Source organism: Juglans microcarpa x Juglans regia, chromosome 5D, assembly GCF_004785595.1.
Source record: "Juglans microcarpa x Juglans regia isolate MS1-56 chromosome 5D, Jm3101_v1.0, whole genome shotgun sequence".
Lineage (NCBI taxonomy): Eukaryota > Viridiplantae > Streptophyta > Magnoliopsida > Fagales > Juglandaceae > Juglans > Juglans microcarpa x Juglans regia.
The window spans coordinates 8,291,956-8,352,903 of NC_054602.1; the positions used below are offsets into that span (position 1 = coordinate 8,291,956).

The window sequence follows — 60,948 nt, forward strand, 5'->3', positions numbered from 1 at the left end:
AAAATTTTTAAATTTCATGTTTGCTCATTTTTGCACAGTTCAGAACCAGAATGTCAAAAATAGCTCATGTCTACACTAGATAAGAAAATATTTTTCTCTTCTAATATGTATTTAATGAGTAATGCAGATAAAATAACCAAGGTTGTTTTCAAGCTTTCTTTTCATAACACAACATGTATATCTTTCATCAAATCAACCTCAATCCATTCATTTTATGCAAAGTCTAGTATAACAACTCCGCTTATCTGGACTTTTTTTAACTTCTCTGATTTTTCTCACAACAGTGACATAGAGTATCGAGCATCACCTATAAAATAGTCACGTAACTTCCATAAATTTTTAATTGAACGCATACTTCGTAATTAAAACCCAAGATATTAAAAATCTATATTCTCCAATTGTCTAAAATCCACGAAATCCCTAAATATCGTCACTCCATTTAAAATTGATTCCCATGTGATTTCTCCAAACAATTACTGATTAAATCCTAATATCATATTAATCCCATAATTTGACTTTCTAATATTTTTCATTCAAACTCGTGTCCTTTGACCCCCGAAAAATAGCCATATTAAATTCATGATATTCACCCGTGGCCTGTAAATATGCAAAGTTCATAGAAACTAAAACGTGCAGTGGTGGTGCAACCAATGGATGAACGTGCAACTCCTACCTCTATGTGTGTCCAGTACATGATCTTCTAATATTGTGCTAGTCCAAAAATCAAAATAGAAAGAGGGCTACATGAGAGGAAGGTGAGGTTTTGTGAGAGAGGAGAAAATAAGATAGATTGATAAAGAGATAACATGGAGACAGAGAGAGAGAGAGCCTGAGAGATGGGGAGAATGAGTTTACACACCATGCAACGTGGGGGTAGAGGGTGCTGTGGATAGTGGTGTTGGACGTCAATTGACGACGTCCGATGGTGGATCCAAGCATGGAAGACATAGTACGTGAACTACAGTGCAACTTGGACTTGGCAGTTGAGGGTGCCATTGTGGGGGTGGAGGACAGTGGTTTCTGTGGCCATCCTGGTGGCTTCCAGCGAGAGGTAGCGCTTTGCAAGGTGGCGTAAAGGTGGGCAGTGGGTGCTCCCGTTGGGGACGAAGTACTCTATTTGTGGTAAGGGTAAACAGAGGTTTCCATGCATGGGTTGGGGCCGTGTGCGGTGGTTTCCATTTGGTGTTGGGTGAAGTTGTTGGGCACAACTGAGCTTCGATGCTAGGAGGTTCTCGGTGCAGGGTTGTGGCGACGTGAAGGGCTGGGCGACTTGGGAGAAACTGTTGTGCATTGAGGAAGAGAAATTGTGCCTGTTTCGAGTGTAGAAAACAGGGGCGTTTCCATTAGCAGTTTCCATGGTGGTTCACGGTGGTCATGGCTTGGTTTAGCATGGAGGAGCATGTGGTGTATTAGAAGCAGTGTCACTGTAACACCCCTTCCCGTAGGCTAGGAGTATCACGTACTTTTCATAAAAATAAAATCCGGCAAGAGATCTCAAAGTTCATAAATAAAAATCAGCAATTTATTTTGTGAAAAATGTCTAATAAAAGTCTTCCAAAAATATTAAATGAAATAAACAGAACGAAACTCATGTCATAAAAACATGTTTTATTTTAGAAAGTCTGAAAAAAAATAAATTAATGCTCCTTCTACTCCCGGCCTGCCTGCTCGTATTCATCATCATCACCTGAATGGTTTAAAACATGAAATAAACAAAAAATGAGTCGAAGACTCAGCAAGAAATCTATCACAACGTAAACATACTAAATATAAGGTTTTCATAAAAACTTTCATGCTGAAAGTTTAAAAAAAAAATCCTGACTATTCATGCTGATGATTGTGTTATGCATGACTGTTTAACTGAATTAACAGACTGATTTGACTGATTTATCTGATTTAACTAATTTATCTGACTGGCCAACACACTTAACCCTGTGTGCGATGTTGTGCACCGACTCCACATCCCGCGGCCGCTAGGGAGCCACTGATAGTATTCTGGCATACTATGGTGGACCACGACTGAGTTCGTGGCTTGCACATCCACCCTAAACTGAACTGCATTGGTACCATGCATCTGAATGACCATCTTAATAACTGATCTTATCTTATCTTTCACTTGAATTTAAGATGGCTTACGTGTCTTATACACATGAGATGCATGACATACTATATACGTAATCATAATTTCTGAATTTAAACATGATGCGAAAATGACAAAATAGTATGCTATGCTAGATGACATGTTTGCATATGACATGAGTGGTGCATAAAATAATTGGCTGGAAAGAACTGGCTCGAATACTAATTATCTATAAACGAAACTGTGATAATCCTAAGTTTGTGATCAAATTACTTACCTCGCTGCGTGTCTTCTTGAATAATACTTCGTAACTTGATACCTATATGAAATAATAACTATCACTAAATTGGTTTGGAAACACGTACTAATATCTTACTTAATTAAATCTACAATCTAAAAGATAGTGTTAACAATTCAATAAATCCTAGTATCTAAATTACTAAAAGTACTAATTTATAATTTAGATGAATACTCGAACTATTTTTAAAATAATTCATAAAACTTAAATTCTTAAACTAAGTTTTATTTCTTAACATAATTATTAAATCTTATAAGAAACCTAATAAATTCTATTAAATATTCTTAACATCACAATTTTATTAAATTCTTAACATAATAATTTTATTAAATTCTACTACATAGACAAATGAATATTAACAAAATACTCGCAAAACATCCTTATAAAATAACATTTGACTACTATATTTATTTAAGAAAACTGACTTTTAAAAAAATGTAAAGCCCAATAAAATTAATAAACTACTAATAAAATAAAATCAAATACAAATTAAAATACAAGTTCATTTAAAATAATTAGAATAATTTCTGTAACAACATACAACCTGGCCCATAACATAATACTGTACTACATGAGCCCAACAAAAATGAGCTCAACACACGTGAAAGGCCTAGGGCCCAAGGCCCATCAAAAGAACCCACGGGTTCAACAAGACCCGAAACGCACGGCTTAACACAAGGAAAATAGAGAGAGAGAGAGAGAGAGAGAGAGGTTCTGCAAAAAGTGAACTCACCGAGAGGGGGCTGAGTACGACGGCGGCTTCGGGTGGCTGGCAGAGACTGGCGATGTGACAGGGGGGTCCCTATGGTGGTGCGACACCGAGTGTGTGTGTGAGAGAGAGAGAGAGAGAGAGTTTAGAGAGAGAAACTGAGCCGAGAACTACCGAAACCAAAACAAAGGCTGCGGCGGTCGAGATCTTACCGGAAGGGAGTGAGTGCGTTGGGGCTGAGCTAGTCGGCAGTTTCTAGTTCCACGGGTGGTGCTCCGACGTCCTATGGTGGTCGACGGCGGTTGGGAAGAACCTAAGGCTTAAACGACAGTGTTTTGGTACTCTGGGTATTTCAGAAGCAGATGATTTGGAGTGGCTCGCGAGTTACTCCTCTCGTACGAGGTAAGTGATATTTATAAGTGTAGAAAATAGATAAAAGGAAATCTTATAGGAGTAGAGACGTGCATGTGACTAAGAGTGTAGACGTGCGGAGTGGAAATCGTTACTCACTAACAGAGTCGGTTTCCACTAGAATTTAAATTTACTAAGCTAGGGATGAGGCTGAAAATAAGGTTAGTATTTCAAATCGACATAAAGTGGGTTCAAACCTACGGGTTGGAGGTTTAAGGTGTTTAACTAAGAGGCTAAAACCTAAGATAAGGTTCGGTGGAGATAGAAAAAAAAATAAACTTTAAATTTCAAACCAAACCTAGTGAACGTAAATCTGATGTAATATAGAAAATCATTATTAAAACAAACTCTAGCAAATTTTAAATAACATCATAAAGTAATTATATAAAAATATAAAGTAAATATAAATTCTAATAAAACTATAATCATAATAATAATAAGAGAAAAAAAAAACTTTTACTAGGAATTTACTCATAAACCCTAAATCCAAGACTAGTATGTTACAGTCACTATGGTGACTTTCGGTGGACTGGAGGAACTAGGTGGCTTCCAATTGGTTCTAGTGCTACACTCAATGATATCGACAAGTGGTTGCTATGAGGAGAAGCTGGACTATCTAGTCACCGACGTGCAGGGTGAGGTTGGGTCCTCTGCTAGGCTATATCGATTCATAAGAGAGGGAGGGGCAATTGTGGTTTCATGTCGAGTTTGTGATGGTCTCACTGTGCAGCGGCATGGGTCTTCATGTTGGTTCAAAGAAAGGTGGTTCTTTGAGATGGAGCCTGACGGTAATAGTCTTAGGTTAAGGGTGGTCACTGGTGGTGGCCGTGAAGTGACCTGCAGTATATGAATGTACACACACACACACACACACATATATATATATATATATATATATATATATATATATATATATATTGCTCTGCCAAAAACCCTAGCTAAATGAGGAAGGTAGGAATTTTGTGTGCTACTATGAATCCTAGTGGAAGGAGACGTGCGTAGTGGGGAGTTTATAACTAAACTGGACCTTAGGTCTCACAGATTAGAGCAAACGGGTATGGGCTTTGGGATAATCAGGTAGGTTCATTTCAAAAATTTTGACCCAAGTCTTGGGTAGTAAATGGACTTATATAACAACCTGATTTTAGTGAATGGGCTTATGTAACAACCTGATTCTAAAATTAGGCCATAAAATAAGTTTTATGTATTTTTATATTACTATAACATTCTATTATTGTTATTATTAAACTATTGTCATTTTTATCACATTTTTATGTCATTAATACACTGTTAATTTTAATTTAGATTATTATTATTATTATTATTGTTATTATTATTATTAATTTTATTCTAATAGAACGAGTATAGGAAAAATACTTTTAACTTCCACGTTCTCCATTTCTTCTCAAACATTACTCATTATGTAACCACCGAAATAAAAAGGAGCATTTCCTTTTAGAACTCTTCTTCTTCCTTAGAAATCCTCCCAAAATCGCAACAGTTATACTCACGACTACACTCTTTTCATCATCATGCAGCAACGTCCTCCATCGGCAAACAAAACAACAAGCCTTTCCCATGTCTCAACCCTTGCTTTGTCGTAAACCATAATGGAGTCATTGTCAAACACAAGCAAACAAACTGAAACCATAGAGACCACCAGCATTGGTTTCCCCTCCACCGTGCGAGAAACTCTCTCACCTCCATCTTTTTGGTTGCAACCCGACCGTAATGAGGACTCCACAACAAAATGGCACCACCCTACATGTCGGATCCATCACCAAGTTGTAGCCTTAAGACCCCTGCTTTTTGCCCATCAAAACAAAGCACTACCATACATTCTCTCCTCCACACTGAAACAGCTATGGACAGCCCAATATTTTACCACTCGTCTCCTCCACGCCGCAGCCATGTGACGGCACCTCCCTCAGCCCTCAGCCTTAGAACAGCATCACGACCACAAGAATCAGCCATCGTGAGCCATCAAACACCGAAAGACGAAAGAGAGCCATGTGCATGAACTCGAGGCATCCATCCCATCTCACCAGAAACCACCCAAGCAATCACATAAAATGATGTTCGAGCACTCTTCGTCAACCTCCCGCCGCAGCGATGAGCCCACACCAATCTCCCTCTGCTTTATCTTTTTTGTCTCTCTCTCTTTCTAACTGCATCTGAAAGTATCTTTTATGCTAGGAGCTTCGCCAACATGCACGGAAGCCGTTGCCATCGACCTCAGCTAAGCCACCATTCCGCCGCTCTCTGCCTTTCTTTCGGTGAGCCTAGACCCTTTGTCGTACTGCTTTTTTCTTTCTCTAGTGGCTTTGTTATTTCATATGAAAGTATTTCGTTGTAGGTTTTTAGTTTCTTCCTCTAGATTTGATATGTTACAAATATGCCTTTTAATTAATGTTTTGAATACCGTACCGGATGTCGTACCAGTCAAGGCACTGGAACGAAATATTTCGATACCGGTATCGTTTCGTATACCATTTCGAGATAGTCGATATGTGAATAAATTATATATATAAATATATATAAAAATTATATTCCAAAATAATAGTCTATATATGAATAAATTATATATAAATACATATATATAAATTATAAATAGCCTAATCTGAATTGGAGATAAAAAAATAAGCTTGTAATTTGAAAAAATGAAAATAAATAAATAAAGGCCGAAATTTTGACTGGTACAGACTGAAATACAGGCCGGTACAGGCCAAATATAGGTTGGTACGACCGGTATTTAGGCCGGTACAAAACACCTATGATATCTGTACTGGCCACTGGGCTGGTACGGAAAATTTCGGCCGTACCGACTGGTACGGTATGAAATTAAAAACACTGCTTTTAATCCTATAGCTGTGTAGCTCTTTCATGAAGCATCTTAGATGCTCAGTACAAGCAGGCGGGCCAGACTTAAATGGAGCAATTGGTTTTAATTATAGGCTTTAATTATTTATTTAGTTGGATTTATTAATCATAAAATCTCTTGCATGACTTTATTTATGTAAACACGTTACATCCCTACCTATAAATAAATAATCTCTTTGGTTTGTTTGTATTTATGTAAGCAGCGAATTGATATAAATTAAATTTTTTATACATAAAAATAAATTGAGATAATAGAGTAAATTTTGTAAAATTTGTCTAAAATGAGTTTAGATGTATTTAAATATTTATTAATATGAGTTTAAATAAATTTATGAGAAGTTTAAAAAAGTTTATCTCGCATATAAAGAGATATTGAGTTGTTGTGAGTCTCATGTATAAATAAATTTTAAATTAAGATAAGATTAATAATTTAAAAATTAAATATTTAAAATTATAATGATAAAATACGATGAGAGAGGAATATTTGTTTATCCAAACTGAGGTCGAATATACTGATCGGTACACTTAGAATACGTACAGATTCGAACAACTAATCATTATTGATAAATATATATATACAGGTTAGAACTATGCCGTCCAAATCTGCCCGGCGTAGTGCAAATTGCACTTTTTGTTGGCTGTTAGAAACATTTTGTTGGCTTTTTTTATTTTTTTTGGCTCAACATTTTGTTGGCTATTTGTATGTTCTATGTTGTTCCCTTGAGACTATTTCTACTTATTATACGCGTGCCACCAAACTCATTCATGTCCTAAATCATCTGATTGAACTAACGTGTGGACTTTGAACATAATTAGTTCACTCGATCGTTTGAGTTTTTCTAATATTACGGCTGGATTTATTGTATAATAAAAATAATTTTATAATATAAAAACGTATCAAATATGCTTATAATACTTTTTTTGTAAATTTTTTTTTATAATTAATATATATATTATATCCGAGGCAATTACCTGCTTTGCTATTGGGGAAATTAATTAGTCTAATTTGCTAATGGATGCCTTGATTATAAATCCATCCGCTTAACTTACCCAAAAAAAAATGTTATTATATATATTATTATATATATGATAAAAAAGATGACTAGCAATGGCGGCATTATTGTTTTAAAAAACATTTGCAATGCAGGGTTACCCAGACCAGGCCACCATACTCACCTGCTGAGAAAATTAATGTGCCAGATCTGGAAGACTGGAAGCTGATGGCCAGGAGGGACGTACTGTAACGCCCACTGGCAACATTAATGTGCCAGTCCAGACTTCTTAGAGAAGGGGACTCGAGTTGGCAAAACCACAATAAATGCAGTGCGGCAAGACTATAATTCTGCTAGTGGTCCATAGAAGTATAGACGTAGGGTTTCGAATTATTATTTTTTAAAGGGGAAAAAAAGTGATCACTGCCAAAACTGGATGACTGTAGTAAAGTTTTCGAAGAAAAAAAAAATGAAAATTAATTAGTAAATGCTTTCAGGCTGCCTCTGCAGCTCATCTCATGACCCTCTATTCTCTAACATGTAAAAACGGTATTTGATAATTACACTTTTTCCAATATTATAGACTTAATTACCCATCTTCGTTTATTTATCAGAAAGAAAATATAGATCAAAGGGATTCGAGAACGTCCATTCCAAGATTTTCTTCTCTCTCATAAACCATCCTTAATTTTATGTCAGGATTCAGCTCCTTAATTTGACTGTTTATCCCTCTAAATCTTAATTTTTTAGTAGCTGAATGTCTTTTTAAGCATACGGATAACAGAGTACAGACTGCATGCAGAATATTGCAGACCATTCATGAACCTCTTGACTCTTGACTCTTGACTCTGTATAGGCAATGGTCCATGGCCGTGGTTCTGGACTTTGCACCACTGTCGGCAACACGTGGATACAAATCTCAGTCTCATGCTCTGCTGATCAGGAAAAAGTTTTCAGAACACCAATTGGAGAAGTATGTACAATGTAAAACGACTTGATCTTCGCCTCTGTCAGCTTAAAGTCAAGGTTTCGTAAATTTCTAGCTCATCTTCCCAACCAGCCGTGTCGCCCGCACTGGCTACTTGATTGAACCCAGGATGATCGGTATGTTACTGCAGCAAAATATTCGGTTTTATTTTTGTGCTGGGGAAAATGCAGGATGAAAACCAAAGAAATAGATAGCGGAGATAATTAAGCAATATTGACTAGCATGCAGCATGATCTATAGATCGATAGCATCAAATAATATTAATGTCACAGGAAGCGAACCAATTATTCATGGCCTGTGGTGCACGAGACTTTGCTCCTCCAATAGATCAATCAAACTGCCAACCCCGTGAGAGGACGTAGAGCAATGCATGCATGCACGATCCCCGTGATTGAAATCATGCAACGTCAACAATTTGAGAAAGTCCCGTACGTTGCGGGCCGGGTTCGACATAATGCATGGCGTTGGATTAGATCTTTCATGTAATTTAGATCAGAAAGGATTCGTTAAAAGGTCGACAAGGGATATAATCACTAACAAGATGACTTGGGCAGATCATGATCATATCGGATCACTTTGTCTAATGACATTAGAATGGCTTTTATATTGTGTTTAGCAATCAACAGCTAATCAGTACTGGCTCACGCCCCGAATCGAATCAGCTAGCAATATTCATAAATATCTCTGTGATGGCAACCCTATAAACTCTCAAGAAATATAAATTAATGACAGGCTAGGGCGCAATTTCATGTACAAAATGTAATTTAATTGATATTTTTCACTTTTTTGTGTACATATATAGTTCAGCTCGTATATCAGAATGCATTTAAAGGTTCAGTACTGTGCAAACAAATAGACAAATTCTCACCATTACTTGTGCCTTTCCACAAATTGTATGTACGTAACAAATCTTAAATATTACAAATTAATGCTTCCTTTAGGTCCTGCAGACATGATTTTTAATATTTGTATCTGCAAAGATATTATAAATTATATTCATGATTTATATATGTTCGAGATCGGACCTTGGGAGGATGCACGGATATGAAACTTGCCATGATGGAATTAAGTTCGGAAATATTTAGTTAAATGAACGATGAGTAGTATTATAATTTTTGTCTCAATACAAGACGTACATTATTTATAAATATCGTGACTCCGCCATTAATATTCTACACCTCAGTTGGTATGAGAATATTTCTCACTTTTTTTGCTTCTTTCTATATATATATATATATATATTTTACCCACCTAGCTCTTAATTGGCCTGGTACGCTATAATGGAATCTCAACCACGACGAACCCCACCTCGAGCCACCTATCCGCCCACCTCCATTCTTAGTTATTCACGGCCTCATAAATATGGACTAATAAATATGAGAAATATTTTAACCATTATATAAAAATAATTTTATAAATTACTATGATTTTATGTCATGATTTATTAAATTATAAAATTATTTTTATTATATAATAAATCTAACAAATTAGATACTAAGTTTATAAAATTATTTTTATATAATTCCTTTATAATTATTGCAGTTGTCTAAACATTTTTTTCTTTTCCGAATTCCAAAACCCTGTGAAGTCAACAGTTCGCGAAAAAACCAAAAGACCTAAAATAATCGGGTGCAGCGACGCAATCTCAGCAACAAATGAACAGTCCCATAAATCACTGGTGCATATTTGATTTCAAGGTAATCAATGCATCTGATTTAAAATTTAATACGACGAGCTGGTTTCATACACCAAATTCATTCACGCACAACCACCCAGCCCACTTCTCCTTGATCTATATAATACTATCCATCCCTTTACCACCTTATTCTATATATGTACCAGATCATTAAGTTCCTCCTTTTGATCTCTCCGCTAAGAATGGAGTTCTTGGATCTCTTCGTCATCTTCTTAGGTCTAATCTTTCTCTGTTTCTGGTGGAGATACTGGTCCGTCACCGGCGGTGGGTCCAAAAACCTACCGCCGGGCCCTCCGGGCTGGCCGATTCTGGGAAACCTCGGCCAAGTCGTCCTCCAGCGCCGTCCATTCATCTTTGTCGTGCGTGATTTACGTGAGAAATATGGCCCAATCTTCACCATGCAAATGGGCCAACGCACGCTCGTGATTGTCACCAGCTCCGAGCTCATCCACGAAGCCCTAGTACAGAGAGGCCCGGAATTTGCCAGCAGGCCGGCTGACTCGCCGATCCGGCTATTTTTCAGCGTCGGTAAATGCGCCATCAACTCTGCCGAGTATGGGCCTCTCTGGAGGACATTACGCAGAAATTTCGTGACCGAGCTAATAAACCCGATGAGAATAAAGCAGTGCAGTTGGATAAGGAAATGGGCGCTCGAAAACCACGAGAAAAGGCTCCAGAGAGAGGCTTCGGAGCAAGGCTTCGTCGAGGTGATGAGCAACTGCAGGCTCACTATATGCAGCGTCCTAATATGTCTTTGCTTCGGCGCGAAAATCTCTGAAGATGAGATTAAGAAGATCGAAAGCATACTAAAGGAAGTAATGTTGGTGACCCTACCAAAGCTTCCCGACTTCTTGCCCGTGTTCACTCCGTTGTTCCGCAAGCACCTGAAATACGCTAAAGAGCTGAGAAAGAAACAGCTGGAGTGTTTGGTTCCACTGATAAGGAGGAGAAGGGCTTTCGTGAAGAGCGGTGGAAAACCTAGTGCTGATGGTGGCCCGGAGATGGCTAGCCCCATTGGAGCTGCCTATATAGACTCGCTTTTTGATTTGGAAGTGCCGGGACGAGGCAAGTTAGGAGAAGAAGAGCTTGTGACGTTGTGCTCTGAAGTAATCAATGCCGGGACGGACACGAGCGCTACGACTGCGGAGTGGGCGCTGCTTCGCTTGGTTCTGAACCAAGAGATTCAAGAGAAGCTATACAAGGAAATAGTTGAACATGTTGGGAGAGACGGTGTGGTGAACGAGAGTGACGTAGAGAAGATGAGTTATCTCGGGGCAGTGGTCAAAGAAACGTTCAGGCGTCACCCACCGAGCCATTTCGTGCTATCGCACGCGGCGACAAAGGAGACCAAGCTCGGCGGGTACACGATACCGGAGGACGCGAGCGTGGAATTCTACACGGCATGGCTGACTGAGGATCCGAGTATGTGGAAAGATCCGGACGAGTTTCGACCGGAGAGGTTCTTAGACGGTGACGGGGTTGACGTGGACGTGACCGGAACGAGGAGCGTGAGGATGGTGCCATTCGGTGCCGGGAGGAGGATTTGTCCGGCGATGACGCTGGGCACGCTGCATGTGAATCTGTTGCTGGCTAGGATGGTGCATGCTTTCAAGTGGCTACCTGTTCCCGGAGCCCCACCCGACCCGACAGAAACTTTTGCTTTTACTGTTGTGATGAAGGACCCTCTCAAGGCTATGATCATGCCTAGGGTGAAAGCTTAATTAAGCGTCCTAGCTAGTATCTGCTATTATTTGATATAGGATACTTCTGTTTGGGGGCCGGTCAGGGTTTAGTGCTAGCTAGCGCCTAACTCTCTAATTAGCTTCTTGTGTGTATGAATAAGCTTTTCAGAATTAAGCTAGTCGTTGGCTGCATGCATTTACTTAGCCAAAAATTAAGAAAGGAACTAGACTAGCTAATTAATTAATTGAGCTTTTATAATTATATCTATATATATAATGAGATCAGGAAGGAAAAAGAACATAATTAATATTGAGGGTTTGTCCCTAAAATTACCATTATACTGTAGATCGATCGAAGTTTATTATTAGCTCATTTCAAGCTGATCGATCGTAATTAATTATGCATGGTTGCTTACGTGGAGACTCTATTATATATATATATATATATGCATGTACGTACGTAGTAGCTAATTAATATTCTTGTTGGTCTAAAATTAAAAATGTTAGGTGAGGAGTCAGGACCGGATTCGATCGTCGGTGTAATTGTCGGTAAATTGGGAATCGTACGTACAACGTCGACATTCTGAGATGAGAGTAATGTTATATTTAATACTCATCTTCTTTTCATCTAACTGTATGAAATGTAAATTATTTATTATAATGAGATGAAAGTGATAAAATAGTATACTGTATAAAATTTTCTTAGTATAATTAATAATTTAATTAATGTGTTCATTTCATCATGGGTTCTCTTGCTCGTTCGTTCGTTCGTTCGTTCGTTGAAGAATACATGAAAAAAGTCTCAGAAAATCGCGATTCATGATTTTCACCATCGAGTCAAAAGAAACACGGGGAAACACACTGTGTAATATTATATATAGTTGAAGACTTGAAGAATATTTTATTAGAAATGAAAGGTGCATGGCCGTGTATGTATATATATAGATCGATGTACTGCACCTCACCAATTAAATATTGCAATTTATATGCTACTAAAAGTTTCCAACTACAAAAATAAAGTTGTCTCATGAAACTCGCAAAGTAAAATTTGTAGTGGATATATTTAAATAGCCACGGATATATATAGGCCAACATGTCTTCCTTTTTTTATTCTTTTTTTTTTATATATAAAAAAAAAAGACATGTTGAGTACACAAATTGGCAATCCCCTCCGATCAACCAAGCGACTATGTTTCCGTTTGAACAGTAGAAATGTTTCATTTCATTATTATAATTTTTTTAAATTTTTAAATAAAATATGATAAATAATTTAATTTTTTTAATTTTTAAAATAATAATAATATTAAAAATAATATTCTAACAATATTTTATTTAATTTTCATATCAATTTATCTCATCTCAACTTACTATCAAAATCGCACATAAATTTAAAACCATAAAATTAAGGAACTGGTGGCTTCGATGCAATATTGGATGGATGCACGCTGCCTTCTTCCATGTCATGAATGGCCGTAAAAGTAATCATATATGAGAAAATATATTTACAATCATGAATTATATAATCGTCGTGTAATTTCTTTAAAAAAAATTAATAAAATATGAGACCCGCATGAAAAAAAAAAAATTAATAATGGATCTCATTATTTTTCAAAACAATTACGTAATATTTACACACTTCACGGTTATAAGTAAAATTACACATAATATATTTATGTGTGTGTATATATATATATATATATATATATATATATATTGAATTACTTTAAAGTTGTCTACTCGCGTATAACTAGTACGTACTGATCATATTGCATGATCATCAATATTAATCTCAGGGATAAGCCTTTTGGATATATTTGCACGCATGTTAATTAATGCCTTGTTTCAAACAGGATTGAGAAGACAATTAAGCATCATGATATGTAGCTAGGGTATAGATATATCATGTATCATATGTAGGTAATACGCGTCATGATTCATTCATGTATTTTAACACCAAATGATCATTCGATCGCATGCACGATCGAGAAGCTAAAGGTTTGGAACTTGGGACGAAGGCCGAGCTTTATATATATATATATATATATATATATATATATATATATATATATATATATACTTCTTGATCATCAGCACTTTTTTGGTAAGTTAACATAACTCTTTGATCGCGACATGAAATCACTATCAAACTAATAACGTCGTACGTAATTATGAAATGATCATAATTGCTAACTAAGGTGGTAGGTCTTGTCTCATGCATACATATTCATGGGTTATTAATAATTAGGTATAAATATATTTGGGGATCGATCGATGCGCGCGAGGTAGGTTCAAAGGCTATTAACTCCACCAATCATCACAAAATGCTTTTATTAAACCCTTACATGGTTAGTACATGCAGATGAGTGATGACCCACCTCGATTCCAATTAAATAGGCCGATGATCACCTGGGCATGCAATTAATTAATTATCTGAATGAATATTGGGTATTACTTATGGCGCCATGTGCATGCGTATTAATCTGTCACCAACATTATTAATTCTATTAATTAAATATTAATCTCAGTACTTATATTTATCATCTTATAATTCAAAGTTATAACATTAGCATTAAATATTATATTTTAAAAATGATAAATAATTATGTGCAATTTAAAGTCTCGACATCTTCGAGGTAGATTCATTAATAAAATATATAGCTAGTTATGATCATGACATGTAAATCCTACGATAAATATATATCCAATTATAATTACTTCATTTTATTGCATCCGTAATAAAAAAAAAATAATAATAATAATAATAATTCCAAGTACGATGCGATGAGAATTCAGACTGATCGATCGGCTAAATCATGATATATAGTTATAAAGAGTTATAAAGTGATTATATAAAAATAAATTTAAATTATTAACATAATTAAATATAAATTTTTAGATCTATTTTATAATAAAAATAATTATATAATCTAATATATCATATCAAATTATATTAATTTATAGATTTAATATTGTTGTGTATAATGTCTATCAAATTATATTAATTTATAGATTTAATATATATTGTTGTGTCTAATGTCTCTATAACTAAAATATTTCTAATAATTACACGTGGATAGGAATCCTCTGATAAGTGAGAATTAAGTTCTCAATTAAACAAGCCAAAAGAAAAATCCAGACCAGCACTGTACATAAAGCACGTATAATAAATTAAAGGCTCCCTTAATTAATTCCCTCATGAATAGACCCCAGCTGTCCTTGGTTCTCTATAAATTTTGCAAATTCATAGAGTAAAGTACTGGATCGATCGGCCATTCATCTGTCTATTTAATACCAGCAAGGGAAATTAAATAATATTGCTCACTGCATGCTACAGCTGTTTTAACTTCGTTGTAAAATTTTCTCATCTTTCATTCAACTTTTCATAATAATTTACAGCCTGATCTCTAACAAATTAATTAAAGACAATAATTAATTCCCAGCCGTTCGAGAAAAATTAAACCTGAAAAATGGAATGCCCAGCCTATATATGCATGCATGGTGCATGCTTTTTTTCTCTCTTTCATTTATCAGTGCACTCGGTCGATCTCCAGCAGCTGTAGGCCTTTGTCCGTTGTATAAGTACCGCGGCAACTTGAGCCGAAACATATATCAATCAACAATCCCGATTATTTCTGACATGAAGGTTTATAACTTTAAGTCTCTTGAAAAGCTAATAAATATTAACAAAATCTTAACGTAGATCCCGATCTCTTTGATCTTTAAAAAGGAAACAAATGTAATATTGCAATATTGTTGACCATCAAAATTTGAAGAGAAGTGCTACAGTCACAAAAAAATTCACAAAAATAAACCTACAAACTAATATAATTCTATATGATACGTTAGATCTACTTTACAATAAAAATAATTTTATAATCTAACGTAATACACCGGACCATATTGGTTTTTGAGAAATCCTTTTATAACTAAAGTATTTCTCAAATTTGAAATAGAGATACCCTTTTGGCTACATTGCTTGCAAAGCTATAAAAATTTAAAAAAAAAAAAAAACACATGTTTAACATATAATTATCAATACGCCATAGGGGAAAAAGCATATGTACTTAAGAAAAATATATTCGGATTATGGTCTTCCTATCACACACGGCCACAGCCCCTTATGTGGCGAACCCGATTTAAGAGACGTCACGGGTCATCAGGGACAAAGAAGGATCTACATGCCGCTTCTTCGACTGCTTGGTTCTTCCCCCGTTGTAGTATGGTTTTGAATCTCTCCCCCATCCGAATCTCCTTTGAATCTATCTCCCCAGTTCATTGCTCCCCCTATCTGAATCTCCTTCACTTGCTCTATGACTCCATTGAATGGAGAAGATCCGTTTGAAAAATCCTCCTTGCCATCTCTGGTAAGGTCATCAGAGGAGGAAAAGGCCATCACAGGGAAAAAGTTCTACTTGCATCCGTCCCCGATGATGATGCCAAGAGAATCCTATAGCCACAGCTTTTGACTTTGTTTCTAATGACTTCACCAAGGGTTTCAAAGTCTTCTTCCTGATCAAAAGAGGTATTGTATGAAGGGTGTTACAAATTGAAAGGAGGGATTCATGGCGGGTATTGGATGGTTCTCAATGACAAGTAGTCATTTTGCTTTTTAGTTGTACAATTTCATCTCTCTTTCTCATAGAATGGAGTAAGTCTTCGTTTTACTACTCTAGTTTTCATTTCATTTTACTTTTTGCTTTCATGCATGCATGCTTATATTATCCCTATTAGCTAGGTACCATCAAGAATCCGTAGATAGATTTCGTTTAGGTCAATTACCTTTTTTTTGTGGGGGGGGGTGGGGGGTTTGTTTATAATTTTTGCTCTAATATTATTCCATGCATGGATGAGTTTCCATCAAACATTTTCACAAGAAAATCACATAAATTATAGCCTTTTATCTGTTCCCCGTCCGGCTTTGCTTGATCAACAAGAGGGCGGCCTGTGTGTGTACAATATATGAACTGTAATTACAAATTTCACTTAACCCAATATATATATATATATATATATATATATATATATATACCATTAATATTTTAGCATTTGTGAATATATAAACTGTTTCGAGAATGCTTATGTGGTTGTTTGTCTGGAGATTGATAATGGGACTTGTTATGGGATCATAAGGGATGATGATGGCTTGGAACTAGGAAGAGGCCGGTCGATGTATATCTTTGCACAAAGTTTGTTTTAGAGTTTAAAAAAAAAAAAAAAAAAAAAAAAAATCAGGCTGGCAACTACGAAATTGGTGTGCGGTGTAATGTTTCGGTATAACAGAGCTCATAAACTTAACTTGCATGTCAATCTGACATGGCAGGACCAGGCATGGATTAAATTTGTCAGAGATCTAGTGGACGCAGTTAAAACCCCAAAAAAACGTAGGTTTGAATATTAATGTAGAGGGATAAGGCAAATGGCACGTTGGGTAGGTGAAGTAATTTATGTTAGAAGTTAATGTCACAAGTCTACAATAGGTTATGCAATTAATGGCTTGTCATACAGTACATATTTTACCCAACAACGGCTTGTAAAAAAAAAAAACACCTTAAATTATACGAGTGACGAATGGAAAAAAATATATTTTCCATCCTACAACTAATTAACAAAACATTTTACTTTTGCACAAAATACCACTAAAACTAACATACATTACATTTTTAAATTAGCACAAAGTTGTAATTAATATGTAGTACTCTCCATGAAATTATTTGAGTGTCAAAATTAAATATTACACATCACATGATCATGTTCTTACTTATAAGTACCTTTTTTTTTTTTATCAACTTCAATGGTTAAAATTAGATAATAAGGCTATTTTTTTCATTTTTAGTAATTAAATATGGGATGTACGTAATATATTAAATTTAATAATGATCAAAGTGTAAAAAAAAATAGCTGGTAGAAAGTGTACGTGCATGTTTTCAGTGATCAAAAGTTCTTAACAATCGGATGGTGGCATGTGTACAGTCCTTTTCTCCGAGATAAAGAAAAAAAAAAGTTTGTGATTTGAGATCAAGTGTTGATGGTCATTTCTCACACGTATCCTCTATAATTAATAGGTATGCATGTAATATGGACAGTATATACATGCATGATGCTTAATTTAATTTTATTTCTTATCCATAAATATCACTAGCGCCAGTCTAGAAGCAATATTCCCATCACTTTCGAGCAATTTGCTTCACACAAAGGGGCATCACTTTCGACGATGTAAAAATCGCTGCAATCAAATGTTTTATACGGCGATTTTATTTTTAATAGATATAAAATCGTCGTAAAAAGTCTTATTTCTTGTAGTGTGATTGTTTGTGATGGGAAAAAAAAATTACGTAGTCCTGATTCCTGATGGAGAGGCGATCAATTTTTCTAAAAGTTAAATACAAAATTCTTGTTACAAGAGGCCAATTGAGAATTATATGATGATTCTATCCCGAACAAAAGCAGCACTCCTAACCATACATGCATTAGAATGTCCTAGCACGAGGAATGAACAACATTATACTAAAATTAAGGACATTTACTAGATGTTGTCACCGCCTTGCATCACATCATAATGTCTTGAATGACCTCTCCTTATATATGGTTCATTTACAAAAGAATAATGTTAAATATAGGCACAGAGTGTGTAAGTTTTTCACACTCTTTTTGAAGAAAAGTATAGTTCACCATTAAAAAAATAACTTTTAATGTGAGTCCTAGACTTTCTTACATTTTTCAAAGAGAGTGTGCGAAGTTTGTATGTTTTAAGACTGTAAATACCATTTCTTTTTACAAAATCTATAAAAGTCTCATATTTATCCACAATCTTGCTAGCTAGTTAGCCTTCCGCAATATTATGAGAAGTGTAAGGAATAAAATATAACCGGCCAATAGTGTTTCCTAGGCCTAATCCAAACGAGGGAGGGGAGACTCATCAGGAAGGAAAAAAGAGAGAGTGTCAGGAGAGAAAGAGGGTGATATGACATAAAGTAAAAGGGACGAGATAAAAGGCATGGATACATATGACTTCAGAGACTTTTTGGGCTAGACTTCTCTTGGAAGGCTTCTTCAATCTCACGACAGGAGTTCCAGCAATAAGATCTCTACAATAAGATAGTCTTCTGATATCTATTGTATAATGAGGATGAGAGACAATGAGTGACTGTAAAGCAAGCACATTATAGTGGACTCTCCCCTCCCCAAACCCCCATGGATGTAAGCTCAATGTCAAACTACGTAAATCTGTGTGTTTATTTCTTTTTATTTTATCCGCATTTATTTACTGCTCATTAACATAGATGTACGCACGGATATCGTAAAGTCGCACCAGACCACTATTGGAGGGCTCCACACAACATCGATCGAGGCCCGAACAATCTCAGCGGAGTTGTGAATGGATTTTTTTCCCTTTCTAGACTGTTCCGCTATTTGTAGACGTTAACAATAAGTATTTCTATTTCAAACACTTCTTGTGATCCCACAATCCCTATAATTGACTAATCTTCTTGTAACTCCCTTGTTCATTAAAGCGATTCCATCATCTATCCCATTTTTTAATCATGAAATTCTCATCTTGCTTTAGAAAAGAGAGGGTAAGTATTGGTGTTCATATTAACTTCCCCTACAAAGACTATAGTCGTCTCCATGCAACGGGGAAAGATCGATCTCTTAGGTGAGAGAGAGGGAGAGAGAGCAAGCCCTTGAATTAAATGGGGCTCTGAACTTAGGAGTTCATTTTCCCTGTCGGTTTGTTACCCTTCAAGGCCCAAAGCTTAGGTAGGCACATATATCAATCACATGTTGCAGACAGCCGACAGGCCTAGCTCAACGAATCAAACTCGTGTTGTATCTTTCAGCCCATTCTTGCTTTCTTATTAGGACCTTTTGTGTTTGTACATTTCACTACGTACGTTTCAATTTTGTGATTTATTTTTAACTGATTTGAGGAAGAATAATTTTACACATCAGCATGTAGTCGCAGCACATCACACAAATTTTTTTTTTTTTTTTTACCACAGCACATAAGGTGTGCTGTGGATATGGATTGATACGAATAATTTTCTTTCGAGGAATAATCTGCATGTCTATAGTCAGAAGGGTGGGAATTCGGACTATGACTAGGCAATGTAAACGATTTAGTCCTATTATTAGAATATTTTGGATACCAACGTACTCCATCAACTTTTTTGATGCAGAGAGGGCATTTAAGATGCAACTAAATGCATATCCTACCTCTTTTGTGTTTTTGATCGTCCATCTTTGCCTCGGTAGTCTTTTTCAAAGCACATTTTAAAATATAGATTAAAATATCTAAATTCGCATTCAAATTTATAATGCAGTCTGAATATCTATCTGATTAATCCATATTGGGACGGATATAAAATCTGGATACCCATCCCGGATTTTTCAAACTCTAGAGTCTAGACAGGATCAAACAACATATATCAGTACCAATGCATAACCTTATTCTGTTTCACTCTTTCATACGAACTGTATGGGACTTCATGAAGTACTGACTACTAGGGAGCATGAAATGTATGGAGAAAAGCGTGTTTAACAGATAGAGCTAAAGTTATTTATTGAAAATAATATCTCATAGTTTAAAATGTTTTTATTTTTATGTTTTAAATTTCTCTAATTTAATTTCATTCTTTTTGTAAAATTTAATCAATCAGTCTTTTTGACATTTGGATTGAAATTCAGAAAGAAAAGCTTTTGAAAAATTCTTATTTATTTACTTTTTTTCTGAGAGAAAAAAAAAAACAACGAGTAAAACAAGTACGACGCCGTCCCTACAGCCCAAAACGACGGAAGGACCTCCAAGTTTGTTTCCGTTATAGGTTTCTTCTCTCTGTAAACTTCAACACTGGCGTCTCTCTCCCGCCATTAACCTCATCCACTTCCTCTCTAATCCCTAACCCTAATACTGATTCATTACTTGTAATCTTGGATCCCATTTTTTGTTTCAAGAACAGAATTGATCACCTTGATGTTATGCTAGTATATCCGAAATGCCACTTCATCTCCGTTCACGACCGTCCGATCAGATCGCCTTGGAACCCTAATTTCCGATCCAGTTCACGATGTCTTGGGGATTGGGCTGGAAGCGATCCTCTGAGATCTTCCACCTCAGGCTGAATTACGGTAATGAAGAGCCCGGGGAGACGTCTGGCCGTACGTCGTCGGCATCTTCGTCGAGCTCGTCTTCGTCGTCTCTGGCGTCGATCGTATCTCAGGACCAGGAGTTAGGCTTTCGGATCGAATTGGATTGGTCTGCCGGGGACGACGAGGATCAAGTGGTTTTGAGGCTCCAGTCGCAGCTCATGGTGGCGCTGCCGATGCCGCAGGACATGGTGGAGGTGGAGCTGAGGCCCCAGGAGGCGGAGACGGAGGCGGTGGAAAATGTATGCTTGGAGATGAGGGTGGTGAAGCGGAGAGAGCCTCTGCGAGTCGTGACGATGACCAAGTCCGCCGGGTCGGGCCAGCAGAGCGATGGGACCGGGGTATTGACGCGCTTGCTAAGGTCGAATCTCGCCCCGCAGACTCCGGGGGTGGCCGACAGTGTCTCCTGCGGCGAGCATTGGAAGAGCGTCACTGTGCTCAGTCTGTGCGGCTGTAGCTTGTCGGTGAGCCTTTATTTTTTTCCTCTGGAATTGTCTAGAATACTGCTTTTTCATAAGTGGGAGGATGGGTCTTCGTTCTTCTTTTTATGTCTCTGATCATTGATTGTACTTCATATGATTCAATATCTTTTCATTTTTTGGGGCGTAAGAAAAAATCTGGCTTCCTATCAACTGGGCTACATGAGCTTTGATAAAGCTAACCCAACACACTTTATGAAATGTATTTTTTTTTTCTAGGTAGTTTTCTTTGATATGATACTTTGAAATGCGTGGAAGGCGGAGTTTTTTAAGATGACAGAATAACAGAATCTATTATTTCCCTCTTTTAGTGAATTGGCACATGGCCGTGGTGCAAGAGGGAATATCTGGTCTCAAGTAGAGAATGGGATTCCATAGTTCTTCCAAGTTCTTGTTTTTCTTCTTCTTTTTTTTTTAATAGTTGATCAAGAAATTTAATTCATAGGAAAAGGGAGGCATAGCCAAGTTCCTGTTTAACCCGAACTTCGGGAGAAGGGATGCCTCCTCACAAGTTTTTTTTTTTTCAAAAATAAAAAAAGAGATATTTTTTTCTTTTCAGTGATGCTTTTATGTTATTGTTGAACTTGGCGAAGATGTAATTGGCAGGTGCTAGATATTGTCTTGCTAGTAATTGTAGCTGAATAAAACACTGACTCATCTTTTAGAGAAGTATATGTTCAAACTTTTTTTTTTTTTATAGGTAAAAGAGGATTTATTAATCCACGTAAATAGGCAAAGTCCGAGTACACAGGAAGTATATAGAAAAGAGCCTAATTACAAAACTAAGTACTACAGAGAGTAGCATAGAAGTTGTTAAGGCTCGTTCCATTCAATACAATAGAAGAAGCCCAAAGCAACAATGTATGAAAGAAAGCCCTAAAACCATTTGGAGAGTGTTCCCTATTCTCCAAACAGAGGCCATTTCTTTCGGTCCAAGTGCACCACATTAAACATAAATGCACCATCTTCTATACAGCGATCTGACGATTGCCCCTAATCCCTCGCCAACAAGACAATAAATCTATCACCCTCCTGGGCATAGCCCATGCAATGCCGAGCCTAGAGAGAATTTCATCCCATAATACCTTAACTACTTCGCAATGAAGAAGATAGTGATCCGCTAATTCACTATTGTGTTTGCACATGAAGCACCAATCCATTATGTAGAATCCACGCTTTCTTAACTTGTCTATAGTCAGAATTTTACCATGGGAAGCCAACCAACCGAAGCAAGCTACCTTGAGGGGGACATTGCTCCTCCAAATGTTCTTCCAAGCGAAAGCATTAAGAGTAGGAGTCGTCAGGGCCCTGTAGTGCGAGCGAACTGAAAATTTCTCGTTCCCTATGCATGTCCAGAGTAATCTATCCTCCCCTCCTGCCCTTAGTTTCAGCGCATAACATGCTATAAAAATTAGTGATGCCACCCACCTCCCAATCTTGGACAACTCTAGTGAATCTCACGGACCAATGGATGGAATCAACAGTACTGCACATATTATTAGCCACTGAGGAACCCTGATCGGACGCGATCCTATAAAGGGAGGGGAAAGCATTTTTCAAGGCAATATCCCCACACCAAATATCGTGCCAAAACCTGATTCGCGTACCCTTTCCTACCTCAAACCTGCAGTTATCGAAAAAGACATCCCAACCATTCCGGATAAGCTTCCAAGCTCCCACGCCATAAGGCCCTCTTACTTTCTTAGAGCACCATCCTTCCCAAACGCTCATGTATTTGACATCTAGAATATTCCTCCGAAGAGCGTTTCCTTCCTGATGATAATGCCATAGCCATTTCCCAAGAAGTGCCTTGTTAAAAGTTCGCAACTTTCTTACTCCCAACCTACCGCAAGACAAAGGGGTGCATACTTTATCCCATTTAATCAAATGGATTTTTTTTTCGTCCTCTATCCCTCCCCATAAGAAATCACGGAAAATCTTCTCCAGTCTATTCGCAACCCCTACAGGCACGAGAAATAAAGAAAGGAAGTACATTGGGAGATTAGATAACGTACTCTTAATAAGAGTGATTCTCCCACCCTTAGACAAGTAGATTCTCTTCCAACCCTCCAGTTTGACTTCAACTTTCTCAACAATCCCATCCCACATTATCTTGGATTTAAGAGGGCTTCCAAAGGGAGTCCAAGGTACTTCATAGGCAATGATGAAACCTTGCAGCCCAAGATGACAGCCACTTCACTTAAGTTATTAATTGAGCCAACAGGAACTACTTCCGACTTTGATAAATTCACTTTAAGACCAGATACAGCTTCAAAGCAAAGAAGTAGTGCTCTTAGTGAGCAAATCTAGTCCAGATCCGGGTCACAAAAAATCAACGTATCATCGGCGAAAAGAAGATGGGAGACTGTTAATCTACCATGCAAGGAACCACCCACCGAGAAACTCGAGATGAAACCCCTGTCCACCACCCCTTCCATCATTCTGCTCAACACATCCATGACGAGAATAAATAAGAGTGGGGATAATGGATCCCTTTGTCTCAAACCCCGATAATTATTGAAGAAGCCTTCGGGAGTGCCATTGACCAAGACGGAGAATCTGACGGTTGTAATACAATGCTTTATCCTCTGACATCATCTGTCCCCAAAGCCGTACCTACCAAGTATGTACAACAAGAAATCCTAGTTCACATGATCAAAAACATTTTCCATATCCAATTTGCACAGGAGACCCAGAATGCTGGCTCTAACTCTACTCTCCAGGCATTCGTTTGCAATGAGGACCGAATCTAGTATTTGTCTTCCTTTCACAAAAGCATTTTGGGACTTCTAGATGATCTTCCCCATGACTTCGCTCAACCGCTTCACTAGAACTTTAGAGATGATCTTATAAACCCCACTCACCAAGCTTATGGGACGAAAATAATTCACTTCCACCAACCTCGCCCTCTTGGGAATGAGAGCGATGAAAGAGACATTAAGGCTCTTCTCGAATTTCTTGTCTCTCTCGAGCCCTCTTAGTCAGGGCTTCCTATTGTACATATTGGGCTAGGCCTATTCTTTGAGCAATATAGTTTTCTTACTTATAAAAAAAAACAAAAAAATTTCATAAGAGAGTGAAATTCGATAAAAACCTTCATTAGATCCTCCTTGATAATGTCCCAACAAGCGTGAAAAAAAGCCATTTGAAAGTCGTTTGGACCCAATGCTTTATCTTTGTTCATACCTTTTAACACGCCAAGCACCTCTCCTTCTTCAAAATGCCTCTCCAACCGAGCCGCTCTTGTGTGGTCAATAGAATAAAAAACTAAGCCGTCTACGTTGGGTCTCCAAAGCTACTGCTTTGTCAGAAACTTATCATAAAAGTGAACAATATGATCCTTAATGCATCTCTACCCAATAAAACCCTGCCCCCTGCTTGAAGGACCTCTATGGCGTTGTTTCTTCGATGAGAGTTTGCAACTCTATGAAAAAACTTTGTACTCCTATCCCCTTCCTTCAACCAAAGGGCTCGTGATTTTTGCCTCCACGAGATCTCTTCCATAAGAGTGATTTTTTCCAGCTCAGCAACTACAATCATTTTCCTTGCCCTTTCACCAGCCGAAGGCGCCCTTTTCGCCTCTTTTCCATCAAGTTGCTGCAACTCCAAAAAGAGTTTGTCCTGCTGGTCATTGATGTTCCCAAAGTCTTCCAGATTCCACTTTCTAAGATCATTCTTCAAAACTTTAAGCTTCCCAGCTAAAACAAAACTAGGAGTGCCCGTAAGCTGATAAGAGGACCACCACTAGCCGACTTTCTCTATGAACCTATCCACCTTCAACCACATGTTCTCAAACTTGAAGTATCTTCGTCCCTCATGAAGGCCCCACAATCTAGCAAAAGGGGGAAATGATCGGAACAAAGCCAAGGGAACCATTTTTGGCATAAATTGGGGAAGTGGGCCTCCCAAGAAGGAGAAACAATAAACCTATCCAACCTCGACCAGGCCCTTCCGTTTGACCAAGTGAAGTCTCCCCCTGCTAAAGAGAGATTGACCAAGTCTAACTCAAATAAAAGAGCTAAGAAATCAGCCATGGCTGAACCTGTGCTAGAAACCCCCGACCGCTCACTCGGAAACTAGGTGACGTTGAAATCACCCCCGATACACCACGGAACATCCCACCAACTGCACAAGCCAGCACTCTCGCCCCAAAGGAGTTTTCTACTACTGTCGTCGTTGGGCCTGTAAAGACCAACAAACACCAAAACCATCATCCACATTCAAGAAAGAACATGCTACCGAAAATTTACCGACGCAATCCTCCACAAAGTTAACTACTCTTTTGTCCTACATGACCAAGATACCCCTGAAGCACCCTTGGAAGTGAGGCTGTGAGGGTGGTCCATCCTGCATAAGGGCAGTTCCACAAACTTCTGATAATATGCCTGTCAACAAACTTTAGTTTCGTTTCCTGCAAACAAATAACATCTGCCTTCCATTCCCGTAATAAATTCTTCACTTTATGGCGCTTGTTCAAGTCATTTAACCCTCGCACATTCCAAGAGAGAATCTTGGGTTTCATGGATCACCAAGATTCACCCTAGCCTTGTGTCGCCCCCTGCTTGCGCTACCCTCCCGTGCATTCACCCTAGCCTTGTGTCGCCCCCTGCTTGCGCTACCCTCCCGTGCATCATAGTTTATGGAGCATGCAAATCTATTAAGCTCCCTATCCTTCTTAATTGTAGATCTGGCAAGTGAAGGCTGACCTGCTGTTATGGCGATGATTAGAGCTTGCATCTAGTCCTCATAACCCTCACAGGACATCCCATGCAATGGCGCATATCATGAACCTTTTTGGAGGATCCAATCTGTTTGTGGATCAGCCCTTGAAGCTGATGGAGGCAGCGAACGTAGTGGTGTGGGCAAAACAACCCTGGGTTCACCCGGGTCAATTGTCTGAGTGTCAGCCCCTAGCTCTTTACATACAAGCTGTAAATCTGACCCAAAAGATGATACATCATCCGAGATCCCTCCATCTAAAGAAGTTGCTACTGTGCACAGGACCCTAGATATAGTCTATGAGAGACCTAACAAATGAAGGGCTTCAGGGGCTTCCCCCGTAGCTGGCGGGTCAATTAACTGAGCGTCAGCCCCTAGCTCCTTGCATACAAGTTGTAAATCTGACCCAAAAGATGATATATCATCCGAGATCCCTCCATCTAAAGAAACTCATGCTGCGCACAAAACCCTGGATATAGTCTCTGAGAGACCTAACAAAGGCTGAAAGGCTTCGGGGGCTTCGTAGCTGGCCCAGAAGAGGATGGGAGCTCCTCTATAATAAGAGGTGATTCTGGGGCTTCCCCTGTAACTGGCCTAGAAGAGGACGACTCCCCCACACTGCTAAACCTACTATCTGCGGCCGGAGCTCGAGGCTCAAGTTCTTTGGCCTACCATTCCATGTGTAGAGGCTTAACCAGGGGCTCGGCCCGTAACTGGGGGTTCACGGCCCGTGGCTGAGGTCTGACGGGTTCCACCTGCAAAACCGTAGACGTGTTGCCCAATCCCATCACCATACTCAATTCCAGATTAACTTTTTGCATCAATACTGAAACTTCTTCTAGTACTCCAGAAAGTTGAGCTCTGACAGCCCAGAGAACACCTTCCACTTCCCCCACCATTTTACAATGATTAGGCTCCCCCCTGACCACTGGAGAACTAGGCTTGATGCCCTTGGAACCAGCCAAGACAGAGGCGTAGGTGGTTGAAGGATTTACCCTCCCTGATTCCAGCCCAAGACAGAGGCGCGAACCACCCTCTGAGTGCACCTCAACCACCTTTTTGAGGTGATAAGCGAACCCCTCCCATCCACTACCCTTCGTGCCTTCAGGCACTATCAAAAAGCCCCTTCTTCTACCATTGTAAAACTCCTCCAATTGTAGAAAGCATCCCCTTGGATTACTGTGGTGTTGCAAGGTGATGACCCCGTTATCCACCCTCAGCTTTTTGAAAAAACCTTCACGCTGACAAGAATCAATGGCTTCCACCACCATTTTTACCACCCATGAAGCCGACGCCCCGTTGAGTAGGAGGAACAAAGCCATACGTTTGTTTCTCTCAGTGATACGAAATCTGTTGCCATCCACCTTCGAAAAAGTGAATGTTTTCGATTCCACCGTAAAGCGCCCAACTTCTTCTATGGCTTTCACAGTAGCCATTTCCTTTCCCATCTAATCCTCAAAAGCCCACGGAAACACTAATATTGAAACCCAAACTGAAAGCCACTTATACGAAAACTGAAAGCCAAAATTGGAAACACAAAAACTGAGGCCTTACGGAAACCAAAGAGAAGTCCACTTCTACGAATGCCTTACGGAAACCAAACTGAAACCAAGCCAAATAGAAAACAAACCAGACCAGAGAAAGCCAGAAAATTCTGCAGAAAACATAAATATTCGAAAAAATCCGGTCGCCGGAGTGAGGTCCGACGCCGGACGACCCACGGTGAGGTCGCCATGGTCAATCGACCCTGTCTGTGGTGGATGCGCCAAACTTGGCCTAGGCTCGAGATGTGCCGTGGCTGAGTCGTGTCTTGCAGCGGGCGAAGGCTTGACTCTGCAGAAAATCCCATCGCCGGAGAGGAGATCGACGCCGGACGGCCCTCAGTGAGATCGCCGGTGTCCGTTGACCACGTCGGTGGCAGTGGTGAGAGGCCACGCGTCGGGGGTAATTTGAAACCTCACCATAGGCTTCAAACTTGGCCTAGGCCCGAAATGTGCCATGGCTGAGTCGTGTCTTGCAGCGGGCGAAGGCTTGACTCTGCAGAAAATCCCATCGCCGGAGAGGAGATCGACGCCGGACGGCCCTCAGTGAGATCGCCGGTGTTCGTTGACCACGTCGGTGGCAGTGGTGAGAGGCCACGCGCCGGGGGTAATTTGAAACCTCACCATAGGCTTCTCTCTCTCTCTCTCTCTGTAGTTTTCCTACAACTCTATATGTTCAAACTAAAGCTCGCAAATGTTAGTAAGGAAGGCATCATCCCTATGACATTGTGGAATAGAGCCATTTGCAAGGAGAGTGAGTCCGGTTTCAACAAGGCGGCGATGCTTTCTTTCAATGGAGCCATTTTGTTGATGAATATGTGATCAAGTGATGCAGTGAGTAATGCCATGAGATAGAAGAAAAGGGTGTAATTTTCGAAATTCTCCTCCCCAATCAGATTGTAAATCCTTGATAGGACGACCAAAAATTTTTTCGACATTGGCCTTAAATTTAAGAAATAAGGAGTGGACATCAGATTTGGAAGCCATGGGAAATAACCAATCATACTTGGAAAATCATCGACAAAACATAGATAATATCGATTACCATTGATAGAAAGGGTTGGGGAAGGACCCCATACATAAGTAAGTAATAAATCTAAAGGACCCCTAGATATGGACGGAGATAAATAAAATGGTAAACAATGACTTTTTCCAAGTTGACAAGTATGACAAACATTGCTGCAACTTTTATTGGACACAGCTAAAGCATGATTATTGATAATCTGGTTGACAATACTCATGGATGGATGACCCAGCCGTGAGTGCCCTGAGTGATTGGAACTTTAGCACCCAAGAAAGCAGCAGACCGAGAGGAAATTCTGGAGAGATTGTGCAATGGGCAGAGACCATTGTCACTCTTGTCTTGGAGAGGGATAGCTGCCGAGGTTAGATCCTTAACATAGAAAAATGAAGGGTGAAATTCGAAGTAGACATGATTATCTTTAGTGAATTCATAAACATTGAGTAAATTTTTCTTAATATGAGGAACATGTAAGACATTGTGAAGAAAGAAAGATTTGGAAGAGGAGCAAAAGATAGAGAAACCAATATGATGAATTTTCAAACCTTGGCCATTTCCAACAAGCACCTGATCCTGTCCATTGTAATCATCAGTATGCAAGTTGAGATTGCTGATATCGGAAGTTATGTGATTTGTAGCATTGATGTCAGGGTAGTGTTCGAAGGAGCTGGTGTTCGAAATCCCTGATCAAATAGATGCCAACATTTTGGAGCTGTGTCTAGCTTTCATGCAGATTTGACAGAAGGGCCAGGAGAGTTGGTGTTGTTGTTGGAGTTGTGACCACACCCCTATCCTCTATGATGATTTTACCAGAAAATGAGCCACGGGAGGAAGAGGAATTGTCACGACTAGGGGTGTAAAAATTAACCGGAAAACTGGCCCGAACCGTTTCCCTTAGTTCCAAAACCAGCCGGTACAGGTCCGGTTCCGGTTCTGGTTCTATGCTTTTTAGGACCGGACCGGTTCACTATATTATATATTTTAAATTAAAATTTTTAATATTATATATAATATTTTTTATATTATATATATTTTTTATATATAATATATATAATAATATAAGTTATAATTATATATAAGATAATGTTATTATAATTTATAACATAAAATTTTAATATTAAACATGAAAATTTATTTGATCATATCCTTTAAACATAAAATATATATATTAATAACATTTTATGGCCTAATAAATTCTCAACATATTCCTTTTGATAAATACATAATATATTAGTAATACTAATATAAATTAGTATATTAATTACATTTCGCTTTAATTAACTATACGTTAGTATATTAATGTATATTAATATATTAATTACATTTTATGCCCTAATACTAATATTATTAAAACCGGAAAACCGAACCGAACCAGACCGGAACCGGTAAAACTGGAGGTACCAGTTTAGGAGGGTAACTGGTGTGTAATCGGTTTTCGAAAATGCAAAGCCGGGGCATACTGGGTTCGGTCCTAAATTTTGTCCAAAACCGGACTGGACCGGACCGGACCGGACCGGACCGGACCGGACCGGTTTCACCTCTAGTCACAACCTATGGAAAAGGAGCCTTGAGTAGCCATGTTGACAGATGGTATGCCAGGATCTTGAGAAGTAGCAAGCTGTTCAAGCCTCAGTTCATGAGTTAACAGATTTCCAAATAGTTCATCCAAGGACATAAGTTCTAATCTTGTGTTGATTGAAGTGAAGAGAGAATCTGAGAGAATCATAATCGGTTGGAAGACCAGCAAGAATAGGGGAAATGACTTGGTACTCACTAAGTTGATGACCAATGGTTGAGAGAATATCAACATGATTTTGTCTCAATGTTCTTCTTTTGTCTGTAAACCCTAACTAGATTCCTTCTCTTGTAACTACCTGTGTACTTGAGATTTTCTATTAATAAAATTTCTATGATTACCTATAAAAAAAAAATATAAATATATCAACATGATTTTTAGCTTTTCGAAAGTAGTCTTGAATAGAGAGATTTCCTTTCTTTAAGGTGGCTAACTGGTATAAGGTGTGCATGATTCTAGCACGAGAAGTTGATGAGTACATCTTTTCTAAGGCAAGTCACAACTCTCGAGAGGTTTGCAGACCAAATATTTGTGTAAGAAGAGGTTCAACAAGAGAGGAAATGAGAGTGCTGAGTATGAGTTGATCTTGTTCAAACCAGAAATCATAGGCAGGACTAGGAGTGGGTTGAGGAGAAGATGTGGTGGGGGAAGGAATTGAGGTGGCTGAGGTTTGCTGCTATCAAAATAGCCAAATAGCTTCTGGCCACGAAGATATGGTAGGAGCTGAGTTTTCCAAGAGATGTAATTATCTCGATTTAGTTTGAGAGTGATTTGGTGAGTTGGGTTGATGGGAGGGGAAGAGAGAGAACCATCAGTTGACATGAGAGACGGTGGTCAAGAGGCTCTTGATACCATGAAGAAGTTTAGTTTGAATATGCTTCCCATAACAATATTTGGGAGCTGTACGTTGAATTTATAGAGTTGTGATTACAAAGATTTGTTACAGAGATAGATTACATTTGAAATACAAATTTGAGTCATTTGATCTTGGTGTCCTTTGAGATAACTTTGGGTTGTTTATCTTGAGATAAGTCTGAATCTTCATGTGTTTCAATACAGAGGCCAACTCTATGTTTTCCTTGGACTTGGTTATTTGAGTTGAACATATTTCTAAAAACAAAGAGTTGAGCATATTACTAACTATTTGTTGACAGGTATTCCCGGTAGAGATAAGTCGCCTGCCACATATTGAGAAGCTATACCTTGATAACAACAAACTTACACTTCTGCCATCAGAGCTTGGTGAGCTGAAAAGTTTAAAAGCACTTAGGGTTGATTACAACATGCTGGTTTCAGTACCTGGTATGCGTGGAATTATGTTGTATATCTTTTATTGACTTGTTTAATTATGTAAATCTCCCCTTAGAACAAAAAAATTGACCTCAGATAGTGCATTTTTTGTTGGAATGTAAGCAGTAGAGCTAAGACAGTGCGTTGAACTAGTGGAACTATCGTTGGAACATAACAAGCTTGTTCGGCCACTCCTTGACTTCAGGTCATTTTATACAAAATCAGCATGATTCAGTTCACACTTTGTTCTACTTTCTGGTCTGAAAAAGTTGTAAAGTCTAGAACTTTTCTCTGGGCTAATACTTATAACAAAAAACTTTTATCTGGGCTAATGTTCAATTATGTTTCCTTTTCTTCTATGGTAGGGCAATGGCCGAGTTACGGGTTCTAAGGCTTTTTGGTAATCCTCTTGAATTCCTTCCTGAGATTTTGCCATTGCACAAACTTCGCCATTTGTCTCTTGCAAATATCAGGATTGTAGCAGATGAAAATTTAAGATCAGTGCATGTTCAAATAGAGGTATTAATGAATACAGCCCTAATGGAGGTCTTTTGGCTTTATCTTTCAAGTGTAGATAACGCATCAAATTGAACATATGTACCTTCTTTGTTAATTGCAGATGGAAAATGGTTCTTATTTTGTTGCATCTAGACATAAGCTAAGTGCCTTCTTCTCTCTTATATTCCGCTTTTCTTCTTGTCATCACCCTCTACTAGCATCTGCACTAGCAAAGATAATGCAAGACCAAGGAAACCGTGTAGTTGTTGGAAAAGATGAGAATGCAGTGCGGCAGCTTATAAGTATGATTAGTAGTGACAACCATCATGTGGTATGTTTTGGTAATTCTTGCATTGCAACTAAAATTTCATTTGTTCATATTCCCCTTTTTGGCATGGTCTTATTAATTCTTACGTCTTTACAGGTTGAACAGGCATGCTCTGCTCTTTCATCTCTTGCTGCTGATGTTTCTGTTGCAATGCAGTTGATAAAAGCTGACATCATGCAACCCATTGAAACAGTGCTGAAATCTATCGGTCAGGAAGAAGTAATATCTGTATTGCAAGTTGTGGCAAAGTTAGCTTTTGCATCTGGCACCGTAGCTCAGAAGATGTTGAGTAAGGATGTATTGAAGTCGTTAAAATTGTTATGTGCCCATAAAAACCCTGAGGCAAGCTCTCTATTTACTTTTCATAATAGATTGGGTTTACTTGCTTGAATTCTATCTCATGATCAACTAATACTTGAGGTTTATCTTTAGATACAAAGGTTAGCTTTGTTAGCTGTTGGGAATTTGGCCTTCTGTTTGGAGAATCGCCGTATTCTGGTTACTTCTGAAAGTTTGCGGGAACTTCTCTTGCGCTTGACAGTTGCACCTGAATCACGTGTGAATAAAGCTGCAGCTCGTGCATTAGCAATTCTTGGTCTGTTTCTTGGATCTAATATGCTCTGTACCTTGGGATTTCTTTGCCTGTTCTTTCATCTATATCATCTCTGTTTTTTAGCTTGTTTAACCTAATAGGTGTGTTCATTTTGTGTCATTTCAGGGGAGAATGAAAATCTACGGCGCTCGATAAAAGGGAGACCAGTGGCAAAGCAAGGACTGCGCATACTCTCCATGGATGGAGGTGGCATGAAGGGTATGGCAACTGTACAGATCCTTAAAGAAATTGAGAAGGGAACTGGAAAGCGGATACACGAGATGTTTGACCTTATTTGTGGAACATCAACGGGTGGCATGCTAGCTGTTGCCCTTGGTATCAAGCTAATGACCTTGGAACAGTGTGAGGAAATATACAAAAATCTTGGTGAGTATGCTAAAGTCAAAAAGTAGTACGTATAAAGTTTTTTTTTTCAAGTTATTTATTTCATTCTGAATTTATGGAATCTTAGGAAAACTTGTTTATTTCATTTTGAATTTATGGAATCTTAGGAAAACTTGTCTTTGCTGATTCTGTGCCAAAGGACAATGAAGCTGCAACTTGGAGAGAAAAGTTGGATCAGCTTTATAAGAGTTCATCACAGAGTTTTAGAGTGGTTGTACATGGATCAAAAGTACGTGTTATTCTTCTCTCATTTGTGCTTTATTTGCTTGATATTTTCTTTCAATATGCCTTTTTTTTCACGAATATTATGATATTATTTTTATCTGGAGGCATGCATAGGTAAGAGTTCTTGAAAGAAAATTAATTATAATCTTGCCAACATTTTGTTTTTCATTTATCTTCAACTTTCAATGCAAATATGTTTTAAACCCCCAAAATAATTTTCATCTAATCATATAGTAGAACTCACCACTTTCACAAAAGCCCAAAATAATCGAAACACTTCAACAAAAAACCAAAAAAGGAAAAAAAAAAAAGCATAACTTTTCTACTTTTAGTGGACCCCACGACTTTCACAAACTTCAAAAAACACACGCTTCACAAACCAATTATTCCAAACTTGTTTCAATGCGCCTCATCACTTTACAAACACAGAAACAAAACAACTCTCAAAATTCTCAAGATTTTTGTTAGGCAAACATGCTCAGTATCTTTCAGAATGCTTTGACTAGATTTTTCTTTTTCTTTTGGGGTGGGAAGGTGTAGGAGAATAGCCTTTAAAGAAATAAAAAAAATATTTCTTTAAGTTGCTGACTCTAAATAATTTGCAGTGTTACAACTCTGATTATTTTTTCTTTAGTGAATCACATTGATTCTCCAGATTTTATAATTTTATTAGATGAATCAAATTCATTATTTGAAACAGTTCCACTTATTATATTTTAAAATTTATGTTTTTTTATGTTAAGTGTTTATATTACCCCCTAGACCTTCGAAAAAGACACCATGAAACTTTATCTTGCAGCACAGTGCAGATCAGTTCCAGAGGTTGTTACAGGAAATGTGTGCTGATGATGATGGAGACCTTCTAATAGAGTCTGCAGTGAAAAACATTCCCAAAGTTTTTGTTGTAGCAACCTTAGTGAGTGTTGCACCAGCTCAGCCTTTCATTTTTCGTAATTATCAGGTATACTTAGAGTCCCTGTTTTATTCCATTTGGATCAATTATTACTTTAATATTGGCATTGTAGCTGGGAATTATGTTGCATCTGTACGTGGCCTTGTTTTTGGTAGTCTCTCTGAATCATCATCTTTTTTCTTTTTCTTTTTTCATCCTAAATTGTAGTACCCTGCTGGAACACTAGAGGTGCCTATCGCAATCTCTGAAAGTTCAGGAACTTCTATGCAAGTGTTGCCTGCTACAGATGCTCAAGTTGGCTATAAGCGCAGCGCTTTTATTGGAAGTTGTAAGCATGAAGTATGGCAAGCTATAAGAGCATCTTCTGCTGCTCCATATTATCTTGATGATTTCTCAGATGGTATTCTTTCCTTTTAATTGTTTTACTTTACTCATCTTTTGGCTATTGCCACCGTTCCTTTCATGACTAGTGCGATGGAAGTTTTCCCTTTTTATTGTCAATTTTCTTTTGATTGTGTCATTTTCTTCCTCCTAATTTCTGTAGATGTCCTACGCTGGCAAGATGGTGCAATAGTGGCAAACAATCCTACTATTTTTGCCATAAGAGAAGCACAACTTCTTTGGCCTGACACAAGAATCGACTGCTTAGTTTCCATTGGGTGTGGTTCTGTCCCCACAAAGGTAACTGCTAACTTTTTCTGCATTTTTTTGTTGCTTTTAAAAAAAAAATAAGGGCTAGAGAAAATTTGTTATATTAGAATTCCATTCTTATTGAAGCTTTATTTTCATCTGCACCTAGCACATATAAAACACCCGAACATCATGGCCATTGCCGAATCAAAGTGCTTGAACTCTTAACACTTGATTTTTTAAATAAAAAACAAAAGAAAAAGGAAAAGATACAAGACAAACCTTTCCAGGCAAGGACCGTTATACAATTATGCTATCTCAGAAGTACTATGCTTTTTAAAATATATTATAGCAGTACTCCGTTTCTTTCATGTTCTGAGTAACAAAGAAATTGTTGATACTAGTTTATTCTGATCTTTAAATATTTAATATTGTCTCTACCCTTCTGTGAGACTTGCTTTATATTATTAATTCATAAATCCCTGCTGTTGCAGGTGCGGAAAGGTGGTTGGCGTTATCTGGATACTGGACAAGTGCTGATTGAGAGTGCATGCTCTGTAGATCGGGTAGAGGAAGCTCTAAGTGCATTGCTGCCTATGCTCCCTGAAATACAGTATTTTCGGTTTAATCCTGGTACATTGTTTACGTTGGGATTCTGTATAAGTTCAAAGGGAGGGATGGGTTTGTAAATGGGCTAAACTTGCCTGGACGCCTCAGTTGGCTTGGTCATTATTGAATAAACCAAGCTCGAGCCATATCTGAGTCGGCTCATAGGGTTTGTGAGCCTCCATGAAATGATAATTATTTACCACTTGTGCTTCAGGGTTTGTTTTGGCAAGCTCACGATGCTGCCATGGTATTGCTGATTGCTTAAAATATTAATCCATTGAATTTGAATTTGCATGAAAAGACAAACAAGAAAAAACCCATGTTGGTGCTGTCTTTTACATCATCTTTCTTCTCAAACTTTATAGAATATTTAGAGCTCAGCAGCTGTGAATTTGACTTTCAGATTCACTGTGATCCTTTTTGAGCATCTCTAACTTGTTTAATGAGAGGAGCCATAGAAGCTAGTGATTCTAGTTAGTGTATGGTGAGCCAACATGAGCTAGAATTTTATGGCTTTGCTTCCAGTTGGAGCTGAGCTTGAGCTCCCTTAATTTTGGCTGAGCTGAGCTCGAGCTGTCAAATACTCATGACCGCCGTTATGCAGCCTGTGCATGGAAGTTTTGTTATTTGTTTTATTACTATACTTGAATAGCCTTTTACTGAAAGTTCTGATTCTCACATCGTTATTGGACTTGGTATACCATCGCAGTTGATGAACGCTGTGATATGGAACTGGATGAGACTGATCCAGCTGTCTGGCTGAAGTTGGAAGCGGCAGTTGAGGAATACATCCAAACTAATTCTCAGGCCTTCAAGAATGTCTGTGAGAGACTACTTCTTCCTTACCAAAATGATGAGAGGTGGTCAGAGAGTTTGAGAGTTCAGCATTACCCCAAGGCAAAGGGGTCAAGTGTAGGTACTGGCACTACTATTTTTGTAGTTGGGTCAGTTGAAATTGATCTTTTTAGGAACTTTTTTCTCTGGAACTCAAGTTCTTCTGGTCTTCTGCTGTGCTAGATGTGAATGGACCTTCTCTTGGTTGGAGGCGTAATGTACTCCTCGTTGAAGCTTCACACAGTCCGGATTCAAGAAGAACTGTGCACCATGCACGAGCACTAGAGTCATTTTGTTCCCGTACTGGAATACGGCTGTCCCTCATCCAAGGGATTTCAGGGTCTGCAAACACAGTGCCAGCAACAACATTCCCAACACCTTTTACATCACCTCTGTTCACTGGAAGCTTCCCATCGAGCCCACTTCTATACAGTCCTGATTTTGGCCCTCAGAGGGTTGGCCGAATTGATATGGTCCCACCTTTAAGCTTAGATGGTCAATCTGGAAAGGCAGCTGCATCGCCACCAAAGTCTCCTCCTGGGCCTAGACAGCTTTCTTTACCTGTACAATCACTGCACAAGAAATTACAGAACTCGCCGCAAGTGGGCATAATACATTTGTCCCTTCAAAATGATTCTATTGGCTCAATTTTAAGGTAAATGTGCCACTATTACTTCAGTTGCAATTTTATGCAAGTTGATGTTGCTTCTGTCTATTATTCCTGACCTACTGGCTACTTGTTTCTTTAGTTGGCAGAATGATGTATTTGTGGTTGCTGAACCTGGAGAGCTAGCAGATAAATTTTTGCAAAGTGTTAAATTGAGCTTGTTTTCTGTGATGCGGAGACGTCACAAAAAGGAGGCATCACTCCTTAGCAATATTTCAACTGTTTCTGATCTGGTTGCATTAAGACCACACTTCCAAATTGGAGGCATTGTCCACCGTTATGTAGGACGCCAAACCCAAGTATGTGTCCTTTAGTGTTTTTCCCAATATTTTCTTTTAGAGAATGTTTTAGCTACAAAAAGATTCCACATAAAGTAAACCTACAAGCTAACGTGGCTTGATGTGGTACATTAGATTGTAAAACTACTTTTATTATAAAGTAGATCTAATGTATATCATATGAAGCCATGTCAATTTTTGGGTTTGCTTTTGTGGGATCTCATTGCAGCTGTAGCACATCTCTTTCTTTTATTGCTAGTAGGAAGTTATCAAATTATTGAATTTGGTCTAATCGTTGTTTGATCTTTTTTGAAGGTCATGGAAGATGACCAAGAAATTGGGGCATATATGTTTCGTAGAACAGTCCCTTCTATGCACTTAACTCCCGATGATGTTCGTTGGATGGTATGTTCTTGGCTTTCACTCACATGTAAATAGTTGCCCTTTTCTTCAAAATCTTGTTGAGCTCTCAAAGGTATTGTTCTTCTATTGATTGAAGCATCATGTACTTCTTGGCAAGCACTAATATGCAATACAAAGATGTTGATTTTAAGAATTAATTTATTCTTTTAACCCCTAGGGGTTGTCTCCAAGTGGAAAGGGCTAAAAAAAGGTGGTAAGGGCCTTGGTCTTGGTGGTATGCCCCTCTAGGTCTAAGGTTCGAACCTTTGAGTGCAAACAATTTTTAGGGGTCATCGTTGAAAAGCCGATGATTTTCCCGATCCATGTGATGGGGATGTGTTACACGGGTCTAGGGTTTAACTAGTTAAAAGATATGTTGTGTTTGCACAGTTTCTGGGATTCCTCGTCATAAAAAAAATAATAAGTTTATTCTTTTCCATGTATGTTGTTTATAATCTTTCTGGGCACTCCCTTTTGCCAAGAGAAAGCATAGCTCCTTAGTAACTCGTTTGTTTTCACATATGAGATGAAATGAGATGAGTTGAGATAAAAGTTGAAAGTTGAATAAAATATTGTTAGAATATTTTTTTTTAATATTATTTTTATTTTGGAATTTGAAAAAGTTGAATTATTAATTTTATTTTGTGTGAGAATTTGGAAAAGTTGTAATGATTAAATGAGACAAGTTGAGAAGAGATGCGAAAACAAACGAGGTCAATGTAGTAGTGCCAATGTTGCATTAATATTATCTTTTTGTTGATGTAGCTACTGATGCTTTTTCTTGAATAATTGTAGGTTGGAGCTTGGAGGGATAGGATCATAATTTGCACGGGGACATATGGGCTAAACCAAACGCTGATCAAGGCCTTTCTTGACTCTGGTGCCAAAGCTGTTTTATGTTCTTCAACTGAACCCCCTGAAATGCAGCTGACGAACTTTCATGGATCAGGGGAGTTCGATACTTTTGAAAATGGGAAGTTTGAGATTGGAGAGGAAGAGGCAGAAGATGAAGAAGCTGAACCTGCCAGTCCAGTGAGTGATTGGGAAGATAGCGACCTGGAGAAAAGCGTGGACCGTTTTACAGGTTTTCGGGATGAAGATGAGGATGAATTATCACAGTTTGTCAGTGAATTATATGACTCATTGTTCCGGGATGGTAAGAGTGTAGATGTTGCTCTGCAACATGCTCTAGCCACACATCGAAGGTTAAGGTATTCATGCCATCTCCCCAGTATATAGCAGGTTGTTAAATAAACAGCATACATAAAAATCAAACTCGTAGTCAACAAAAAATAAATCAAGTAAAAATGAACACCGGCTTAGGGGAGCATATTTTAGAGGTATATAAGAAAATAAGAGAGAACATCCAATTTTGAGGCTTACTAAAAAAAATTGTTGTTTGTAACTGATTCATGAACGTGAATATAGCTGTCTACATTTTGAATGAAACAGACATGGGTTTGAATTTCCCCAAGCGCTGTTCTTTATTTGACTCAATTTTATGTGTGTGTGTGTGTGTGAGAGAGAGAGAGAGAGAGCCTTTGATCTTTTTGTCTGTTGTCATTATTCGAGTGTTGCAATGTGATTTGATTTTAGAAGGAAAGAAATGGCTACAAATAGTAATAATTGACTTATCTTCTCACAAATAAAAGTAGTTTTTTCAGGTTTCCATTTATGAATTGTCCATTGATGAAATATTCTCAAGTGCAGTGCCGAGGACCTGTAGCTGGTGCAAAAGCATTGTAAGCCATGTTCCTCGTACATTGGCTATTTGAAATAGAAGCTGTTAATATCAGAGAATGAGTAGTTGACCTGATGATGATAAAAAATTGTGCGCTTACTTCAAGGATCCTAAAGCACTTAACCAAGTCCCAATGGTTTCCGTTGTCTTTAAATTGTCCCATTGAAATTGACTTTAAAATGCAAATCTGGCCTATTTAAAATGGTGTGTGTAAACATTCTTAAATTGAGATGCTGAAGGCATTATCAATAAGTGGATGAATAAACCATTCAGCAAAGTACTTTTTCAATAACTATACAACTCTTATCAACTAAGAAGAAAGTAATTCTTTTTTAAAAGCAAAGAAAATCATTTATGTCGCTTCACTGCACTGAATGAGTTCCGATCAATTGCTAGTATGAGCGCCAACCACGTAACGTGGAAGAAAAGTGGTCTTTACTCAAACGACCACAAAGTCCACTTTCCATATAATAGAAAAATAGACGCTCAAGATTGGAATAAAGATATACAATTTGATACTAATAATCAAAAAGCAAAATAATGGAATAAAGATATCAGCTAGACTTAAAAGCACTCAGGCAAGATGGTGAAATGGGAAGGACAAGACGTTTAACCTAACAAAGATGATGACCGAAAAATCAAAAGCACGAGGTATTTCTATTTTGTCCATACATGATAGCTTTGGCAAGAGAAATAAAAATTCAGAAAACTTGCCGCGTCCGTACCAAGAAAAAGAAAGATCGATCCAGCCTAAAGTAGTCAAAAGGGTTAAAGAATTTACCCGGAAAAAAGTCATGCTTTCATTGCAAACACAAGGAGGCTATGATGAAAATGTCCCTATTTAGAACTTCAATCATGCAAGATTTCATGCTGTCCACTTTGACATGAAAGCATTTGAATGAGTGCATGTTTGAGTGGTTAAAGTAGAGATGCTCCAACAAAATTCAAAGCAATTCCCATTCTGATAAAGACCCAGTACCCAACTTTCTTCATCCACAAGCCTCTATAGTCTATAAACCTTACAAAATGCAGTATAAGGCCCCCACCACTACCACTCAATTCCCTGAGAAAATGGCTGCAATTGCTCCAGTTGCAATAGGCACTCGAGGCACTGTAGGATCACTAGTCAGAAAGGAAATCGAATATTTCAGAAACCTCGAGATAGATCGACATGGAAGCTCCCGAAAGCCTCAAGGGCAGATTGTGGACGTGGCTTCCACCAGTGATCATTCCAGGCCAAGTTTCTGGTTCTTGATTATGACATGGAGAAGGAAGAAGCGGATCAGAGGCACTAATGCAATCCTGCCAAGGATGTGCTCGGTTGTTGAAGTTGCAGAAAGCAATCGGCTGAACAGAATCCCCGGTTACAATTACACAATCCTCAAGAATGACTTGCAAGTCTAGATGATGCTTCCTAAGCTTTTGTTCTATGGCTCAAACAATACTTTTTGCCTTTGTTTATCTTTTCTTTTTTTTCCTATGTTTTCAGTCCAGACCTTCTAGGATGATATCTCTCTCGTCAGTTCCACCTATGTTAAGTGCAATCTTTTTGAATGATGGTGTCAGAGTGAGCGTAAGGATCCATTAAGCACAGCTTTTTGAACATCATGCTGTTTCAGATGCTCCTAGGCTGATGGCTAAATCTGATAATAATCTTCAAAGATTGTGCTTTCTTGGAGTGGTATAGTACCAAATGCTGGAGTTTCTTGTTTTCTCTTGGAGATTGTGGTGTGCCTGCTGTGGAAATCAACATGACAACAACTATCCTGGTAATTCCTATATGTTTGAAAGCTTGCAATGACTCAAAAGCTTTAATTGCCCGCAATGTTACTGTGTCTGAAGTTCCCACCAAGGATCAGCACAATCTTCCAACACAATGAAAAAGGATTGAATCAAATCTAGATTGCTAGATTCTATTGATATGGCGTTCAGAGAGATTATGAGCTATAGCAGAAAGCTGCTAAGTCTGTGAACCTCTCATCCCATGCAGGAATGAATTTTTACTTATTTGATCCGTACTAGGACTGAAACTATTATAACTTTTTTTATTCGTACAATGTTTTCATGTATCCAGAAAGACAAACAGAAGTAGAGGTCTATTGCAATTCCATTTTATTTTGCTGAATTCGTAGCACCTTCTCTCATCATTTACAGGCTTTGCCAGATTCTCAAGAGCGGTTACAATATATCACACATCAAAGGTCAGGTGTCCGCATCCTAGTTGAGGCTTATTTTAGTTCTGTCATGTTTTTAATGAATCCCTAGCACATTTCTCGGCTTGGATAGATACTCAAGAGCGGTTACAACATCACCAATCAAAGGTCTGGTGTCAGCTTCCTGTTGGAGACACATTGCAGCAACTGCAAGAGCTTGATAGAGGCCCTTTACAGGATACCTTCCTCTTAGCAGAGGGTCGGCCATTAATATAAACTTTTTTCTGTCACTAAAAAGTGGCTGTGCCTGCAAGATGAAAATTAAGATTTTATTAAGTTGTTGTTCAACAACAAACTGCGTGCCTAAAACATCTAACAAACTGCAAGGAACCTAACATTCTATTTGTCATTCGAGGAAAAAAAAAGAGAAGAAAAAGGTCTAGAAGATTAATACTATACAGTCAGTAGATTGGGAGGAATTTTTTCCATCAGTCCATGTAAAGTAAGGATGACAGTGAAAGTGATCCTATACATGTTCTAACCAGCCAGCGAGGAAAGAAGGTAGTTGTCTACACAAGTAGATAAGTACTAAAAAGTTTTGTGGAGTCAAGTTCTGCTTATGAACATACCCAAGTCACAAGGTTCTGCTCCTCAGTGTGTCTTGCAGGATCAATAGATCTTCTACCTGTGATTAATTCCAGAAACACAACTCCAAAACTATAAACATCAGACTTTGTAGTCAGTTGACCTGTTGAAGCATACTCAGGTGCGCAGTAACCATATGTCCCCATCACCCTTGTAGATACATGGTCCTTGCCTCCTGTTGGACCTATCTTAGCAAGTCCGAAATCAGAGAGCTTCGGCCTGAATTCCTCATCTAATAGTATGTTAGATGCTTTAAAGTCGCGATAAATCACCGGTGGTTTGGAAAAGTCATGCAAGTATTCTAGTCCTTTAGCTGCTCCCTCAGCTATTCTCATCCTGGTGTACCAATCTAAAGGCTCTTCATCTGGAGATAAATCTGTGGAATTAGATAAATTAATTGGTATTGTTACACAAGATTGGTCATGAATCCATGAAGCCCACTGATTCAATTAAATGAATTAAAGCCATGCTTGGGAATACCTAGAAGGTGATTATCCAAAGACCCATTGGCCATGAATTCATAAACTAACATTCTTTGATCGCCATCTGCACAATATCCAACCAAGTTAACAAGATTTGGGTGATGAACCAGACTTAACATAAGAACCTCCGCAAAGAATTCTCTAGTTCCTTGCAATCCTTTTCTGTCAAGTTGCTTGACAGCCACAACCTGAACACAATAAATCAAAGCATGAAATTGCAGAAGTCATTTTGGGACGATGCAGTGGCATGCACAAGGATGGAAGTGTATGCTTGAGAGAGAGAGGGAGAGAGAGAGACCTTATCAATGCTCTCTATGTATCCTTTGTACACCCTCCCAAATCCACCTTCGCCCAACAGACTACCAGGATTGAAGTTGTCAGTTGAAGCAGCCAATTCATAAAACGTGAAAACCCGAGCAGAAATCTCTGCATGTCCGACGTTTAGTATCCCTTCAGCCAGAGTCCTATACTTGCTGCTTCCTGCAAATAGATAAAAATGGGAATGCATGCAAGTGCAATCTTATCTGAATATATAGGATTCTTAAGCAGTACGATTCAAATCAATAATTCAGCTGAAACAACTCGAAGCTGCAAGATCTAATGAAAGTACCATGTATTTAATTATTAGTTTCATCCAGAGAAAATTTGAAATAATCATTTTAAAATGCATCTAACATCCGCAGTACGTACAGAATTAACGTCCTAAGAGCTAGGCAACATCTTTAATTGCTGCAATGACGTATATATATATATATATATGTACGTAATATTTGTGTAACAAAGACTAAAAAGAATGTCCTAAAACATTATTAAAAGTCTAGGACAATACCTGATTTCATCGAGAAGTTGGCAACAACGGAAGCAAATGTGTGCGGGCCATTAGCATCATATCGATTGTTTCTCTTTTTCCAAGAAACTTCGGGTCGATGCGATGATCCGCAGCACGACACGCAGTCCATCTCCTGCAAACCCTTTTGATCTACAAACTCCTTCATAACTCCTCAGGAGCTGACTTCATTATCAAACCCCAACTGATACATGCACGTTCACAATTAAAAGAGACATGAACACTCTGGATATTATACGTACTGTCATGGCATTTGGAGAAACTGAAGACATTAATGGGGAAAAAGGAACATGTCTTTTGGGGTTTTGTCGGGAGACGATATAACAGTTCGGTTACTAGAGCCAATCCACTAGCTAAGTTCTGCTTAATTTAGGCTTGAGTGGTTTAGGCTGTTTTGGTAGAATAACCAACTATAACTATCTTTTAAAAAAAAAAAAAAATATCTTTTGAACTTTCCTTCCTTCAGTTGCCAGGGCCCAAGAGAGCTGCGAGCCCATTTCAGCGATCTCGGGCCCGACATCGAAATTCAATTTTCGGGCTAGGCTCAGCTCTTAACTCAAACCCCGGCCTGGCCCGAAATCGGCTGCACCTCGTTCCTCCCGTCTTCAAACTTATTAAAATAAGTTCAATACTAAATACAAATTTTAAATAGATATTTTTTTTTATAAAAAAATTTTAAATAGATAAATTTTATGTAAATTTTTAATGAAAAAGTGATCTCATTAATAAAATATAATCTTTTTACATTTTTAAATGTAGCGTTTACTTTTTTATAGGGCTTAAGCTTGTCTAAAGCCTGTACAGATCATTTCTAAATAAGTTTTCATCGTTTTTTTTTTTTTAAAACAAAATTAGTTTTCATCGTTATCTTCGTACAAAATAGGAACATTTACAAAATTTGCCAAGTCAGCTACATAAACACGTGGCGCGTGGATTTTGTGGCAGTTGGACATATTGTAGTGACTGTAGGAAGTCACATTGCAGGTGACATTGCTCCCCCTGCAAAACCCTAAAACGAGAAATGCTACTACAAACATGGTGGTTTTCAGGTCCTTCAATGCCCTAATAAAAAACAACAAGAGATCCAGAACTTTCCTCACTGCTACCGCCGCCGCCTCCACAATCCCTCTCCAGTATTTCCCTCTCTCGCGCTCTCTCTCTCACCCTCTTTTTCGCTTGCCTTCTTCGACTCCCTCTCGCTTCCTCTCCCCTCTCTCCAAATGGATCACGCCCTTTCATGGTCCTCTCTTCCTTTCTTTTCCTCCCTGGAAGCTCTCCCAGTCCGCCACGCCTCTATACCTCCAGGGCAACGCTGTCGTTTTGCGCAGGGTCCAGGCCCTCAACTTGAACCTCAATCTTCTCAGAAGCAGGACCGCTTTTCCCATCAAGTTGAGCCTCGGGTCCGCCTCGCCCGGGCAGGCCGTGTTGGATCGGGTCGAACCGTCCAAGGAGCATGCTGACGCTTTTGTGGAGAGTTTCGTGAACTTGCCGAATTTGATCTCCGTGAGTCGGTTGCTATCCGGTCCAGTGCTTGGATGGTACGTTTTTTTTTTTTTTTTTTGTAAGATCGTGAGTTAATTGTATATATAATATCCCGATTTTAGTTTGTTAAGATCGTGAGTTAATTGGTTTTTATATATATAATAATTTTAATATAAGTCCAGCTTCTGTCCTCAATCTTTTCCTTTTCCTTTTTCCTTATCCATAAAAATTTATATTTATACTTTTAATTGTATTGTACTGTAATTGTGATTTCCAATCTTTATGCAGGATGATCACGAATGAGTGGTATTCTGCGGCAATGGTGGGATTGGCTATCTCAGGGGCAACTGACTGGGTATGGCACGCCTCTTATTATTTGATGGAAGACAACCCAATGTTACAAAAATAAGAGGTTAAATGCTTTTCTTTTTCTTCATCCATCATGCAGCTAGATGGATACGTGGCCAGGAAGATGAGAATTGATTCTGTAGTGGGTTCCTACCTTGATCCCCTCGCTGACAAGGTAAAATTCCAGGCCTCTTCTTCTGAGCTTGATGGTTTTGGCTGTTTGCTCCTTGCGGGTTGTATTTGGTTCATTAACCTTCCTTGTGGCTGAATTTTGTCTATTTATTATTGCCTTCTTAATACAGGTTCTTATTGGATGTGTTGCTTTGGCAATGGTACATAAGGATCTTCTGCACCGTAAGTAATTTCGGAAATTCCCCAACCCCTCTTGCCCGGAAAAGAAAAAACACATTGCAGGAAAAAAAAAAAAAAGTAGCCAAAAGTGCCCGTATAAGCATATAGTCTTGCCCTTGCATTTGAACATGTTATATTAGGCTATGGCAACAATGTTGTCTTACTATGAAAAATGATTGGTTTTAATGGATGTCAGATGGCAGTATATATGTGCACTTATAATAAGACTGATTTGAATGCAAATATATCATATAAATGTTTTGGGGAAAATGAATCTTATTTGGTTTTTGGATTGTGAAGCTGGACTTGTTGGACTTGTGTTGCGAGATGTTTTTCTCATTGGTGGTGCAGTGTATCAAAGAGGCAATAGCTTTGGTTGGGAGGTAATATAGCCTAACTTGAACTTTGCTATAGTACTACTTCTATTACTCCACTTGACAGTCCTGTTAGTAATTTAGTTGAAATCTTGATGGGTGTTGTTTAATTTCTTCTTCATTTAGTGGAAAAGTTGGTTTGATTTCTTCAACCTTGATGGTTCCCATCCCCAAAAGGTCGAGCCTCTCTTTATTAGCAAGGTACGCATTGACTTTCATCAATCTCATTATGTGCTGGATGGGGTAGTAATAATATGATGTGTAAATTAGTTAGGTCAAAGGGGGTTTTATGATGATGATCTTTTTGAAATGGACAGTTAGACAACCGGTCACAAAATGGACAGTGAGACAACCATTCAAAAAATCTTTTTGAAATTGACAGTTAGACAGGAAATAGATTATTCTGTGAAGTTCTATAAACTTTTTTTTTCCCGTTCTTGGATGAATAATCTGCTTCTTTTTCTTTGTTACGAATAAAATATTTAGTAAAGTATGAAATGCTGTAAACCATTTTAAGAGATCACCAGTGTGCTGGTGGCTTCATAGATTGGAGGAAAAGATAGTTCGCAAAGTAGGCTAGGCTAATTTTGTTAAAGAGTTCGTTCAGGTTGCTTAACGAGTAGTCCCAATCATGACAGGTTAATACAGTGCTCCAGTTGGTTTTAGTGGCTGGAGCTCTTCTTCAACCCGAGTTTGGAACCGAAGATACTCAAACATATATCACGTATTTGAGGTAGTTCAGCCTCCATTCTGGCGCGCTGAATTTTGATTCTTTTGATAATCTGATAACATTATGTCCATTTAATTTGATGCAGTTGGTTAGTGGCTTCAACAACAGTGGCTTCCACTGCAGCATATGGAGCGCAACACATGCGGAACAGATCTGCCATGATCAGTAGGAAATCTTAGTATGGATCTCTGCGTTGTAAAGAACTGATGAACACCCATCGGGTCTATAGTATTTCAATGGACAGCACCGTTTAAAGATAGGGCGAAGTAACGGTAGCAGCATTTGTGGGAGCTGGGAGTGTTTGGAGGGAGAGCTCAATTCTCATTGCCAACAAAGAAATTTGTGCGTGTAAATTATATACTCGCATTGGCAAATTTATGATAAAGAGTGATAATAAAAGATATAGGGTTTTCTTCTCTGTTGAGAAAGTTCTTAAAGACTTCTGAGCCCTGGAGTTTGAAACAGTTAAAAAGAAGTGCCTCAAGTCATTGCCATTTGACTCGGACCTGTTCTTAAAAAAAAGGCAATTTCGAATTGTTTGATGACACGGACCACTACAATCAATCTGAACCTTTGATGATAAACCAGACTTCGGTTTCGAGTCTCTGAATCTTGCTGATGGGATGGTTCTTTTAAATGATTACGAGCAAATGAGTACAGTTCCCAAGCCACCGAGAATATCTCGGGATCAACTGAAAGGAGTGTCTGTCTGTTGCATTCCATCGTCTCAGCACTTGTGTTTTGAACTTTTAAGAAATGAAATCGGCTTCAATTCTCCTGCCATGATTGAAGCAGATTGCAGGCAATCCTTAAGCTGCTTTTTGATAGACGAGGCATATTTATTTGAAGCCAATTGTGTCAATGTGGTGTTAAATGAATTAAACGTTAATGTTAATTCTTGACTAGTTTTACTCGTCGATTCACATAATCGCATGTGCTCTTTCAGTGAACTTCCGGACTTCACAATTTTCCTCGAGTATTGAGACCCAATTGAAAAGCAAAACGGGCGTAACCCTGATGCATGGGAAAGATATATATATATATATATATATATATATATATATATATATATGCAAAAAAAGAAAGAAGCAGCGAGACTACCTATCCCTCTCATCCAACTGAGTAGTGATCTTAGATATAACATGAACACCTTTGTCGCGAGAGCCCACAAAGCACTAAGCTCAGAATGTCACTTTCTTCTATGGGTCAGGGCCACTATGGGGATATGATCTTGCCAATACCAAAATATTGGAAAGTTTTCACCATATTTTAGATATGCCTGCTCCAATGGCATTTGCTCCAAGAGAACAATTTCGATCGACTGTATTCCATCTTCAAAAGACCAGTCCACTGACTCGGGCATTGAGCAACTCACTCCACGAGAGTGTCTGATGTATTTTATTAACTTCGACACTGAAATTTGCAGTGACAACCCAAATGTCTAACTGGCAGCTTCCTAGTTGATGACCAAGAATCCAATATTCGACATACAACCTCAGTACCTACTGCCATTAAAATGCTGGCCCCAACAAATTGATGGCATATTATATTACAAAAAGGTTCTTTCAATTTATCATATCCCTAGCCTTGGAATGACATCACGGTATTGAATCTCCAGTGATGCATGAAACATTCAGCTCTATTTCTGATATTTCAATTCTAGTCTCATATATCCAGAAGCAATCACGAAGGAACACTTGATGGTCTTCCACTAAACTATCAAGCTTAAGATGTCTTGAGGTGATATTTGATCTCGAGTGGTGCGGGAAATATTCAGCACTCTATCTTAAGTTTCAATTCTAATCTTATCTAAAAGGTATCAACATGCTAGATATTGCAGGCATATTACATTGAACGTTAATTAGGAAGAACAAGCAAGAATGGCATGAACTCCAGCTGCGTGATGCAGCACGCTTGGAAAATACGATTGTAAGGCGTCATGGGCTAGCTCCACTGCCTCGCGGCCAAGGACTACCATTCGATATAAACAGCGCAGGTGGCTGTTCAATTGAACCCGACGTGAATCGAACACGCATCCTTCTAATCTAGAGTCAAACGAACTACCATTGCGTCCCGGACCCCACTTGAATAACCTTTATTTGAATTTTTTTAAAATAAAATGTATGATAAAAATTATATTTTCAACTCAATACATCAAGTTCAATTTGTAAGATGATTATATGCAAATCAAATAATATCACATAAACATCATTAAAGATTGCAAAATAATTTATACACGAGAGACCCATGTACAAAACAATACCCTTGAAAATAAGACAGACCCAAGGCCATATTATTTTTTTTGTTTTTGATAACAAAAGGTCATATTATTAAAAACTAGTCAATATATTAAAAGTTTCAACGGTACATTTTTTTGTAGCAAGAGGAGAGTATCATATTATCTATACTTAAAAGAATATTTTATAATTGATAAGTGCTATTTTATAATCTTATAAAAACAAACGTTTAAATTAATGTAACTCAATGTGTGAAGTCATATATACTTTATAATAAATAAATAAAATTACAATCCAAAGTACCACATCAAACTAAATTAGTTAATAAGCTTACTTTTATCGATTTTGTTTTTTTTTTAACTAAAGCCTGGTTTGGTTTGGTGAAATTAGATAGATCTATCTCATCTCATATAATCATTATAATTTTTTTAAACTTTAATATAAAATATAATAAATAATTCAATTTTTTTAAATTATAAAATAAAAATTATATTTTAATTATATTTTATTTAACTTTCAACTTTTATCTCATTTCATTTCATTTACGTAACCAAACAATCCCTAAATATGCCTGTTAATAATTTTTTAAAAATTAGTTAGTTAGTCTCAAAGTCAAAGCCGCCAAATATACTGGTTATGGAATGGGAAGCACGGTTGTGAGATGATATATTTGACAATTAGATATTTGTTGATAATTTTGCGGATGCTACTACTGCCAGCATTTCAAACCTTGCTAGTTTCCACATTACGTTAACAAATAATATAAGGTCAAATGAATGAACTATGTGCAACGCAAATCAAAGGACGAGGATCAAGGAAAGGTGCGGCACGCGGACTCTCAGAAGCCGGACAATGTAGGATTTTCATTCCTTCAAACATGCGATTGTAAATTGCTTGCGTTGCCTTATATTACTGCTCTTCAATTAATGTTCGTTCTTTCTCCAAACTAGTGGTGTGCATGAGCATGCCATTAATCCACCCTACGTCTTACTTAATTGGGACTGAAATCCCACGACTTTTCCACAAATGATAAAGGAATAAGGACTCATGGGTCTATCTGTCGAGAATCTCCCTCAAGAATGCTTTTGAAATGTCACTTCCAGTAATAAAAGAAAGGGATTGTCGAACGAAGTAAAAGATCGTGCGTGCTTCCAGTCAAATGAGAGGATGCGGCACTTTTTACCAGCTCGTGCGCCGTGGGCGGAGCGGTAGATGCTGCTTAGCAAAGTAGATGAACCAAACTATATATATATGCCGACAATTAAGGTTAACATAGCCGATATCTCTCACCACTGTTGAACTTTTCATAAATGGATTCGGTAGATGAAACAATGCCGACTTTAATATTGTAAACATTTGTTTTGAAATTTGGAATAAGACAGCAGCTGGCTGATAAATTACAGAGTAATCAATTTTTTAATATTAGTCATTAGGTCTAATCAAATGAAATGATATATTTTATTAAAAATTAAATAAAATATTATTAAAATATTACTTTTTAATATTATTTTTATTTTATGATTTAAAAAAAATTAAATTATTTATTATATTTTACATGAGAATTTTAAAAAATTATAATAATTATATAAAATAAAATAGTTTAACTTTATATAATCAAACCTGCTCAAATATGGTGACGGAGTCGTTTGTACTTAATAAATTTGCCGACCAATGAATAAAAATTAAGAAAAAAACATTTAAAAAGGAAGTTATTATGCACAGTGCATGGTGCATACGTCGCCTAATCGATCTGACTTAATCATGAACATTGAACAAACATACCACAGACCCCACACGACCGACTAACCGTCCAGGCAGCCACGTCATCCATTGAAGAAGCTTCATGTCACCTTGCCGTCAAAATAGTGCTTCCTCTTCCTAGTGCTGCCCTCTTTATTTGAGCTGTGTTGTGTGTGGGCCCCAGTGGAGGAATCTCCTACGGCATCTTCTCACTTGCAACACGTGACACTCAAATCTCAGCATTTCCCACTTCTTTACGAGTTAAGTAATTCACGTAATTGGTGAATAGTAATAAATAATTTATAAATAATTAATAAATAAGTAATCTCATATCACCTTATTAATTAAACATAAAAATCTCTATCTCGAATCGAGATCTCAAAACTAATTTAGATAAGGTACAACAGCTAAAAATTAGTTTTTTTTAAAGTAAATATTGATTTATTTATTTTTAAATTGTGTACAAAATTTATACATTTTAAAATTGTATAAATTATTTTTTAAAAATTATAAAAAATTTATTTAGATGTTTTATTTTTTACACGCCCGACAAATCGTTGCTGCAGAATTTTTTAACATCAATCATATTAAAAATTAATTGATGTTTTATTTTTTTAAAAATTATAATAGATTATACCATGAGTGATATATTTTATGTGTCGCACAACTCTTAAATTAATTATATATATATATATATATATTCTTTTTTGTAATAAATAAATTTAACTCTAAACTCTGTCGTATTTCTGTTGCATTTGATTTTACATGGACAAATTATACTAGTGTTATAAACTTATAAATCCGTTAAATGTGTTAAGTATTTCATTTGATAGAGTATAAATATAATAACATATGAAACACGCGTTGAATCTGACTCGAAATGTTTACAGGTTTATAATGTTTATAGGTTTATAGGTTTGAGTTGAGGTTATAATAAATGATTTCTAAATGCTCTAATTATATTTAATTAATCTAATTGTGAAAATATATAAATGTAATATTTAAAAAAGAATAATGCTTTTGTATCCTCTCATTTTGTTTTTCATTTTGACTTATTTATTTATTTATTATTTACTAATTAATAAAGTAACTATTAGTATATTGATATTTTTTATTTATTAAAAATATTTAAAAATATTAAATAAATAAAAAATGCCTAGGCTAACACCCCGCGAGATCAGAAAATAAAAGGTGAGAAAAAGTACAAAATATTTCAAATAATCCAATGCTCGTTAACTGACATTTTAAATTAAATTATCTTAAATTTTAATAAAATGATATATACAGACACATGGGAGTTAATTAGAGTGCACACCACGCTTGATGCTGCGTGTCTATTGCAATTGGGATTAGAATGTAGAGTAGGGGTAGAGTTGTCCAAAAGGTACAAGTGAAATACGTATCTGCAAGAAAAACGGCCATTACAAAATAATAAAGAAGGCTAAAACAGTTAAAACTCGTAATGTGGTACAAGTAGTTGTAGCATAGGAAAAGTAGGCACGTCCCAGTAGAAGCTTAGGTGATAGCAGCCAAACCAAATGGCCACTCCGAAAGCCAATCCCCTGACCGTCTGGTAGAATTTTCCTCTCCCAAACCCTCTCTCTCTCTGTCTCAGTGGCTTTGAATTTGGGTTTGTTTGTGCGCGAGCAGTTTTTTCTTTTTTTATTTTTCGGCTCTCAGTTTCTGGGGCCTCTCTCAGACTACAATTGACTTTCTGTGTGGAAGCTCTTATCGGAGGAGCTTCACGACCTGGGGCGGAATGACGCGAATGCCACTAAGCTCGACGCCCATAGAGATTGGGGTGGTCGGAGCTCTTCTTTCCAGCTGGTGGGACGAGATCAACGACTCCACTAGGTGGCAGGACGGGATCTTCTACACTCTGTGCGCAGCTTACGCCCTCGTCTCCTCAGTTGCCCTGGTCCCCCGCCTCTCTCTCTCTTTAACTAGTGCTTCCTCTGTACATGTGTATATGATATAATGGGATTTGAAAATGATAGATTGGGAACTGTTGTAAATGTGTCCTTTGTTCCATTTTCACTGTTAACGATCATTAGAAGTTGAGTGAGTGTGATAGTGACATTAGTGATGGGCTGTTACATGCGAAAACACTAGTTAGTAGTTGCATCTAGCACCATAGTTGTGAAATTCCTAAATTGTTCTGACTTGATTGAACTTATTGTTGGACATATAATCATGGGTATTTTTCGGATTTTAATAGATCTTGTTGAATAACTTCATTTTCCAAATAGTTTCTGATTAATAGTCTAAATAGGTATCAGGTCATATTATTTTATTCTTTTTCTAATTTATTTTCTGTTGTTTTTTCAATTTATGCCCTTTTTCCGGAATATTTTGACTCCAATTGATTGTTAAAGGAAAAAGATATGCTTCATTTCGACTGAAAAGATAAGGAAACTTGTTTGAAGTGTTTTAAGGGGAATCTCTGAAGTTGGGTATCTGTTTCGCGATGTGCAGATTCAATTAATAAGGATTGAGTTGAGAGTGCCTGAATATGGTTGGACAACGCAGAAAGTTTTCCATCTCATGAACTTCATTGTTAATGGAGGTGATATTCTTAAGGCTGGTGGCGTTGGGACTCTTTGATATACTTTTTCATTTGGATATAATTTACATTCTTTGATTATGCCTTTCTTATGTCGCAGTACGTGCAATTGTGTTTGGATTTCACACTCAAGTGTTTGTATTGCACCCAAAGGTTAGTTTGTCAAGTTTCGAGAAATGTGATTCCAGAACTCCAAAAGTATTTAAGCTAACCATGCTATGTGATGTGACACTTGCATTGGCTTTTGAGTTTTGTACAGTGATAGTTCCAGGACTTGAATGTGATCAGCAGATCTTTCTTATTTCTTTTCCACCATTCATCTTTCTGAATTGTAGAGCTCCACATAGTTTGAAAAGTATGAAGCAAACCAAAAGGAAATGACTAAAACTTATCTCCACTCTTAAGCATTATTAAACAAACAGATGCACGTTCTTTTCCCTTTTCTTTTCGGAAATACAAAGTTTGGGATATTGTTTTACAAAGCTCAACCTCCTTCATAGTCTAAAGATGCTAAGTATCAAATTAAAAGACCTCTCATTTATATGAGAAAGTGTCACAAAGATGGAGCATCCCTGTTGTTTTTACTCTCAAAAGATTTCATGATATAATGTAAGAACCTATAAAAGGAAAAAGATATGTAAGATTCACTCTTTTGTTGAGCCTTATGGGTAAAAATTAGCATTTAAAAAGGAATATATAAATATATATATATATATATATCAGACTTCAGAGAGTAAATAATGTTCTCTCCAAGTATCAAGTTTAGTCTGCTGACATAGAGCTCCTGCATCTTGAACCAGGTTCTAGTTTTGGTCTTATTGGATCTTCCAGGTCTTCTATTTTTCTCTACATACACACTCCTTGTCCTTTTTTGGGCAGAGATATATCACCAGGCAAGTAAAATGTTCCTCATGCAAAAAAGGATTGTTGTTATCAGAATTTGTAAGGCCAGTTTTGCACTCCAGTCAGACGTAGACCTTTGGGGGTTTGGGGAATGTTAACCTTTTTGGTACCATTAATGGACAGGCAAGAAGTTTACCGTCTGATAAGCTCAGGATTGTTTATATCTCAGTTAATGCTGGAGTTTATTTTATACAGGTACAGTTAATCTCTCACTTACTTATGCTGCATCAGTTGCTTTATAGATGTTCCAATTAGCTTACTGATCTCTAGGATCTGCATCAGAAATGTGATCTTTTTAGCATTTTACTCATCTTTTCATGTAATTCTTATATGACAGTTATTTTTTCTTCTTTCTTGATTGTTTTCTCCCTTTTCTTTTTCTTTTTTTTTTGGGGGGGGGGGTGGGGGGAGGGGGAAGGGGAGTACATTTTATTGGTACTTATTTTAGCAGGTTATGATTTTATTCAGACAGAAGGAATCATTTTACACTATCTCATTCATGGGCCGACTTGCTAACCTTCCAATAATTCCTGTGTTGTTAATCTCATGGCAAAATAAAAGATGTCTTTTCTCTTCTACAAAATCCAGCCTCCATTAATGGATCAAGAATGTCATAAAGAGCTCCTAAATTAAAAACATTTCCATCATTTCTGAAACCTTTGTCCAACAGCATCATACTCTTTACTTCTTTTGAAAGAAATAGCATAAACAGCCCCAAACAAGCCCCCCAAGGGCCGCTACTGAAATATAATTTTACTTTCTGCTTTTAAGAAGGATTTAACCAAATTGAGGCTTTGGCATCAGGTTTGCATCTGGATATACCTTTGGATCAATGACAACACCGTTGTTGAATTCATTGGAAAGATATTTATTGCAGGTTAGCCCTTGTATCCAATGATGCTGCAACTTTCTCATGGTCAATTTTTCTGGAGATTGACACTTCATTTGCCTTCTAAAAAATAAGAAAGTTATTAGGTATCCCGGAATATGGAAGACGTGATAATCCTATCCTATCATAAAATGTCATGCCATTAAAATTGCCTACATAAGTACTAATTTTTTATGACACGGCATCCCGTAATAGGATGAGAGTACCACATCTCTGTACTCCGAGAGCACCTAATAATTACTCATAAAAAAATAAACCAAACATTCTAAGTGTTGCTTCTTCCATTTAATCATTTGTGCTTATTATATCACATGTTTTTATTCCAGCCGTGTCAATTATAGCTGCATTAGGTTTCTTGCTATACGGAGGAAGGTGAGTGTTCACTGTTCAGCACCATGTTGATTTTATTTTTATATTTTTATAAGAGCATCATATTGATTTTTATAGTATTTTCCGTTCAGTGCTTGTCACTTTTGCAATTCTTGCTACATGTTGGTATCTATATTTGGGGCTTTATTTCTGCGTTTTCTTCTTTTGGATTTACATATAAAATGTTTCCAGGTTATTTTTCATGTTGAGACGTTTTCCAATTGAATCAAAAGGAAGAAGGAAGAAGCTTCATGAGGCATGTGCCTTCGCACTGTAGTTTGTCTGATGGGTTATAAACATAATTGCTGGAATTTTTTCCTGCGATAATTTCTCCTCTTTGCTTGTTTTTATGTTTATGGAGAATATCTTAGTGACATTATTTGGGGAAAACTGAACCTAACCAACTTCCATTTACAATGGGGTGATCTTATATTTTTTAATCTAGTATAGCATTAGCGACCTGATTGGATCTGAATGAACTTGAAATTGTCATTTTGGAATGTATTTCCAATTTTTTCATGTGCATTTGCATCTCTGTACTGTATAAGCAACAATAACAAGTGTTCTACAGCAATTCGAATTCAATATATCTGGTAGAACATATGCACTCTTACACTTAGAGAGAGAGAGAGAGAGAGGCTCTTATTATGTTTGCCCTATTGATACTGCCATAAGCATGGTAATGAGCAGGCTATGTGGAATGAAGTCTACATTTTTTCCCAGCAAAGGACTCTATGAGGGTGCCTGTCCGATGATCATCTTTATGTTGATTACTATATTTATGTTTTCTAAGGCTGCATTTGGATGTTGAACCGAGTTGAGTTGAGTTGAGTTGAGATGATCAAATATTGTTAGAATATTATTTTTTAATATGATTATTATATTGAGATTTGAAAAAGTTGAATTGTTTATTATATTTTATATTGGAATTTGAAAAAGTTGTAATGATGAGTTGAGATGAGTTTAGTAACCAAACGATGGCCCTAGATCCATTAGGTGATCACAAGTTTGAGACAACCTAATTGGACCACTTTTTATGATGGGATCAGTTTTGTATGTCCCTTTATATATTGCATGCTTTGGTTTGTTATAGCTATGCATATATGTTGCATTTCTGCTATTAGAAGGATATAGAACCATAGTCAGAAATCATGGCTATTAGATCTACACATCAGATGCATAACTAAAAGCATATTTCATTATAATGAAATGTTTGAATCCTCATGAGCTTTTATTAGTTATATATCAACACTTTTTGTTGGCAAATGGATCTTTGTCGCTACAGCTGGCCAGCTTCTGTGTAACTTTCATTAAAATCTATGCCATAACATTGAAGATAAAAAAAATTCCTAAGCAAGATGCTGTTGCTTTATCAAAGTTTGTATGATAAAGATTAAATTATCCAATTGGGGTGTGTTGTCTGGTCATACTTGCCACCAAAGTAAATCCTTTTAAGTTTCTACCATGCAGCTTTCTTCAAATCCAAGGAAATTTAACAGTAGATCCATGAAGATATCTTTGTAAAATCCTTTTCTTTCTAGGATTTTCCTGCTCTTTTCTCTCTCTCAATAGGTTTATCTGTTTTATATCCCTCGTGTACTTCGATTGTGCCTTTCTAATTTCCTTCGCCATTAATTTTTTTTTATCAGTACTTTCTTTGGTCATTAATAAAAACTTATCTTACTTATTAAAACAAGTTTTTCAATTCAAACTAGGTTTTATTAATGCAAATTGTGCTTTTTGTTTCAGGTTGGATCTGTAACAGCTATATGTTTCACCTGCTTTCTTATAAGATGCTTTGTCGTAAGTGCCAAGCTATTTTTTGCACTACTTTTATTGAGGGCTTTGAAGCATATTTTAAATGCTAGTAGTGCTAGGAAAATTGCAACTCTTTCTGCCTCGCACATTCATATTATACCATAGTGTAGGCTGTGCATCATTAACACCCGTTATTATTTTAATCTTGGTCTAGTTATAAATCCAAACAGTTGCAAACTTGCAGTGGTAAATCTAATCTACAAAAGATCATAAACAGAACTGAAATTTCAACTGACTGGATAAGAAATTATCTTATGAGCTGGCTTGGTGCATTTGATATCTCGAAACAATGTGCAGTTCTTTTTTCTTGACAAAATGAAAATCTGAATAAGTGCATCTACTGTATTTGTTTCAGATTATATTTGTACAGACACAAGTAGCTTCTCTATTTTGATTTAATGACTACAAGGCGAGCTTTCATTTTTGTTCTCAACGATTGGAAATGGAGAACATATTTTTATAAATTCGCATAGCAGTTTATATGAGGATGTTGGAGATGGATCGAGTAAAACAAGATATAATGTGAAATAGGCAAAGCAGAATTGGAGATCATGTGTATTAAAAATGAGAATCAACTTTTTGTTTTTTTGCCTATGATTGAGCCTGTAGGATGAGCTGAAGCTAGATTTCACTGTTGATCTCCCAGGTTTAGTCTGAAATTGAATTAACAATATGGTAGGGTGCGAGTGTAAGAGGATTTCTTGCTGATCTAGAATATTCATCCTATCAGCTCCTGAACTTTGATCTAAGCGCATATAAACTTGAGACATTCTACTTTGTAATTATTTGTCATAGTGAAAAGAAGACAGTCCCATGACCACAACTTTGTTTATGTGTTTTGAAACTTTTTTGGTATCCTAAGCATACATCCGCTTCTAACTTAATTCACAAAATGCAGGTCATTTTATCTGCTTTTGATTCAGATGCATCACTTGATGTCTTGGATCATCCCATCTTAAACTTGATTTACTACACGGTATTCTACTAAGCTTGTTACTTGGAGATCTTATTCTGTCTCCCTTTCTGGTATTTTCCCCTAAATTAAAAAAAAAAAATGTTTAAATTGCAGTTGGTTGAAATCCTGCCTTCGGCTCTAGTCCTCTACATCCTGCGCAAGTTGCCTCCGAAGAGAATATCAGCCCAATACCACCCCATCCGTTGACAGTGATGCACACATGAGTGATTTTTTTTAGTGGGTTAGATCCTAGTGGAGTTGAGCAGGAGCAGAGCCAAGAAGAAAAGAAAATCCAGATGTAGTATTCTGGATGGCTCATGATGCAGCTATTCTTTTTTATGTTTTTTCATGTATATTACTCAGCTGTTTTCAGCTTGCTGGAGGGGATTCATTTCTTCAATTCTGCCTGGATCATTTGAATTCAAGGCTGGTTAAAAGTGATGTTTGGTCCACAGATGGAAAAAGGGAAAGCTTTTTGTAATTCTGGTGTTGTAGGTCTCATTTTAGTATGTGGTTTAGCCTTTAATAATCATGGTATTATGGTGTGTGCTGAACGGTTATTCGAAACATATTTATTTGTTCCCTATATTTCATTTCACACTATATTTGTAGTTGACTTTTAGGCATTTAGTGTTGAAGCATTGTAAATTTGAATTTAATGCTTTTGAGTTGAGCCATGAATAAGGTTATTAGAGTGAAATGTAACTTCTATTTTGTTTAGTTATTGCCCGACTCTGGGCTTATGCTCTTATTTGGTGAGTTCACATGCATTCAGTTTTGGAGGCCCCTCTTTATGCTTTAAAAATTTCTCAATTTCTTCTCTTTTCTTTTTTTTGTTTTGTTTTGTTTAATTCATTGGGAGTTTGTTGGAGGCAGGTTTCTCTTTTTCTTGAAGCCTCTCTCTAAGGCTGCTTTTGGTTTTCAAACTCAGCTGAGTTCAATTGAGTTCAATCTAATTTTAAGATGAGTTTAAAATCTAAACACCCAACTCTCAAATTGCTAAATTCATCCCAACTAAAAACCTTCTTATACTTGGGATTTACAAATTTTTTCAACTTAAAATATCTTTATACGTGGAATTTACAATTTTTTTTAATTTCTTATAAAAAGTATTAAACTCCTCTTAACATCTAAATTTACTTTAAACTCAGTTTAGATGGGCTTCACATAACTCCTTTCACTACTCAACTCATTATCATTCATAAAGAATTTAACTCAACTGAGTTCGGCTCAACATCTAAACGCAGCCTAAATGGGTGAGATGATGTTGAAGTGAGTTGAGTTGAGTTGATAAAATATTATTAGAATATTATTATTATTATTTTGGAATTTGAAAAAGTTGAATTGTTTATTATATTTTATATTGGGATTTGAAAAAATTGTAATGATGAGTTGAGATGAGTTATGTTTCCAAATGAAGCCTTAGGTGTTGTTTGAATAATGAGATGAGAAGAAATAGTTTTAGATGAAAATTAAAAATTGAATAAAATATTATTAGAATATTATTTTTAATATTATTATTATTTTGATATTTGAAAAAGTTGAATTGTTTATTATATTTTGTGTGAAAATTTAGAAATTTTATAATGATAAGATGAGATAAAATATTTTCACTATCCAATCTCAGGTTCTCTAAACAAAGGCAACAAGTTCAACAAGTTGTACCAGTCGAGTCAATTAACACCCACTACCATTTCTCTTTTTTCTTTTTAATTTAGATGGGCTTCACATAACTCCATTCACTTCTCAATTCACTATCATTTATAAAGAATTCAACTCAACTGAGTTCGGCTCAACATCTAAACGCAGCCTAAATGGGTGAGATTTAGATGTTTAAATAATGAGATGAGAAGAGATGGTTTTAGATGAAAATTAAAAATTAAATAAAATATTATTAGAATATTATTTTTAATATTATTATTATTTTGATATTTGAAAATTTTAAATTGTTTATTATATTTTGTGTGAAAATTTAAAAATTTTATAATCATAAAATGAGATAAAATATTTTCACTATCCAATCTCAGGTTCTCAACAAAGGCAACAAGTTCAACAACTTGTACCAGTCAAGTCAATTAACACCCACTGCCATTTCTCTTTTTTCTTTTTAATTTTTTTTTATTAATATTAATAATCTACCTTAGTAAAATATGGTCGGGATATGTTCTTGGTTCAAATCTCCCTATCTCACCCTCGAAACAAAGGGGAAAAAATTACGGGATGGTGCCATAATCCAACACCAATTGAAGGTTTGATCGATCAATCGTGACAATGAAGAGCAAGCTTCTGTATTCCTTCCACCACTGAACAGGTTCAAGATCAGTGGGCATCACCATCATTTCTATTTCAAATTAAATCCGAGTATCTGAGATCGAACATGTATAATCAATTCTTTAGATCAATCTGAATTTGTTTGTATAAGACGATGTCGGAA

General features: G+C 37.2%; 6 protein-coding genes across 7 annotated transcripts; 5 read left to right on the forward strand and 1 right to left on the reverse strand.

The window, feature by feature from the left end:
* Positions 1–10,025: 10,025 nt before the first annotated feature.
* LOC121266231 (cytochrome P450 77A1) lies at positions 10,026–11,977 on the forward strand. Its single transcript, XM_041170002.1, has one exon. It carries the CDS (start codon positions 10,192–10,194, stop codon positions 11,773–11,775), a length of 1,584 nt encoding a protein of 527 aa, XP_041025936.1. The 5' UTR covers positions 10,026–10,191; the 3' UTR covers positions 11,776–11,977.
* An 8,509-nt stretch (positions 11,978–20,486) lies between these two features.
* Positions 20,487–39,435, forward strand: LOC121264065 (phospholipase A I). 2 transcript variants are annotated; one of them, XM_041167110.1, is made up of 18 exons: positions 20,487–21,344; positions 31,371–31,518; positions 31,630–31,711; positions 31,872–32,025; positions 32,126–32,335; positions 32,429–32,674; positions 32,765–32,927; positions 33,051–33,311; positions 33,437–33,558; positions 34,354–34,515; positions 34,675–34,867; positions 35,012–35,148; positions 35,592–35,730; positions 36,416–36,622; positions 36,724–37,195; positions 37,290–37,506; positions 37,801–37,890; positions 38,683–39,435. In XM_041167110.1, exons 1-18 carry the CDS (start codon positions 20,802–20,804, stop codon positions 39,124–39,126), a joined length of 3,990 nt encoding a protein of 1,329 aa, XP_041023044.1. In that variant the 5' UTR covers positions 20,487–20,801; the 3' UTR covers positions 39,127–39,435. The 2 variants fall into 2 exon arrangements, with proteins under 2 accessions (XP_041023044.1, XP_041023045.1); XM_041167111.1 differs by having other exon boundaries at positions 31,633–31,711.
* A 1,075-nt stretch (positions 39,436–40,510) lies between these two features.
* LOC121264067 lies at positions 40,511–41,753 on the forward strand. Its single transcript, XM_041167113.1, has one exon. It carries the CDS (start codon positions 40,655–40,657, stop codon positions 41,030–41,032), a length of 378 nt encoding a protein of 125 aa, XP_041023047.1. The 5' UTR covers positions 40,511–40,654; the 3' UTR covers positions 41,033–41,753.
* LOC121265633 (probable serine/threonine-protein kinase PBL23) lies at positions 41,116–43,416 on the reverse strand. The gene is made up of 4 exons (XM_041169323.1): positions 43,207–43,416; positions 42,907–43,096; positions 42,411–42,802; positions 41,116–42,088 (listed from the first exon to the last, which is right to left on the reverse strand). The coding sequence occupies exons 1-4, from the start codon at positions 43,414–43,416 to the stop codon at positions 41,879–41,881; spliced, it is 1,002 nt and encodes a 333-aa protein (XP_041025257.1). The 3' UTR covers positions 41,116–41,878.
* A 1,256-nt stretch (positions 43,417–44,672) lies between these two features.
* LOC121264066 (cardiolipin synthase (CMP-forming), mitochondrial) lies at positions 44,673–47,644 on the forward strand. Its single transcript, XM_041167112.1, has 8 exons — positions 44,673–45,293; positions 45,526–45,592; positions 45,686–45,760; positions 45,888–45,939; positions 46,237–46,319; positions 46,437–46,511; positions 46,949–47,043; positions 47,126–47,644. Exons 1-8 carry the CDS (start codon positions 44,791–44,793, stop codon positions 47,217–47,219), a joined length of 1,044 nt encoding a protein of 347 aa, XP_041023046.1. The 5' UTR covers positions 44,673–44,790; the 3' UTR covers positions 47,220–47,644.
* A 4,898-nt stretch (positions 47,645–52,542) lies between these two features.
* Positions 52,543–59,265, forward strand: LOC121265997 (tobamovirus multiplication protein 1). The gene is made up of 11 exons (XM_041169683.1): positions 52,543–52,935; positions 53,493–53,583; positions 53,681–53,733; positions 54,381–54,473; positions 54,607–54,678; positions 55,288–55,360; positions 55,699–55,744; positions 55,934–55,997; positions 57,491–57,544; positions 58,458–58,535; positions 58,629–59,265. Exons 1-11 carry the CDS (start codon positions 52,777–52,779, stop codon positions 58,719–58,721), a joined length of 876 nt encoding a protein of 291 aa, XP_041025617.1. The 5' UTR covers positions 52,543–52,776; the 3' UTR covers positions 58,722–59,265.
* Positions 59,266–60,948: the final 1,683 nt, after the last annotated feature.

Bases quoted from the DNA above. Each gene is read 5' to 3' on its own strand.
- LOC121266231 (XM_041170002.1), top strand. From the start codon at position 10,192: ATGTACCAGATCATTAAGTTCCTCCTTTTGATCTCTCCGCTAAGAATG.
- LOC121264065 (XM_041167110.1), top strand. From the start codon at position 20,802: ATGTCTTGGGGATTGGGCTGGAAGCGATCCTCTGAGATCTTCCACCTC. The intron at 34,868-35,011 runs GTATTCTTTCCT...TAATTTCTGTAG, and splicing joins TCTTGATGATTTCTCAGATG to ATGTCCTACGCTGGCAAGAT. The intron at 37,891-38,682 runs GTATGTTCTTGG...GAATAATTGTAG, and splicing joins CCGATGATGTTCGTTGGATG to GTTGGAGCTTGGAGGGATAG.
- LOC121264067 (XM_041167113.1), top strand. From the start codon at position 40,655: ATGCAGTATAAGGCCCCCACCACTACCACTCAATTCCCTGAGAAAATG.
- LOC121265633 (XM_041169323.1), bottom strand. From the start codon at position 43,416: ATGCATTCCCATTTTTATCTATTTGCAGGAAGCAGCAAGTATAGGACT. The intron at 42,803-42,906 runs GTATTCCCAAGC...CTAATTCCACAG, and splicing joins TTTGGATAATCACCTTCTAG to ATTTATCTCCAGATGAAGAG. The intron at 42,089-42,410 runs GTATGTTCATAA...TTCATCTTGCAG, and splicing joins AGCAGAACCTTGTGACTTGG to GCACAGCCACTTTTTAGTGA.
- LOC121264066 (XM_041167112.1), top strand. From the start codon at position 44,791: ATGGTGGTTTTCAGGTCCTTCAATGCCCTAATAAAAAACAACAAGAGA. The intron at 45,294-45,525 runs GTACGTTTTTTT...ATCTTTATGCAG, and splicing joins TCCGGTCCAGTGCTTGGATG to GATGATCACGAATGAGTGGT. The intron at 46,512-46,948 runs GTACGCATTGAC...CAATCATGACAG, and splicing joins AGCCTCTCTTTATTAGCAAG to GTTAATACAGTGCTCCAGTT.
- LOC121265997 (XM_041169683.1), top strand. From the start codon at position 52,777: ATGACGCGAATGCCACTAAGCTCGACGCCCATAGAGATTGGGGTGGTC. The intron at 55,361-55,698 runs GTTAGCCCTTGT...TTTTTATTCCAG, and splicing joins TGGAAAGATATTTATTGCAG to CCGTGTCAATTATAGCTGCA. The intron at 55,745-55,933 runs GTGAGTGTTCAC...AAATGTTTCCAG, and splicing joins TTCTTGCTATACGGAGGAAG to GTTATTTTTCATGTTGAGAC.